We start from the raw sequence: 72,089 nt of genomic DNA on the forward strand, positions 1-72,089 counted from the left end.
ATTGGCCCACAATCTAGAAGAAGGGAGGGATGATCACCTGATGTGTAAAAAAAAAAAAAGAAGAAAAATAAAAGCTAATATTTATCATTACAAATATATAGCACTATATTCTAAATATTCGCAAATTCTCGAAGTGGCGATATTCACAATAAAAATTTGCTTTTCGAATATTCGCGCTCAACACTACTAACAAATTCCCTGGCCTCCTGAGTCTGTTTAGAGGAGAGGCTGTCAGCAATTTTTACTGTGGCAGCCACCTCTCTTGCATCAGACAGAGGGGCCGGTACCTCTTCTCCCTAAAACCCGGCCGCGGGTGGCAGGGTTCCCTATCTTTCCACGGTTTGAGCAAATTCACATGGTAAACGTGCTCTGGATTTCGCCACCCTGGCTGGTGTAGCTTGTAGTTTACATCTCCAATTTTCTCGAGTACCTCGTAGGGCCCCTGCCACATAGCCAGGAACCTACTGTCCACGGTCGGCACCAGAACTAAAACCCAATCACCCAGATTAATAATCTGGACCCGAGCCTGCCGATTATATACCCGACTCGGCTCGCTGAGCTGCCTCCAAATACTCCCTAACGAGAGGCAACACTATCTCTATCCCATCTTGCATCTGGGTAACGTACTCAATGACACTTTTATGTGGAGTGGGTTGTTGTTCCCACGCCTCTTTGGCCACGTCCAAGAGACTGCGAGGGTGTCTGCCATATAGCAGTTTGAAGGGCAAGAACCCAGTAGAGGCCTGGGGTACCTCTCGTACTGCGAACATGAGATAGGGCAGAAGAAGGTCCCAGTCCTTCCCATATTTAGCCACCATTCATTTTAACATATTTTTTTATGTTTGGTTAAACCTTTCTACCAGACCGTCCGTTTGCTGATGGTAATTGGACGTCTGTAGCTGTTTTATGTGCAGCAACTTACAGAGACCCCTCATCACCTTGGACATAAAAGGGGTCCCTTGATCGGTCAGAACCTCTTTAGGTAGTCCTACTCGGGAAAACATCTCCATTAATTCCTTAGCTATAAGTTTGGCTGAGGTATGTCGCAGTGGCAACGCCTCCGGGTACCAGGTTGCGTAGTCTAGAATGACTAAGATGTGTTGATGCCCTCTGGAGGACTTCGGTACTGGGCCTATGAGGTCCATAGCTATTCGGTCAAACTGTACTTTGATAATCGGGAGAGGTACTAGGGGACTATGGAAATGTGGATGGGGCTGGTTATCTGGCAGGTCAGGCAAGACTTACAAAACTCTTCCACTTTTTTCTGCAGCCCCAGGTGACCCCCGAGAATGTGTTGGTGGGATAGATCTAATACAAGCTTGCGATAAGTCTTGGGGACCACCAACTGTTCAATAGGCTCACCCCGTAGTTGGTTTACCCAATACAACATATCCTGATGAACCACAAAACTGGGAAACACTGACTCTGCCCCAGGTTTTTATAGCTTACTATTTACTATTAACACATTTTCCCAGGTGCGGGATAGGGTTGGGTCCCGACATTGGGTGGTACCAAAATTATCCCCGGAGACTTTGAGGTCTGCCAATTCAGGACCCGGCGGCATTCAGGACTTAGCGGGGTTGTCTCCCCATCTTCCACCAAAGTGGTGGTCACCCCTACTGCTGGCCCTTCGATCTCAGGTTCTTAGGGTTCTGGTCTCCCCCCTGAGCTGGGCCACTCTGCTAGGTTTACCCCTGTCTCATGGGTATCAGTCACTTTCATAGCAAGCCACAGTGCCGGGATGCCCGGGAAGTCTCTCCCTATTATGAGTTCATAATTCAGATTTTTGGCAACAGCCACCTCGTGGGTCCATCTACAGGCCACCGTAGTTAGAGACACCAGCACAGTGGGGTAGTCTTTTAAGTCTCTGTGGATGCACATCACCCTGACTTTCCGGTCAGTATACTCAGTAGACCGCACCAGGGTAGCCCTTACTAGGGTCACCAGAGTCTCCGCCGGAGTGTCTCCCACTTCCACCTGGCACAAATGATCTAGAGACTCTAGGGAACCTATTGCACACAGCCTCCTGACATATAGAGACTGACGGTAGCCATCGTCAGTGTCCATGGGCTTAACCCAATGGGAATAGTCAGCCCTTACATGTCCAGACTCCTGACACCGCCAGCTTACTATCGGAGCCAGGTCTGCCATGGGTACATCCCGGGAAGGTTTTATCGGCTCAAATCTCTGAGCCTGGGGTGGATATTTCCAGGGTTTGCTGACCCCCTCCCAACAGAACCCTCCTTTAGATTCCTGGTAGCTTCATAGCATTCCACCAGGTCCACCATCTCAAGGGCATTGCCAGGAGACACCTGACCGATCCAGTGCTGGAAAGGGTATGGCAAAGCCCTCCAGAACATATCAGCTAGCAGACAGCATTGGGACTCAGCACGTCAGGCTGTAGCCATTTTTGCAAGGGGTGAAGTAAGTTATAATACTTGGGTCTTGCAGGCTCAGCCAGGTTGAACCCCCACTGATGCACCAGCTGGGCCCGGACCAACACATTCACCCCCAGTCTTGCCAGAATCTGAACCTTGACTTTCTGGTAGTTGGCCGCTTGATCGTCTGGCAAGTCAAAATACACCCGCTGGGAATCAGATGCCAGGAATGGTGCGACGACCTCAGCCCACTGATCATGGGGTAGATTTTACCTGATGGCCACTTTCTCGTACATCGCCAGGTAGCTTTCGATGTCGTCTGCGAGGGTCATCTTAGGAATCACGGCACGGACTGCTTTCCAGGCATCATGGATGCTCAGGGTTGCTCCTGCTGTCTGCAAAGCCATCACATGTTGTAGCAGCAACTGGTTAGTCTCCTGCTGCTGCTTATTAGCTTCACTTTGCTGCAGGTTTGTCTCTCGCTGCTGCAGATTAGCGTCCATGGGGGCTTTCACAACAGCATTTTGTCGTGGGGCACTGGTTGTCATACAGCTGGTTTAATGTATGACATACAACCTTGCCTGAAAAATACAGAAACCAAAAATATCGGCGTTCACACCAGCCTCACTGCTTATGCACACATCCTCCACCAATTGTGGGGTTTTGGTCTGGTAGACAGGATTAGCGGATGCAGTATAGAGCCAACAACAAGTTCTTTGGATCAAACAGTTCAGTGTTTTATTCACACTTTAGGCAAGTGACAAAACAAGCAGTCATAATCAAGCAAAAAGTGACCTTGCGGTGTTGGTGTTAATTCACACCATGCGGCATTTCTGCCTCAAAGAGTCATTGACCATAGCAGCACCAGCCTGTTTTCACACCAAACAGGTAGCAAGCCTTCATCCAGACACAAGGCTCCCAGATCCCAACACAGAGACATGGCTTCTGAGCCCAGCTGCCTATTTAAGGACAGAAAGGTGCTGCCAAAACCCAGACTGGCACTTAAAATCCAGTCTGGTATCTGACCTCATCTGGCTGTAAATCAGCCCAGCAGCACATGCTGGGAGGAAAATACCTATTTTCCCAGACCAAACCTCTCACTGTGTCACAATACATAGACTGATATAGAAATGGCTACCACTAGGTTCCTGCCCGTATGAGTAGGGAGTCCATTCACAGTTGTCCCTCTTGGTATAACCAAAGAACGAAAAAGACTGCATGATGCGCTCAAATACTCCCGTTTTGCGTACTGTGGCCCTAGTACCAACGGAAGTGTGGGGGTGTCACATACTGTAATCCCTCCACGATACTATGAGACGCCAGCAAATAGAAGGGTGGCTTCATCCTGTAATCCCTTCCCAGCACCAAGGTCTAAATAAAGCTTTTCGCACAGTCACTTTAATGAACTAAACAGGTAGCTAAACATTTATAAGGCAGCACACTAAGCCTTAGGACACACCAAACTAGGAGGAGGAGCCGGTTCACTCTCATATCTCCATGAGGGATACTCTCTCTAAACACACATTAGCAGCAAGGGTTACCTTTGACGGTGTTAGATCTTGTGACTTACCACTTGGTTACCCTTTTGTAGCTAACACAAGGTAACATAAGAACCATTAGTATTGACGTCCTCAGAGGCAGTCCATATGAGCAGTGAAGTAAAGTACTAGCTATCTGGCTAACTGCATAATTTTATTAAGGTGCATGCAAAAAGTGCATAGATCACATTGCAGTACCCTAAATAGAGTCCATACAATGGACGAAAGTGCTTGAACATTGCGGAAATGTTAAAACATTAGTGCAAAAACATAACACAAATACAAAAAGCAAATCATTTTTACATTAAAGACCGCAAAGAGCTTAGATATACGTTTGAGTCTATTCCATTGGTGCTTAACTTGTTAAGTGCACCAAACTGGAACAAATAGTGCAAGAGTCCTTTGTAATACACAGGAGGTAGTAATTTCATTATTTGTAATCCACATGGTTATAATATAAAATGGCAGCAATTGTAATAAGAATCCTTTTTGCAAAGGGGGTTCCCACTTAACCTAAGAAGGGGAAAACAGGATTAGTACTGTTAGGCACAACTTGGAGGTATTTTAAAGATGGGGGAGTCATAACAATGTATGTCCATCTGGGTGAGAGACAAACAGGGGGCAATAAAACAACATAAAAGCAATGACCCTTCATGTCCAGTCCATGTTGTGGCTCCTATAGTCCATGATCTTCTCCTTTTCTTTACTTGATGTGCCTGAAGTCTTCCTCGCCACTGGAGCTGCTGAAGTTCATCAGATGGCGCTCCTGCCTTTTGTAGGCAAACTTGCAGCACTTGCGGTGCTCTACTGACCTCCAGTGGAGGTTTCTGGTACTGATTGGGTCGTCACACTGGTGAGGGCTGCGGCTGCGGCTACTTGCTGTTTAACGTTGCTGGAACCTCCTGCTGAGACAGGAGGTCTCAGGATCTCCGGCTGTAAAGGTTGTGGCTAAGTAATCTCCAATGGCGACGGACCCCCGTAACCTCTCACTGGAGCAAACACAATTTTCCAGGGCAGCTGGTAATTAACCACCATCGGGTTGTAGGAGAAAACGGCGGCTGTCAGATATCTCAGCCCGAAAGTTGGAGGCGGTGGTAGACCTGGGATCAGTAGGTCCGGCTGGGGCTGGGGTTTCTCTTGGAAGAAGAGGACTCCTTCTGCGGTATCCTGGAGGCAGCGCACACGTCATGCGGCTGCTGGATCCTCCTGCCAGCTCTCACCGACTGGCATAGGGACAAGTAGCTTAGACAACATGGTCCCTCCGGTGGCAAACAGTCCCTTAATTGAGCTCATAGAAGCATATTCACCGTGGTCTCCCGCGTATAGGCTATGGCAGCCCTGAGGAAGGTAAGGGCGTTTAACTGACCTGTGCCCGACAAATATCTCTGTGCCGTCCTCATCGTCCGCCAGGAAACCACTGCCTCTTTCGATGGAGAACAACAGTACGGTCCTTCGACGTTGTTCTAACTGCAGATCCCCCGGCCGTGGGTTGTCTAGGACCTGGATCACCCAGTGCTCAATAGCTTTTTTTTATAGTCCCACATTGTATGGGTATGAAACGTTACTTCTAGGAGAACCATAGGGTTCTGTCTAGATGGAGTAGAGCTCTTCCTGGTGCGGTGAAGTTGATTTCTTTGTCCTCCTGGGCACTTATACTGAACACTTTTTTTCCTTCTGCTGCAAGAATGGTTAATCTGTGAAGGCGGGCTATTTTGTTCCCTCCCCTCTGCTGGGTGAATGTCTTCCTCTCAATACACAATGCCCAAATCCAAGATGGCTGCTTAACCCCTATTTTGCCACAGTGCTGCAACTGATGCAGATTCACACTCCCCTTCTTTTTCCAGAGACTTAGCGATTATTGTAGGCCTATAGCAGCCAATTTTTTGCAATGCCCTCTATCGCGTCCCAGGTGTAAGAAATGCCTGAGTAGTGTAGTGCGGCCTAAATGTCTCTTTATGTGTCACGGTGCTCCTACCTGGATACTGCTGGACCCCAGGCTTTGGCTCTGAAGCAAATAATAGGGGGAATAATTGAGGGATTGGAAAGAATAAGTTGAGTCCAGACCTGATGAAGTTCAATGGTAGCTTTACTTTGAATAAACGTTTCTTTAAACAGTTTACAGGCTTTGCCTTGTTTCCAGCAGGCTGTAGCATTAAACTGGCAGGAAAACTGAACTCTGCTAAATCCTTCTCTCAGCCTGCGGTACTGACAAGCTGACTTGATAACTTGACTTCTACTTTATTCTGCACTTCAATTTTAAGTTGAACTTATCTTTAGCCAAGGAAAAGGTTAGAATCCTGGCAGCTCCAACATGGAGTCTTAACCAGCACAAACCAGAACTGCCCCACTACCTTCTGGGGGGGGTGGAATGGTCAGTTCCACTCTATCTAACTTTAGCTGTGCCGTGTTTGCTGCCACTTGCTGGTGAAACAGGCACATTACATATTAACAATTGCATAACAAGATTAGGAATGCACATTGTGGAAGACCTGGACAAAAATACATAATATCACACTAGCCCATTAAACTAGCCCATTAAAGACAGTAGCAGGGTACAGGCCTGATGACACCACTCTGGGATGGTACACATCCTACACCGGGCAGCCCTCTGCCGTATTTTTTAAGCCTAAGGCTGGGTTCACGTCACGTTTTTTCCTCTCTGTTTAACATATACTAAAAGTGTATACGTTAAACAGATGCATCAGACTGATGCCATACAGTGGCATCCATTCACCATAGATTTCCATTGTTAAAGGGAATCTGTCACCTCCTTTTTACGATTTTAAGCTGGCACCATCGGTATGTTGAATAAAGTACCTTATTTCCAGGACTCTTCCTTTTACTTTTTCTTTGTTTAGTAGTTTTGATATAAAAGCGATTTTTATGTTATGCTAATTAGGGTCCAAGGTGGCCAGAGGGGCATTTTTTTCACTCTCCGGTGCCCAGTGACGCCCCCCTGAAGTGCCCAAGAACGCCTCCTGATCTCCAAATAACCTCCCACAGCCAGGCAAATGGTTCCGCCCCCTCGCCACATCATAGTCTACCTTATAGAAATGCCCGTCCTTCTTCCTGTCTGCGGCCAGAAAACATGCGCAGGCGCAGTACCGCCTGCGGCCTGCACGATCATCAACGTCCTGAGGGCAACAGCGCTCAGGTCACATCACTGGGCTCGGCGCATTCCCAGTGAGACTTTTGAGGCTGTTGCCCTCAGGAGGTTGATGATCGCGCAGGCTGCAGGCGGTACTGCACCTGCGCAAGTTTTCTGGCCACAGACAGGAAGAAGGACGGGGCATTTCTATAAGGTACCCTATGACGTGGGGAGGGGGCAGAACCGTTTGCCGGGCTGTGGGAGGTTATTTGATAATCAGGAGGCGTTCTTGGGCACTTCAGGGGGGCGTCACTGGGCACCGGAAAGTGAAAAAAAACGCCCCTCTGGGCACCTTGGACCCTAATTAGCATAACATAAAAATCGCTTTTATATCAAAACTACTAAACAAAATAAAGTAAAAAGAAGAGTCCTGAAAATAAGGTACTTTAGTCAACATAGCGATGGTGCCAGCTTAAAATGGTAAAAGGAGGTGACAGACTCCCTTTAAAACTTTTTTACTGGACTGTGTAGGATACAAGAATGTGGTGTGCTGCATTTCTGTATCCTTTTTTTTTCTAACATATACATCAAACAGAGGCATAAAAAAGTTATATGAACCCATCCTAAGTGATACAGAACAATGCAGTTGCCCAAATCCTGTGCACCATTTCATAAATTTAGTGCAAACACCCAATGCAAAACTGGACTTGAAAGTGACATGAAAATGACCTCAAATGATGCCCCCCAAATGCCATAGAGTTAAAAATACCCCTCATGAGAATGAAGGGGCTGCAGTACTGATTTAGCACTATATCCTCTTCTAAGATTACTCTTGCATGCACCACTGTGCTACATTTGGTATCTGTACAGCATGTAAAAATTTACACCATCTACAGGATTAGTAAATCTGCCTCTTTAATTGTATAAGTCATTGTAAACCCAAGATCACACACAAAGGAAACAGATGAAGCATCTAAGACTTCTTTTGACAAAAAAGTGGAAACATGCTCTTACCTTATGATCACAGTAGCAGACATTCAGACCCCTCAGGGACCTCAAAATATATGGTAAGTAAAAAAAAAAAAAAATGATTAGCTGGCAGTATTTATACATCTGACAGGTCCATGCAGAATTTATTCAGTTGCTCCCCCCCAGATATAAATATAATGGTGGCTTCTAGAAGAAGGCAGGTTAAATTGTTGCTGTGGTTCTAGGCCTCTAGATGGACTAGTTCTAGAGAAATGCTAATTCCAATTCTACCATCATCACCGATGAAACACTTGCTATGCGGGTAGGTGCAAATATAACCCATCTATTTATTTCTGACCTGGAACAGCTTGTCCCTTTTCTTCTTTTGACTAGATGTCCTGTCCTCTCTCATTTGTCTGTAGAAAAAGCATGAGTTTGTTAAAATTTGTGACATATTTAGTTTCAAAGCCATATTCTGCAATTCTAACAAGAAGTAGATTGAAAATGAATTGTAATGGCATCTGAAGGAGATGCAGGAATTTAACTGTGCGTTCAGTGGAAAATAAATCCACCCATCTACCACCTGATTTTTTATCCCACAAATTCGATCAAGCATAGCCAAATTGACAAGAGGATACTTTTCAAGGAATAGAATTAGCAGCAATGTATCCTGAGCTTTTACAATTTTACTTAAACTCACATAAAAAGTAACCTATTCCCATTTACATACTTTTGAGCAAATATTGTTGCATACATTGCTGATGTCTTAAAACTTTCTATAACTAAACATATTCAAATTTCATATTTTTTTAAAAAAAATTCCCAGAGCTTTACAGAATAGAAGGCTCCTGTCCAAACACGCATACAAATCGCGGTTGCTATTTAATATAATAATAGGTGCTTTTTTCATCAGAATAAGGCAAGGGCTGCATTTACAATAAGATTTAATATTTGTGGTTATGCTTATTGAATTGCTTGTAGGAAAACAAATGATGCAGGAAATTATTTAAAATGTATAAATTAAACAAAATATTCATAGAACAAAATACAAATAAATCCACATTAGCTTTTGCATTTTTCTTTTTTATCCAATATGCAATTTTTTATATATTTCAGGGTTTATTTTTAGTATACCACACTTGGGACATGTTGTCATGTACTGTTCTGAACAGGACGGTACATTGATATTTCTTTTTTTTTATTTCTTTTTTTATGAATTGTACAGCTTTGAAGAACCTTTTTAGCATGTAGCCTTCACATGCAATTAAAGAGTGTTTCCCAACCATGGTCCCCTGGTCAGGGGTTCCTGAGAACATAGAAGCAAGACGTGTCATTTTTACAGTAGGGATAGCAAACTGATCTCACACTGCTTAAACAGGTTTTTGGATAAGTCATCAGTTTGTGATCGGTGAGGGTCCAAAACCCAAAAATCAGCTGTTTGAGAAGACACCGGTGATCCTGTGAGCACCACATCCTTCTCCTTGCATACCAAGCACAGCGCTGTACATTGTACAGAGGCTGTGCTTGGTATCACAGCTCAACCTTATTCACTTCTATGGGGCTGAGCTGCACCTAGGCCTGATGAACGTGTCATCACTTGGCCTAGAGAAAAAGCAGCAAGAAGACTGAAGTGCTGTGGCCAGCACCACTGCCTTCTCAGCTGATTGACAGAGGTCCTGGACCCCACCAATCAGATACTAATATCCGAGGATAGGTCATCAGTATTAAAATCTCAGAAAACCCCTGTAAAGATGCTTGACACTAATATGCTAATTTAGAATAGCACATCCAAGCCAGAATTTAGTGCTAAGCAAGATTTACCGTATAGAATGCTTGCATCTTTTACTAAAAAAAAATTGGGTAAACATGGACACAGGGGTTCTCTGAGAATGGAACATTTTTGGAGGAGTTCCTCTGTAGGAATGAGATTGGAAATAACTGCAGTAATGCATCTGGAGATCCCAATATTTAAGTGTTCTTGCATGGCAAGACCACTTACCGTGATCTCATATATATATTCATATTATTATAGCCAAATTTACCACCCTAACTCCTCCCACAGTTTTTACACTACATAGACATTATTATACCAAAAGGTGTGGATTGTTCCCGATTGGTGTGCTATTACTTTGTGGAACGATTCGCAGAATGGTTTACGAAATATCAACATATTTGTGGAAAAATGTATCCCATAGGAATGAATGGTGGAATGTTCAAAACTAGAGTGGGAGCTGACAAATCAGGACATGGTTTATAAACTGCCACCACTCCCTCATTTTCAAGCCCACCTACACAAATCTTATATCAACACATTCAGCTATCCCTGCTGCCACTAAAAATGTCCACGGCTAAGCCATAGTCCTGGTAGTTTTCACAATATAACCATTTGTTTGCAACTCATGCTGCACATTTACATTTATTGAAGCTCCACTCTAGCCACCTCAAATTTGAAGGGCAATTTCTAAACTGTGACTGTGGCTTCATTTTTAATATTTCAGAGACATTCTATGCATCAAAATGTATGTCTGGGTCTTGTGATTCTCACAATATAAAGCGCTTCACTGTAGGATTTATATTTTTTAAACTACAACCGTTTGAAGATGGCAACCGCAAAAAGCAGTATCATCACAATGTGACTGACTTGGAGTTCTTGGTTGTCAAACTGGAGTCCCCTGTACAAGCTTTGATCGCCGTTGTTTGCAGGCTAACAGATTACAGTATTGGCCAATTCCTTACTAATCTGCTGGGCCTCTTGGAATCTTTGGAAAGAATGGTTTGCCAACATATAATATTCTGTGGAGATTTCAATCAAGATTTTCTGTCCAGAGCAAAGAAGCCAATAGCTGACCTTCTTCACTCAAGAGGATATACCCAACTGGTCTGGGCAGCCACCACAGAAAAAAAACACACAGTTGGATGACATTTACATCTCCAGGGTGCAGCACTGTCTCCAGTCAGGAGTACTGCACGGTTATTGCAGCTATCATGATCCTGTGTATTATGTTTTGAGCAGTAGTTGTGAACACACTTAGAGCCTGCATAAACTGGGCATGAGCATTGCCCGGAAACAGTGGTTGTGAACACTGATTATCATCAAACAGATATCACACCTTCACCTCCATTCTACATCAAGATGCTGAGAATCCCCAAATGCATGTGGTCATACCTTCATCTGCTAGGCTTGATAATGCTGCTAATGTTTTTATAAATTTATGTTTTAATGTAACTGTGAAGCAGTTTGGGCAACAACATTGCAATTAAATGTGCTATATAAATAAATAAAATTTGAAATGCATTTCTCACTCTATCAAGCTTGCCATGTGCACCTTTTAAATTTGAGCAATCAATTGGTTAGTATAATGTTTACTATCTTTACTCACTCCAAACACTCTACACAGTTACTCTGCCCACTCCATAAAGTTACTCTGCCCAGTACAACCTTTCCACAGTTACTCCAGCCACTCCAAACACACAACAGTTACTCAAGCCACTCCACCCAGTTACTTCGCCCACTCCAGTTGTAGACTACTAGTGGAGGCAAGAACACTTCACACAATTTCCCCAGAAATTGTAGCTTTCTAGTGTCTCATGTTCTTGATCATGTTTTCTGTATAACACCCCAGAATGGTATCCCCAGAATTGTATCAATTAAAAGTAAAGATCCCCCCACAGAAAATTAGCCCACACACAGCTCTGTACACTTAAAAAAAAAAAAAGTTATGGAGGTCAGAATATGGCAATGCAAATACAAAGTTTTTAAAACTTTTTTTCAGTATTAAAATGTAAGAAAAACTATACAATGGCATCATTGTAGTTGTACTGACCTGAAGAATAAAAGTAACAGGTAAGTTTTACCGCATAGGAACCAGTGTAAAAAAATCCATAAAAAATTGGTGGAATTGTGTTTTTATTTTATAATTCCACCCCATTTGGAATTTTTTTTTTCCTGGTTCCCACCGCACTGCATGGAACTGTAAATAATGCCATAAGAAAATGAGGTTTATTGTTGCATTGTGATTTTCTTTATGTAAGCAGAACTAAATGGCCTGACAAAAATCTTTAAAAGTAATTTTGGATCTTGGGAATACAATTGCTACACACCGCCCGATGGCAAAGTACAAATCATAAATCTACAGAATGCAATTTCACTTCTGCACCTTACTTCAGGTCACTGGCATTGTACATGGTGATCTAATGTGTTTGGCTAGTTTGTAATGACCAGCACAGAAAATGTTGGTTCAAAGTAGAGGGATGGATTCACATCAAAGTAGGTAGCAGGTTTACCATAACTTTTTACTGAGTCACCACAACACAGTTGCCTGCGTGGCAATAATAGTCAATAAAGGCAGTGGTACACCCCTTGAAGATTGCACAACCAGGAGTAAGGCAGCCAAGCCTTTTTCTTCACCCAGTGACAAATTTACTGCCTTGCTTAACCATGTCTTCTTTCACTCTTGGGATTGGGCATTCCCCAAGTTCTAGACTGCAACACTGGGTATTTATCCGGCCCAGGCACACTTCTCTTTCACCTCTGGCAATGGAGCCAACTCTGCCCTACTGTCAGGAACAGGGACCTATAACTCAGCACATGGACCATGGACTCCTCTCAGATGTGCCATATCTAAATGTCGTGTCTAGACTGGCAATTCAAACCATAGACTACACGCCCTCCCTAAGCAATATGAAGCACGCAAAATTCCTACTCACTAATTGGCTGGCTGTATGTCCCCTCGAATTCTCTAAGTTCACACACGTGTAAAAGAGTATTACACAGACAACAAAAATGAAGAGGTGCTTCCAATGAGAAACTCCTGAACAGTTACTGCACTGATGTTGTCACAATAGACATTTTTAATTTCCATAGGAAATGTGCAATAAAGGCAAACTATTATTTTATGATAAATTGAATGTGGGTGGTTGGCTCTCGCCTGGTGAACTATGATGGGTGCTGCTAACTCACAACTTGGGTGCCCGACCCAAAAATGTAAAAAAGGGGAAGAATGGGAGTGAGCACTCACAACACTTGGACCATAGGGTGCACTGAGGAAGGGGTACAGACACCCCAAAATGCGTCTGGTGATAAGGAAGCGCCCACTCAACCTACGGAACCTCTATTCATAAACCGCATGGCCATGCGAGAATAAAACCTTCATCTTGAATCACCGCTTCATACAGCAATATACGCTATCCCTAAGGCACCAGTCCCGTCTATTCAGTCCGGCGAGCGTTACGTCATCCAGCCGAGACGTGCGTGACAGGACGCCGAAGCAATCGACATCTCACGCAACTTGTGGAAAGACTGGCTGGCTGACACAGCAGCGAGACGCGGTGTCGGGACTCAGGTAGGAACCTGTATCATTACCCGGAATGGTGCCAAAACCTGCTGGTTGAAGCGGTTACATTCACAACTGTATGAGGATAACTATTGGAGGTATTCATTGTGTTTTAACACTGGAACTATACATGCATTGATAAGCAAGCTATTCAATTAGCACTTAAAGAGGTTGATCACAGATATTCTTTGGGACATTGAATTGTGAACTGTTACCAATCACAGCAATTCCTGGAAACCATTATTGAACTGTGGATGGCGGCACTATGAGTGTTATGTGCCATTAAGTAATACCTGCGCGCAGGAGGTGCTATTAAGTAATTCACCCCATCAATAGGTATTTATTGGTACCAATTTGTTATTTTATGTTATTTGTATTTGAGTGTATATGTATTTTATGGATTGGACTCAGCAGGTCCTACTTTAATAAATCTATTGTGCACCCTATGGTCCAAGTGTTGTGAGTGCTCACTCCCATTATTCCCCTTTATTATTTTATAATGCTCACATTAGCCTGATTCTGTGAGCATACAGTACCAGTCAATAGTTTGGACTAGAGATGAGCGAATCGAAGCTGACAAAGTGGAATTCAATCCGAATTTCTTCACGCTACGTGGTAACAAATCCCATTTTTCCTAGAATTGCTGCTGCATGTGTGAGAACATGGAGCAAGGAACTCTGGGAAGGCGGGATCACCCATAATGCCATGCATGCAGCCAATCAGCAGCCAGCCCTATAAATAGCCTCAGCCATCTTGGATTCAGCCAGTGTACTTAATGCAGGGAGAGACGTCAGCAGGCTGTAAAAAAAAACTTTATTGTGCTAAAAAAAAAAAATATTTACAAGTGCAGGGAAAGATTATTCAACGTGTAGGGAAAGGATAGGGAGGAATCATTCCACAGCATTTATGTTGAACAGGGTTCAGTAGTGGAGGTTATAGCCTGGGTAATAGGAACAATACTATTACACCTTGCTGCACGGACTGGGGACCCAAATTGGCATCATACAGCTCTGTAATTCCAGAAAACCTTTCTTGTTATTGGGGTGTTACAGCCATTAACAGGGTTTATTACAAGGGAATATTTCTACATCTTATTTGGCCTTGTGTGGTGCAGTTATATCTTCTAAAGCATTTTTTGGCTGTATTAGTGGGAAAAACTGGCTTATTAGCCATTGTGTGGTGAAGTGCGAAAATTAAAGCACTTTTTGTCATGTATTAGTGGCAAAAGAAAGAAATATTTGCCGCTCAGCATTGCAGTTGTATGTTCAAAAACCTTTTGTGATGTGTATTAGTGGAAAAAGTTAAATATATTTGGCATTCAGCGGTGCAGTTATATGTTCTAAAGCCTTTTGTGGCATGTATTAGTGGCAAAAGAAAAATATATTTGCCGTTCAGCAGTGCAGTTATATGTTCTAAAGCCATTTTTGTCGTGTAATAGTGGCAAAAGAAAAATATATTTGCCATTCAGTGGTGCAGTTATATGTTCTAAAGCCATTTTTGTCATGTATTAGTGGCAAAAGTAAAATATATTTGCCATTAAGTTGTGCAGTGATATGTTCTAAAGCCTTTGTGGTATGTATTAGTGGCAAAACAAGAATATATATCCCGTTCAGTGGTGCAGTTATATGTTCTAAAGCCTTTTGTGGCATGTATTAGTGGCTAAAGTAAAATATATTTGCCGTTCAGCAGTGCAGTTATATGTTCTAAATCCTTTTGTGGCTTGTATTAGTGGCAAAAGAAAAATATATTTGCCATTCAGCAGTGCAGTTATATGTTCTAAAGCCTTTTGTGGTGTGTATAAGTGGAAAAAGATAAATATTTTTGCTGTTCAGCAGTACAGTTATATGTTCTAAAGCCTTTTGTGGCATGTTCTAGTGGCTAAAGAAAAATATATTTGCCATTCAGCAGTGCAGTTATATGTTCTAAAGCCTTTTGTGGTGTGTATAAGTGGAAAAAGATAAATATTTTTTGCTGTCAGCAGTAATGTTATATGTTCTAAAGCCTTTTGTGGCATGTTCTAGTGGCAAAAGAAAAATATATTTGCCATTCAGCAGTGCAGTTATATGTTCTAAAGCCTTTTGTTGTGTGTATTAGTGGCAAAAGTAAAATATATTTGCCGTTTAGCGGTACAGTTATATGCTCTAAAGCCTTTTGTGGCTTGTATTAGTGGCAAAAGAAAAATATATTTGCCATTCAGAGGTGCAGTTCTATGTTCTAAAGCCTTTTGTGGTGTGTATAAGTGGAAAAAGATAAATATTTTTGCCGTTCAGCGGTGCTGTTGTATGTTGTAAAAGCCTTTTGTGGCGTGTATTAGTGGCAAAAGAAAAAAAATATTTGCCATTCTGCAGTGCAGTTAGCGTATTTTTGCCGCATAAGACACATTTTTTTCCCATCAGAAGTGGGGAAAAAATGCCCCTTTGTCTCATGCGGTGAATTCTAATGAACGCTTCCATAATAGAAGCACTCATTAGTAACGGAGGACCGGGAAAAGGTGAAGGCTCTATATTCACCTGGTCCTCGGCTGTTGGCTATGCAGTGGCTGCGCACAGTGTGAGTGCGCTCTGTGACCTCTCGCTGTGCGCGTCAGATCACAGCACAGCCAACAGCAGGATGAAGATGATCACTCTGTGGGTGAGGAGTGGTTGTGTTTGGAGCAGGAGAGGTAATTTTTTTTTATTTTTAAGTATTCTGTGGCATGGGGACTGCTAAGAGGCATGGGGGCTCATATGTGGGCTGCTAACAGGTATGGGGGATCATATGGAGGCTGCTAAGAGGCATGGGGGATCATATGGCGACTGCTCAGAGGCCTGGGGCTCATATGGGGGCTGCTAAGAGGCATGGGTGATTATATGGGGGCTGCTAAGAGGCATGGGGGATCATATGGGGGTTGCTAAGAGGCATGGGGGCTGATAAGAGGCATGATGGTTCATATGGGGGCCGATGAAAGGTATGAGGGCTCATATGGGGCCTGATGAGAGGCAATGGGGCTGATATACGGCAATGGCGGCTGATGAGAGGCATATAGGGGCTTATAAGAGGCATGGGGCTCTTATCTGAGGTCTGATTGGTGGTCATTTACATTGGGGTCTGATCTGAGGTCTTATTGGGGTCTTATTAACATTGGGGGTCTGATAGGGGCTGTAAGCTGAGGTCTGATTAACATTGGGGGTCTGTCTGCTGGTCTGACCTGAGGTCTAATGAAAAATATTATTTTCTTATTGTTCTCCTCTAAAACCTGCATCTTATGGGCCGGCGCGTTTTATAGGGCGAAAAATTCGGAAATATATGTTATAAAGCCCTTTTTGTCATGTAATAGTGTCAGAATAAAAATATATTTGCCGTTCAGCTGTGCAGTTATATGTTCTAAATAGGGATGAGCGAACTCGAACTGTATAGTTCAGGTTCGTACCGAATTTTGGGGTGTCCGTGACACGGACCCGAACCCGGACATTTTCGTAAAAGTCCGGGTTCGGGTTCGGTGTTCGTCGCTTTCTTGGCGCTTTTGTGACGCTTTCTTGGCGCTTTTTGAAAGGCTGCAAAGCAGCCAATCAACAAGCGTCATACTACTTGCCCCAAGAGGGCGTCACAGCCATGCCTACTATTGGCATGGCTGTGATTGGCCAGAGCACCATGTGACCCAGCCTCTATTTAAGCTGGAGTCACATAGCGCCGCCCGTCACTCTGCTCTGATTAGCGTAGGGAGAGGTTGCGGCTGCGACAGTAGGGCGAGATTAGGCAGATTAACTCCTCCAAAGGACTTGATTATTGATCGATCTGCAGCTGTGGGTCATTGAGCTGCTGATACTCAATTGCTCACTGTTTTTAGGCTGCCCAGACCATTTGTCAGTCACTTTTTTCTGGCGTGATCGGCGGCCATTTTGTGTCACAAGCTGCGACCAAGTGCATTTAACCCTCAATGGTGTGGTTGTTTTTTGGCTAAAGCCTACATCAGGGTGAAGCTGTCACACCAAGTAGATTTAACCAGCAATAGTCAGTTTATTTTTTGGCCATATACTACATCAGGGGCAAGCTGCGCCTGTCACCAAGTGCATTTAACCCTCAATGGTGTGGTTGTTTTTTGGCTAAAGCCTACATCAGGGTGAAGCTGTCACACCAAGTGCATTTAACCAGCAATAGTCTGTTTATTTTTTGGCCATATACTACATCAGGGGCAAGCTGTGCCTGTCACCAAGTGCATTTAACCCTCAATGGTGTGGTTGTTTTTTGGCTAAAGCCTACATCAGGGTGAAGCTGTCACACCAAGTGCATTTAACCAGCAATAGTCTGTTTATTTTTTGGCCATATACTACATCAGGGGCAAGCTGCGCCTGTCACCAAGTGCATTTAACCCTCAATGGTGTGGTTGTTTTTTGGCTAAAGCCTACATCAGGGTGAAGCTGTCACACCAAGTGCATTTAACCAGCAATAGTGTGGTTATTTTGTGGCCATATCCCAGTCTAATTCTGTCAGTAAATCCATACCGGTCACCCAGGGCCTAAATACTAGGCCTCAAATTTATATCCCGCTAAATCTGTCGTTACCGCTGTACTGTTCTGGCTGGGCAAGTTATTTAGTGTCCGTCAAAGCACATTTTTTGTTCTGGGTTGAAATACAATTCCCAATTTAGCAATTTCATAATTTAGTGGTTTCTGCTGTATCAGAGCTATTTGAAATCTATCCCTAAAAGGGTATATAATATTCAAGGTGCACATAGGGTCATTCAGAATAACTTCACACACACGCTACTGTGCATTTCCAAGTCTAATTCTGTCAGTAAACCCATACCGGTCACCCAGCGCCTAAATACTAGGCCTCAAATTTATATGCCGCTAAATCTGTCGTTAGCGCTGTACTGTTCTGGCTGGGCAAGTTATTTAGTGTCCGTCAAAGCACATTTTTTGTTCTGGGTTGAAATACAATTCCCAATTTAGCAATTTCATAATTTAGTGGTTTCTGCTATATCAGAGCTATTTGAAATCTATCCCTAAAAGGGTATATAATATTCAAGGTGCACATAGGGTCATTCAGAATAACTTCACACACACGCTACTGTGCATTTCCAAGTCTAATTCTGTCAGTAAATCCATACCGGTCACCCAGCGCCTAAATACTAGGCCTCAAATTTATATCCCGCTAAATCTGTCGTTACCGTTGTACTGTTCTGGCTGGGCAAGTTATTTAGTGTCCGTCAAAGCACATTTTTTGTTCTGGGTTGAAATACATTTCCCAATTTAGCAATTTCATAATTTAGTGGTTTCTGCTGTATCAGAGCTATTTGAAATCTATCCCTAAAAGGGTATATAATATTCAAGGTGCACATAGGGTCATTCAGAATAACTTCACACACACGCTACTGTGCATTTCCAAGTCTAATTCTGTCAGTAAATCCATACCGGTCACCCAGCGCCTAAATACTAGGCCTCAAATTTATATGCCGCTAAATCTGTCGTTACCGCTGTACTGTTCTGGCTGGGCAAGTTATTTAGTGTCCGTCAAAGCACATTTTTTGTTCTGGGTTGAAATACAATTCCCAATTTAGCAATTTCATAATTTAGTGGTTTCTGCTGTATCAGAGCTATTTGAAATCTATCCCTAAAAGGGTATATAATATTCAAGGTGCACATAGGGTCATTCAGAATAACTTCACACACACGCTACTGTGCATTTCCAAGTCTAATTCTGTCAGTAAATCTATACCGGTCACCCAGCGCCTAAATACTAGGCCTCAAATTTATATTCAGCTGAATTTGAATACAATACATTGGGCCAAATAATATTTTTGTTGTTGTGGTGAACGATAACAATGAGGAAAACATCTAGTAAGGGACGCGGACGTGGACATGGTCGTGGTGGTGTTAGTGGACCCTCTGGTGCTGGGAGAGGACGTGGCCGTTCTGCCACATCCACACGTCCTAGTGTACCAACTACCTCAGGTCCCAGTAGCCACCAGAATTTACAGCGATATATGGTGGGGCCCAATGCCGTTCTAAGGATGGTAAGGCCTGAGCAGGTACAGGCATTAGTCAATTGGGTGGCCGACAGTGCATCCAGCACGTTCACATTATCTCCCACCCAGTCTTCACATTACCCCATTAGTCTGTCACATCACCCCCATGCATATCAGGGAAACTGTCTGAGCCTCAAGTTATGCAGCAGTCGCTGTTTGAAGACTCTGCTGGCAGGGTTTCCCAAGGGCATCCACCTAGCCCTTCCCCAGCGGTGGAAGACATAGACTGCACTGATGCACAACCACTTATGTTTCCTGATGATGAGGACATGGGAATACCACCTCAGCATGTCTCTGATGATGACGAAACACAGGTGCCAACTGCTGCGTCTTTCTGCAGTGTGCAGACTGAACAGGAGGTCAGGGATCAAGACTGGGTGGAAGACGATGCAGGGGACGATGAGGTCCTAGACCCCACATGGAATGAAGGTCGTGCCACTGACTTTCACAGTTCGGAGGAAGAGACAGTGGTGAGACCGAGCCAACAGTGTAGCAAAAGAGGGAGCAGTGGGCAAAAGCAGAACACCCGCCGCCAAGAGACTCCGCCTGCTACTGACCGCCGCCATCTGGGACCGAGCACCCCAAAGGCAGATTCAAGGAGTTCCCTGGTATGGCACTTCTTCAAACAATGTGCTGACGACAAGACCCGAGTGGTTTGCACGCTGTGCCATCAGAGCCTGAAGCGAGGCATTAACGTTCTGAACCTGAGCACAACCTGCATGACCAGGCACCTGCATGCAAAGCATGAACTGCAGTGGAGTAAACACCTTAAAACCAAGGAAGTCACTCAGGCTCCCCCTGCTACCTCTTTTGCTGCTGCCGCCTCGGCCTCTTCTGCTGCTGCGCCGCCTCGGCCTCTTCCTCCGCCTCTGGAGGAACGTTGGCACCTGCCGCCCAGCAAACAGGGGATGTACCACCAACACCACCACCACCTCCGTCACCAAGCGTCTCAACCATGTCACACTGCAGCGTTCAGCTATCCATCTCACAAACATTTGAGAGAAAGCGTAAATTCCCACCTAGCCACCCTCGATCCCTGGCCCTGAATGCCAGCATTTCTAAACTACTGGCCTATGAAATGCTGTCATTTAGGCTGGTGGACACAGACAGCTTCAAACAGCTCATGTCGCTTGCTGTCCCACAGTATGTTGTTCCCAGCCGTCACTACTTCTCCAAGAGAGCCGTGCCTTCCCTGCACAACCAAGTATCCGATAAAATCAAGTGTGCACTGCGCAACGCCATCTGTAGCAAGGTCCACCTAACCACAGATACGTGGACCAGTAAGCACGGCCAGGGACGCTATATCTCCCTAACTGCACACTGGGTAAATGTAGTGGCAGCTGGGCCCAAGGCGGAGAGCTGTTTGGCGCACGTCCTTCCGCCGCCAAGGATCGCAGGGCAACATTCTTTGCCTCCTGTTGCCACCTCCTCCTTCTCGGCTTCCTCCTCCTCTTCTTCCACCTGCTCATCCAGTCAGCCACACACCTTCACCACCAACTTCAGCACAGCCCGGGGTAAACGTCAGCAGGCCATTCTGAAACTCATATGTTTGGGGGACAGGCCCCACAGAGCACAGGAGTTGTGGCGGGGTAAAGAACAACAGACCGACGAGTGGTTGCTGCCGGTGAGCCTCAAGCCCGGCCTGGTGGTGTGCGATAATGGGCGAAATCTCATTGCAGCTCTGGGACTAGCCGGTTTGACGCACATCCCTTGCCTGGCGCATGTGCTGAATTTGGTGGTGCAGAAGTTCATTCACAACTACCCCGACATGTCAGAGCTGCTGCATAAAGTGCGGGCCGTCTGTTCGCGCTTCCGGCGTTCACATCCTGCCGCTGCTCGCCTGTCTGCGCTACAGCGTAACTTCGGCCTTCCCGCTCACCGCCTCATATGCGACGTGCCCACCAGGTGGAACTCCACCTTGCACATGCTGGACAGACTGTGCAAGCAGCAGCAGGCCATAGTGGAGTTTCAGCTGCAGCACGCACGGGTCAGTCGCACTGCGGAACAGCACCACTTCACCACCAATGACTGGGCCTCCATGCGAGACCTGTGTGCCCTGTTGCGCTGTTTCGAGTACTCCACCAACATGGCCAGTGGCGATGACGCCGTTATCAGCGTTACAATACCACTTCTATGTCTCCTTGAGAAAACACTTAGGGCGATGATGGAAGAGGAGGTGGCCCAGGAGGAGGAGGAGGAGGAGGAAGAGGGGTCATTTTTAGCACTTTCAGGCCAGTCTCTTCAAAGTGACTCAGAGGGAGGTTTTTTGCAACAGCAGAGGCCAGGTATAAATGTGGCCAGCCAGGGCCCACTACTGGAGGACGAGGAGGACGAGGACGAGGATGAGGAGGAGGTGGAGGAGGATGAGGATGAAGCATGGTCATAGCGGGGTGGCACCCAACGCAGCTCGGGCCCATCACTGGTGCGTGGCTGGGGGGAAAGGCAGGACGATGACGATACGCCTCCCACAGAGGACAGCTTGTCCTTACCCCTGGGCAGCCTGGCACACATGAGCGACTACATGCTGCAGTGCCTGCGCAACAACAGCAGAATTGCCCACATTTTAACGTGTGCGGACTACTGGGTTGCCACCATGCTAGATCCACGCTACAAAGACAATGTGCCCACCTTACTTCCTGCACTGGAGCGTGATAGGAAGATGCGCGAGAAGAAGCGCACGTTGGTAGACGCGCTACTTAGAGCATTCCCAAATGTCACAGGGGAACAAGTGGAAGCCCAAGGCCAAGGCAGAGGAGGAGCAAGAGGTCGCCAAGGCAGCTGTGTCACGGCCAGCTCCTCTGAGGGCAGGGTTAGCATGGCAGAGATGTGGAAAAGTTTTGTCAACACGCCACCGCTAACTGCACCACCACCTGATACGCAACGTGTTAGCAGGAGGCAACATTTCACTAACATGGTGGAACAGTACGTGTGCACACCCCTCCACGTACTGACTGATGGTTCGGCCCCATTCAACTTCTGGGTCTCTAAATTGTCCACGTGGCCAGAGCTAGCCTTTTATGCCTTGGAGGTGCTGGCCTGCCCGGCGGCCAGCGTTTTGTCTGAACGTGCATTCAGCACGGCAGGGGGCGTCATTACAGACAAACGCAGCCGCCTGTCTACAGCCAATGTGGACAAGCTGACGTTCATAAAAATGAACCAGGCATGGATCCCACAGGACCTGTCCGTCCCTTGTCCAGATTAGACATTAACTACCTCCCCTTAACCATATATTATTGGACTCCAGGGCACTTCCTCATTCAATCCTATTTTTATTTTTATTTTACCATTATATTGCGAGGCTACCCAAAGTTGAATGAACCTCTCCTCTGTCTGGGTGCTGGGGCCTAAATATATGCCAATGGACTGTTCCAATGTTGGGTGACATGAAGCCTGATTCTCTGCTATGACATGCAGACTAATTCTCTGCTGACATGAAGCCAGATTGTCTGTTACGGGACCTCTCTCCTCTGCCTGGGTGCTGGGCCTAAATATCTGACAATGGACTGTTGCAGTGGTGGCTGACGTGAAGCCTGATTTTCTGCTATGACATGCAGACTAATTCTCTGCTGACATGAAGCCAGATCCTCTGTTACGGGACCTCTCTCCTCTGCCTGGGTGCTGGGTCTAAATATCTGACAATGGACTGTTGCATTGGTGGCTGACGTGAAGCCTGATTCTCTGCTATGATATGAAGACCGATTCTCTGCTGACATGAAGCCAGATTGTCTGTTACGGGACCTCTCTCCTCTGCCTGGGTGCTGGGCCTAAATTTATGAAAATGGACTGTTGCATTGGTGGCTGACGTGAAGCCTAATTCTCTGCTATGATATGAAGACTGATTCTCTGCTGACATGAAGCCAGATTGTCTGTTACGGGACCTCTCTCCTCTGCCTGGGTGCTGGGCCTAAATTTATGAAAATGGACTGTTGCAGTGGTGGGTGACGTGAAGCCTGATTCTCTGCTATGACATGAAGACTGATTCTCTGCTGACATGAAGCCAGATTGTCTGTTACGGGACCTCTCTCCTCTGCCTGGGTGCTGGGCCTAAATTTATGAAAATGGACTGTTGCAGTGGTGGGTGACGTGAAGCCTGATTCTCTGCTATGACATGAAGACTGATTCTCTGCTGACATGAAGCCAGATTGTCTGTTACGGGACCTCTCTCCTTTGCCTGGGTGCTGGGCCTAAATTTATGAAAATGGACTGTTACAGTGGTGGGTGACGTGAAGCCTGATTCTCTGCTATGACATGAAGACTGATTCTCTGCTGACATGAAGCCAGATTGTCTGTTACGGGACCTCTCTCCTCTGCCTGGGTGCTGGGCCTAAATTTATGATAATGGACTGCTGCAGTGGTGGGTGATGTGAAGCCTGATTCTCTGCTATGATATGAAGACTGATTCTCTGCTGACATGAAGCCAGATTGTCTGTTACGGGACCTCTCTCCTCTGCCTGGGTGCTGGGCCTAAATTTATGAAAATGGACTGTTGCAGTGGTGGGTGACGTGAAGCCTGATTCTCTGCTATGACATGCAGACTGATTCTCTGCTGACATGAAGCCAGATTCTCTGTTACGGGACCTCTCTCCTCTGACCGGGCGCTGGGCCTAAATATCTGACAATGGACTGTTGCATTGGTGGCTGACGTGAAGCCTGATTCTCTGCTATGACATGAAGACTGATTCTCTGCTGACATGAAGACAGATTCTCTGTCACGGGACCTCTCTCCTCTGCCTGGGTGCCGGGGCCTAAATATCTGAGAATGGACTGTTCCAGTGGTGGGTGACGTGAAGCCAGATTCTCTGCTATGGGACCTCTCTCCAATTGATTTTGGTTAATTTTTATTTATTTAATTTTTATTTTAATTCATTTACCTATCCACATTTGTTTGCAGGGGATTTACCTACATGTTGCTGCCTTTTGCAGCCCTCTAGCCCTTTCCTGGGCTGTTTTACAGCCTTTTTAGTGCCGAAAAGTTTGGGTCCCCATTGACTTCAATGGGGTTCGGGTTCGGGACAAAGTTCGGATCGGGTTCGGATCCCGAACCCGAACATTTTCGGGAAGTTCGGCCGAACTTCTCGAACCCGAACATCCAGGTGTCCGCTCAACTGTAGTTCTAAAGCCTTTTGTGACGTGTATTAGTGGCAAAAGAAAAATATATTTGCCGTTCAGCAGTGTACTTATATGTTATAAAGCCCTTTTTGTTGTGTTATAGCGTCAAAATAAAAATATATTTGCCGTTCAGCGGTGCAGTTATATATTCTAAAGACGGAGGCTCAACAGACAGGATCCGTGTTTTGGGGATTATTGTTCTGACAGATCAGAGGAAGGGTAAAATAATCAGTGATGTCAAGACAAACTTACTGCTGACACTCTCTCCACTCTGTCGGGGGGCTCTACTTGTATAAGCGTTTAATAGAACAGATTCTGTAGATATCTATGTGGAATGAGCAGAAGATGGTGTAAAGGAGTGCGCTTCTTCTTGGCGCTAACATCGACCTGTAAGGCTGAGTTCATGCTTGAGTTATTTGGTCAGTTTTGGCCTCATGACTGCCCAAATAAATGAAGTGTGCAGCGATTCTAAGTTCGTGCATGTCATATGGACTCACAGTATTATTTTTCTACCAAAACAGACTCCCTATGCATGTTACTGCAAGGCACAGTGTTCTACACGACTTTAAAGGCTCTCTGCAGCCAGGAAATTTTTTAACGCGATTCTACACAAATACATTTGGATCAAACCAAATATTTTCAGAAAATTTGGTGCACTGGCCAAATCAAATTTTTTAAAAATTCGCTCATCTCTAGTTTGGACACTTCTTTTCATTTCTTGTTTTTTCATTTTGTACATTGTAGGTTTTTTATTGAAAACATGAAAATGATGAATAAACACATATGGAATTAATTATTAAACAAAAAAGTGTTAAACAAACCAGAATATGTCTTATACTTTAAAATAACCTCTTTTGCTTTGATGGAAGTCTTGCGTACTCTTGGCATTTTCTTAATCAGATTCATGGGGTAATCACTTGACAGGTATGCCTAGTTGAGAGTTAATTTGTGGAATGACTTGCCTTTGTAATGTGTTTGAGACCATCACTTGTGTTCTGCAGGATTGGTACACAGTTTGATAACCCTATTTCACTACTTTTCTAATCCACATTATGGCAAGAACCACAAAAGAGAAATGGTAGCCCATCATTATTTTAAGACATGAAGGTCAGTCAATCCAGAACATTTTTATAACTTTAAAGCTATTCTTAAGTGCAGTCATGAAAATAATCAAATGCTATGATGAAACTGGCCTTCCGAGGAGTTCCCCAGAAAAGGAAGACCAAGAGTTACCTCTGCTGCAGAGGATAAGTTAATTAGAGTTACGAACCTCAGAAACTACAAATTAACAGCATCTCAAATTAGAGCTTTATAGAGTTCAAGTACAAGTACCAGACACATTTCAGCATCAACTGTTCAGAGTAGTTTGCGAGAAGCATGCCTTCATGGTAAAATGTATGGAAAATAGCCAGTGCTGAGGAACACAAAAAAAAACAACAGGATTAATTGGCCCAAGAAACAGACATTAGACCAGTGGAAATCCATCAATATGAGGCATTTAGTTCCAACTGTCATGTCTTTGTGAGACTCAGAAAAAGAGAATTGATAATTTGTACATGTGTGGTTCCCACCATGAAACATGGAGGAGAAGGTGTGATAGTGTTGGGTGCTTTTTTGGTGATTTTTTCTAAATGCAAGGCACATTTAACCAGCATGGTTACCAGAAAATTCTGCAGCGATATGCCATGCCATCTGGTTTGTGCTTAGTGACCCCAAACACACCTCCAGCATATGTAAGGACTGTTTGACCAATGGAGAACAATGAAGTGCAATTCATAATGTAACCTACACAATCACCTGACCTTAACTCAAATGAGATGGTATGGGATCAATTTGACCACAGAGTGAAGAAAAAACAGTCAACAACTGCTTAGTTTCTCTGTAAATTCCCTCAAGACTGTTAAAAAACATATCCAGGCGACTACCCCATGACACTGATTGAGAGAATGCAGACTGCAAAATTTTCATCAAAATATAAAATATTATATTCATATAACATATACTAGTTTGTTTAACACTTTTTTTTATTTACTTCTTAATTTCATATGTGTTCCTTCATTACTTTCAGGTCTTTAATACAAATCTACAATGTAGAAACTTAAAATAACAATAAATACCATGGAAAGAAATGGTGTATCCCAACTTTTCACTTGTTTGGCCTACTATTGGGTGGCTGAGCTGTTCCTTCTTCCATTTCAGAATAACAGAACATTCCATTGACCAAGACAGATGTTGTTTTAAGGAAATTAGATTTAATGATTTGTTGATAAGGAGGCATCCTCTGTCACATCAAAAGTCATTGAACTCATCAGCATAGCCCAAATTACTGCTAATGTTATACTATGCAGATACCAGCTATATATGGTGGTCCCTCAAGTTACTATATTGTCAACGCATGGTACTTGGTCTTTCCTGAGGCTTTATAACTTGAAACCACATTCAAAATAGAGTCCAGATCTGGGCCTTCTAAGCATTTTATAATGTATGTCACATAAAAAAAACGTAAAAGTTCAACATCCAGAAACAAGCCATGCTTCTCTGAAAAACAAATGACATGATAGAAATTTATACACAGAGATACAAACGATATACTGTGTATGGACACAAAAGCAAATAGTAGATCAGGAAGATATATGTGAGGAAGAGTGGACACAAGAGTAAACCATTGATGGTGAGTCATAAAACACACAGGCATAGTGAAAAATGATTTGGAAATTATTTATGACATCCAGATAGCGCCCTAGTTGACACTATCAGAATTTAATGAATTATCTTCTACACAGTTAAAGACTTCAGAAGTAAAGAAATAAATAGTTTATCTTATAAGGAAAATTAAAGTACTGACACAATAAGGTACTTAGAAACTGAGACAGAAAATTGATGGCAGAAAACAACCATATGGTCCATCTAGTGTGCCCTTATTTCCTTTTTATTTTCTCTTAGGAGAGATATATGTTTATCCCAAGTTTAAATTCACTTACTGCTGATTTTCCAACCATATCTATTGTAAGCCTGTCCCAAGGATCTTCTATTTTTTCAGTTAATTAATATTTTATAACATTGCTTCTGATCTTCCTCCCAATTGTGCTTAGTTACTTACACTTCCCTTTTGAACCTCAATTAACCATTAACATATTTAAATGTTTCATCCATGTCATCCCGTTCCTTTCTTTCCAGTCAATGTATAGTACACATACCTGATGGCCTTTTTTTTTCTTAATTTTTTCTTAGACCTGCCTCTTTTGTTCCAACATATTCTGAGATTCTGAGAGCAATAACTTTTTTATTTTTCCATGAACAGAGCAGTATGAGAGCTCATATTTTTATCGATCAAATTTCGAAGTACATACCGCTTTTGTGAAAGCGTTTAATTCCATTTTATTGGAAGTAGGATGAACAAAAAAACTCTAATGATGTCATTGTTTTTTAAAAATGTATATATTTTAGATATTGTATTATTATTTTCATGTCCCACTTGTGGACTAAACCATGCAAACTACACTGTAGTGTATTATGCCTGTCAATGTAACACTGATAGACATCCTCTTAGACTCTAGTCTGGCAAGGCCTAATAGGTGTACTAAGGTTGCAGAACCAGAAACCATTGTAAGACCATGGCTGCCACGTCAATACATAAGCACCCTGCAATTGAGACAAGAGTGAGATAATGGATGACAGAGAGACCGCCTCTCTCTAACCACTTGTCATCTAAAAGGCAAAACATCTGTGATTGGAGTTCCATCTGATTCTGAGCCTTCTTTATCACTACATCATACATGTGTAACAGTTTGCAGAAAGTCCTGCATGACAATGCTGTATATATACCGCAGATATCAGGAAGAAATTAAACTGAGATGTTTTTGTTATCACAGTGTATAAAATAATTTTCAAGTTGCCCATCTTAATGGGGTTTTTCCCAGCTTTTTGCACTGTTCAAAATTTGAAGTCCAGCCAGCTGTACCTTTTGGGGAAAATAACATAGTTACCTGCTCCCTGCAGTTAAATTCTGACTCCCTGAATCACTGACTTTTCTCTGCAGTCTTCCATTCTCCTTCCTGTAAACTTCCAGATGGACGAAGTCATGTTCGCTGCTGCAGCCAATGTCTGGGCTCAGAGGGGACATGTTTCCAAGTGGCACATGACCCAGCAGGAACATGTCACTTCTGAGGCCTTTAATTGGCTGTAGCAACGCATGTGATTCCATCTGTCTGGATATTTACAGGAAGGAGACTGAAGGCTGCAGAAAATAGCCAGGACACCCCTTTAACCCCTTAAGGACGCAGGGCATACCGGTACGCCCTTTTTCCCGAGTCCTTAAGGACTCAGGGCGTACCGGTACGTCCTAACTTTAAATAGGCATTCCGGCACCCCAGGGGTTAATCTGAACAGGATGCCGGCTGAAATCATTCAGCCAGCATCCTGTCACAACGCCAGGGGGGTCATGTGACCCCCCGTGTCGGCGATCGCAGCAAACTGCAGGTCAATTCAGACCTGCGGTTTGCTGTGCTTTTTGCAGTTTCTGATCCCCGCCGTCCCTGACCGCAGGGATCAGAAACTTTAGAGTGCCTAAAATCAAGATTTTGCACCCCCCCCTGCACCCCTGCACGATTTGATGCCAGCGGGTGGTGCATAGGGGGTGTCGCAGGCAGTGGGGGCGTTGCGGGAAAATTAGTTGGCTTCTAGTGGGTATACCAGAGTGTCAGCACATTGCTGACACTCTGGTATAAATGGCTGACATCTGTGCAGATGTCAGCCGTTTAACCCTTTCCATACCACGGTCCGTATGGACCGCGGTATGGAAAAGGTTAACTGTCAGGATCAAGGGGCTCCCTCCCTCTCCCATTGGGGGGCTGCTGTGCCTTTGCAGCCCCCCGATGGAGAGGGAGAGAGCCCCCCGACAGCCCCCCGCAGCCCTGTGCTTACCCTTCCCTGTCTGCGAAGTTGTGGCAGACGGGGAAGGGTCCCATGGCAACAGGATGCCTTCTCAGGCGTCCTGCTGTCCATGGTGCTGAACAGATCTATGCTAAAAGCATAGATCTGTTAAGACAAAGTGTAAGTAAAATACAGTACAGTACAATATATATTGTACTGTACTGTATTATACAGACATCAGACCCACTGGATCTTCAAGAAACAAGTGGGTCTGGGTCAATTTTTTTTTTTTTTAAGTGAAAAAAGTTAAGATAAAAAAAAATTATCACTGAATAAAAATTAAAACAATAAAATACACTACACATATTAGGTATCGCCGCGTCCGTAACGACCTGATCTATAAAACGGTCATGTTACTTTCCCTGCATGGTGAACACCATAAAAATAAAAAAATAAAAACTATGAGAAAATAGAAATTTTCCCCACCTTACTTCCCAAAAAAGGTAATAAAAGTGATCAAAAAAGTCGCATGTACGCCAAAATAGTACCAATCAAACTGTCATCTCATCCCGCAAAAAATGAGACCCTATTCAAGATAATTGCCCAAAAACTGAAAAAACTTGGGCTCTTAGACTATGGAAACACTAAAACATGATTTGTTTTTGTTTCAAAAATGAAATCATTGTGTAAAACTTACATAAATAAAAATAAAGTATACATATTAGGTATCGCCGTGTCCGTATCAACCGGCTCTATAAAAATATGACATGAACTAACCCCTCAGGTGACCACCGTAAAAAAAAAAAAAACGGTGTAAAAAAAGCCATTTTTTGTCATCTTACGTCACAAAAAGTGTTATAGCAAGCGATCAAAAAGTCATGTTACTTTCCCTGCATGGTGAACGCCATAAAAATAAAAAAATAAAAACTATGAGAAAATAGAAATTTTGCCCACCTTACTTCCCAAAAAAGGTAATAAAAGTGATCAAAAAAGTCGCATGTACGCCAAAATAGTGCCAATCAAACCGTTATCTCATCCTGCAAAAAATGAGACCCTACTCAAGATAATCGCCCAAAAACTGAAAAAACTATGGCTCTTAGACTATGGAGACACTAAAACTTTTTTTTGGTTTTAAAAAGGAAGTTATTGTATAAAACTTACATAAATAAAAAAAAAATTATACATATTAGGTATATCCGCGTCCGTGACAACCTGCCAGATGAATGTTGTAAATAACAAAAAAAGTGCCAAAAAAGCTATTTCTTGTTACCTTGCCGCACAAAAAGTGTAATATAGAGCAACCAAAAATCATATGTACCCTAAACTAGTACCAACAATACTGCCACCCTATTCCGTACTTTCTAAAATGGGGTCATTTTTTTGGAGTTTCTACTCTAGGGGTGCAACAGGGGGGCTTCAAATGGCACATGGTGTCAAAAAAACGAGTCCAGCAAAATCTGCCTTCCAAAAACCGTATGGCATTCGTTTCCTTCTGCGCCCTGCCGTGTGCCCGTACAGCAGTTTACAACCACATATGGGGTGTTTCTGTAAACTACAGAATCAGGGCCATAAATAATGAGTTTTGTTTGGCTGTTAACCCTTGCTTTGTAACTGGAAAAAACATATTAAAATGGAAAATCTGCCAAAAAAGTGAAATTTTGAAATTGTATCTCTATTTTCCATTAAATCTTGTGCAACACCTAAACGGTTAACAAAGTTTGTAAAATCCATTTTGAATACATTGAGGGGTGTAGTTTCTTAGATGGGGTCACTTTTATGGAGTTTCTACTCTAGGCGTGCATCAGGGGGCTTCAAATGGGACATGGTGTCAAAAAAACAGTCCAGCAAAATCTGGCTTACAAAAACCATACGGCGCACCTTTCACTCTACGCCCCGCTGTGTGGCCGTACAGTAGTTTACGGCCACATATGGGGTGTTTCTGTAAACGGCAGAGTCAGGGCAATAAAGATACAGTCTTGTTTGGCTGTTAACCCTTGCTTTGTTAGTGGAAAAAAGTGGTTAAAATGGAAAATTAGGCAAAAAAATGAAATTCTCAAATTTCCTCCCCATTTGCCAATAACTCTTGTGCAACACCTAAAGGGTTAACAAAGTTTGTAAAATTAGTTTTGAATACCTTGAGGGGTATAGTTTATAGAATGGGGTCATTTTTGGGCGGTTTCTATTATGTAAGCCTCGCAAAGTGACTTCAGACCTGTAGTGGTCCCTAAAAATTGGGTTTTTGTAAATTTCTGAAAAATTTCAAGATTTGCTTCTAAACTTCTAAGCCTTGTAACATCCCCAAAAAATAAAATATCATTCCCAAAATAATTCAAACATGAAGTAGACATGTGGGGAATGTTAAGTCATCACAATTTTTGGGGGTATTGCTATGTATTACAGAAGTAGAGAAACTGAAACTTTGAAATTTGCGAATTTTTTAAAATTTTTGGTAAATTAGGTATTTTATTATGCAAAAATTTATTTATTTTTTACTTCATTTTACCAGTGTCATAAAGTACAATATGTGATGAAAAAACAATCTCAGAATGGCTAGGATAAGTCAAAGTGTTTTAAAGTTCAATAGCGAAAAATATGGGTGGACAGCACTCCTTGGTAATAATGTTTCGGGTGCTCATCTCCAGGAGGGGTGGTAAAAAGCCCCTAGTAAAACAACTTGTAGGTATCCAGAAAAATAAAAAGTACCATAAGTATATCGAAGCGCAACTAATGTGCCACGCAAATGCGCAGAAGTCAAACATTGCGTGTGCCCCAGCAACCTGTAAAAATGGTTTTTGACTGTGTCACAGGGCTCCATCCCTATGTGACACTCACACAATGCACCAAATTAAACAAATTCATTTCTTTGGATATTGTTGCATAATCATTACGTATAGGCAGATGCTGTAGTCTGACTTGACATGGCATGGCGTGTACACAATTCTATATATTGAGGCGATTTCTGTAACTCTACATATTCTATGACTTTGCAATAACCCCCTTTCTCTGAATTACATGTATTTACTCTTTATAGGTGTATAAGCACCATCGGATTTCTTTGCGCTTAACTTTTGTTTTTATCTTTTAGGTTCTCTCCCTGATACACTTGCACTGGGACTTATGGACTCTTCACATGTTCACCTCCCCCAAATTCACTTCACCATTACGTGGGTAGGGTAAGATACCCATAGAATATGTAGAGTTACAGAAATCGCCTATTTCAAACATTATCCAGAGTTCTGAGAGGCATAGTTAAAAGATTTTTCACAGAAAAAGTATTTATTACCTACCCACAGTAATCCAGAGAACAAGGAGGGTGGGGGTGGAGGACACTGAGCCCAGGTTCATGAATGGAGCAGTGGTGATCAAGTCGGTAGATTGAAAATAGCACTTCTGCTCCATTCATAAAGAGGACTCAGGGCCCCCCAACGATTCAACATTTACCATCTATAAACTGATTGCAAAGCAGTCAGAGAGAGAGAGAAGGGTTAAATTTGGCCAAAAAGGTTATTTGAAGATTAGGATATAATCCCATGGTTCTCACATCAAGTTACAAGACAAATCCTTTCTCAACGTACATACATCCCCACATCTATATCACATTAAATATTGCAGCATCATTTTGACATCTTATTAGTTACCCGATTTGAGCGGTGACATGTCGGACAGAAAGTTTAATCCTATGCAGAGCAGGTGTGATCCACCTGTTGTACTAATGCAATAAGATTGTATCATTATGTGCATACATCTGCATCTTTTCTTAGCTCCCTTATTTGCTGTCAGCAGTATATTGCTGCTTCATTTCAAGATCTATTTTCAGTTTATAGATTATTTATCTTTGTTTACGGAATAGAAGTTTTATAGTTGAAATTTCAGATGCCATGATTGTCTGCGTGCATATATTTCAGATTAAGGGCTCATGCACACGAACCTATTTTCTTTCCGTGTTCATTCCATTTTTTTGCGGACCGTATGCAGAATCATTCATTTCAATGGGTCCGCGAAAAAAAAAACAGAAGTTACTCCGTGTGCTTTCCATTTCCGTATGTCCGTATTTCCATTCCGCAAAAAAATGTGCATGAGCCCTAAGAAAGATTGTGTAAGGCCTATTGCACACGACCGTATGGCTTTTTCAGTGTTTTGCGGTCCGTTTTTCATGGATCCGTTGTTCCGTTTTTTGTTTCCGTTGTGTTTCCGTTTCTGTTCCGTTTTTCCGTTCCGTTTTTCCGTATGGCATATACAGTATACAGTAATTACATAGATAAAATTGGGCTGGGCATAACATTTTCAATAGATGGTTCAGGAAAAAACGGAACGGAAACGGAAGACATACGGATGCATTTCCGTATGTGTTCCGTTTTTTTTGCGGATCCATTGACTTGAATGGAGCCACGGACTGTGATTTGCGGGCAATAATAGGACATGTTCTATGTTAAAACGGAACGGAAAAACGGAAATACGGAAACGGAATGCATACGGAGTACATTCCGTTTTTTTTGCGGAACCATTGAAATGAATGGTTCCGTATACGGACCGTGTACGGAACGCAAAAAACGGCCAGTAAACGGAAAAAAAAAACGGCCGTGTGCAATAGGCCTAAGGCAGAGCTTAGTACCAGTAGAAACTAGGCTTGAACTGTAGATAAGACCCATTTGTGTTCCCAACCAGACCCTTCTACAGTAAGATAATGATATAATCAGAATGAGATTCTACACAAATCAAACTTGTACAAATTTCCCAAAAGATTTTCAGTGAATCCCAAACTTTTTTGATTCATCCCACATTTTACATTTTTTTTGATTGTTTTAAAAAAAAAAAAAAACCCTGACAGTGCAATGTGTCATTAAACATTTTACATTTTTTAAAAATGTTAAAAAAATTTAATTAATTTTAAAAAATTTTTACCACCATCCATTTACCCATAGTCATATATGTCACTTTAACATTACTAATTCTACCCTTTGCGTTAAAGAGCTTGAAAGGGGTTGGCCACAGTCCTTGGGAACCTCAGAGTGCCATACAAAGCTTATATGGCAATCGGTGCTTTTGATTTGGACTGAATTGAATCAGATCCAAAATAATTTGGGGAATTTGATTAATCTCTAATCAGAATAACCATCTTTACAAGATCAGCTATTTTTGGGAGAGAGACTTGGGGAGAAGCTTCTCGAATAAAGAGTTGAATATCATATTACTGAGGAACTGTCGACGCGCTCGAGATGCATGGGTTAATAGCTTCATGCATTCCATGTGTAATAACAGTTCTGGAGCATCTATTCTTATGGCTCTGTGTTGTGCCATTCCCTTATTATTTGTACTAGAAGTTATACATGAATTGCTAGCAATCTGCAGTAAGGCTACAGATGGGTGGTAACCAGTTGGGGGGAGGGGGGACCTGCACAGTCTCACTCTATCCAGTCAGTGCTGCCATTGTCAGACTGTGCAGGTACACATCTCCAACTGGTTACCTCCCCTCTGTACCCTTACTGCAGACTGCTAGCGATTCATTCATAACTTCTAGTTGAAATAATAAAGGAATGGCACAACATAGAGGCATAAGAATAGATAGTCCAGAATTGTTATTGCATAGGTAGGGATGAGCGAACTCGAACTGTATAGTTCGGGTTCGTACCGAATTTTGGGGTGTCCGTGACACGGACCCGAACCCGGACATTTTCGTAAAAGTCCGGGTTCGGGTTCGGTGTTCGTCGCTTTCTTGGCGCTTTTGTGACGCTTTCTTGGCGCTTTTTGAAAGGCTGCAAAGCAGCCAATCAACAAGCGTCATACTACTTGCCCCAAGAGGCCATCACAGCCATGCCTACTATTGGCATGGCTGTGATTGGCCAGAGCACCATGTGACCCAGCCTCTATTTAAGCTGGAGTCACATAGCGCCGCCCGTCACTCTGCTCTGATTAGCGTAGGGAGAGGTTGCGGCTGCGACAGTAGGGCGAGATTAGGCAGATTAACTCCTCCAAAGGACTTGATTAACTGATCGATCTGCAGCTGTGGATCATTGAGCTGCTGATCCTCAATTGCTCACTGTTTTTAGGCTGCACAGACCGTTTGTCAGTCTCATTTTTCTGGGGTGATCGGCGGCCATTTTGTGTCTTGTGGTGCGCCAGCACAAGCTGCGACCAAGTGCATTTAACCCTCAATGGTGTGGTTGTTTTTTGGCTAAAGCCTACATCAGGGTGAAGCTGTCACACCAAGTGCATTTAACCAGCAATAGTCTGTTCATTTTTTGGCCATATACAAAATCAGGGGCAAGCTGCGCCTGTCACCAAGTGCATTTAACCCTCAATGGTGTGGTTGTTTTTTGGCTAAAGCCTACATCAGGGTGAAGCTGTCACACCAAGTGCATTTAACCAGCAATAGTCTGTTCATTTTTTGGCCATATACAAAATCAGGGGCAAGCTGCGCCTGTCACCAAGTGCATTTAACCCTCAATGGTGTGGTTGTTTTTTGGCTAAAGCCTACATCAGGGTGAAGCTGTCACACCAAGTGCATTTAACCAGCAATAGTCTGTTTATTTTTTGGCCATATCCCAGTCTAATTCTGTCACTAAATCCATACCGGTCACCCAGCGCCTAAATACTAGGCCTCAAATTTATATCCAGCTAAATCTGTCCCTAGTGCTGTAGCTGGGCGAGTTATTTAGTGTCCGTTCAAGCACATTTCTTGTTCTGGGTTGAAATACAATTCCCAATTTAGCAATTTCATAATTTAGTGGTTCCTGCTATATCAGAGCTATTTGAAATCTATCCCAAAAAGGGTATATAATATTGAAGGTGCACATTGGGTCATTCAGAATAACTTCACACACACCCGCTACTGTGTATTTCCAAGTCTAATTCTGTCACTAAACCCATACCTGTCACCCAGCGCCTAAATACTAGGCCTCAAATTTAAATCCCTCTAAATCTCTCGTTACCGCTGTACTGTTGTTGCTGGGCAAGATATTTAGTGTCCGTCAAAGCACATTTTTTGTTCTGGGTTGAAGTACAATTCCCAATTTAGCAATTTCATAATTTAGTGGTTCCTGCTATATCAGAGCTATTTGGAATCTATCCCTAAAAGGGTATATAATATTGAAGGTGCACATTGGGTCATTCAGAATAACTTCACACACACCCGCTACTGTGTATTTCCAAGTCTAATTCTGTCACTAAACCCATACCTGTCACCCAGCGCCTAAATACTAGGCCTCAAATTTAAATCCCTCTAAATCTCTCGTTACCGCTGTACTGTTGTTGCTGGGCAAGATATTTAGTGTCCGTCAAAGCACATTTTTTGTTCTGGGTTGAAGTACAATTCCCAATTTAGCAATTTCATAATTTAGTGGTTTCTGCTATATCAGAGCTATTTGAAATCTATCCCTAAAAGGGTATATAATATTGAAGGTGCACATAGGGTCATTCAGAATAACTTCACACACACGCTTCTGTGCATTTCCAAGTCTAATTCTGTCACTAAATCCATACCGGTGACCCAGCGCCTAAATACTAGGCCTCAAATTTAAATCCCTCTAAATCTCTCGTTACCGCTGTCCTGTTGTAGCTGGGAAAGTTATTTAGTGCCCGTCAAAGCACATTTTTTGTTCTGGGTTGAAGTACAATTCCCAATTTAGCAATTTCATAATTTAGTGGTTCCTGCTATATCAGAGCTATTTGAAATCTATCCCAAAAAGGGTATATAATATTCAAGGTGCACATTGGGTCATTCAGAATAACTTCACACACACGCTTCTGTGCATTTCCAAGTCTAATTCTGTCACTAAATCCATACCGGTCACCCAGCGCCTAAATACTAGGCCTCAAATTTATATCCCGCTGAATTTGAATACAATACATTGGGCCAAATAATATATTTGTTGTTGTGGTGAACCATAACAATGAGAAAAACATCTAGTAAGGGACGCGGACGTGGACATGGTCGTGGTGGTGTTAGTGGACCCTCTGGTGCTGGGAGAGGACGTGGCCGTTCTGCCACATCCACACGTCCTAGTGTACCAACTACCTCAGGTCCCAGTAGCCGCCAGAATTTACAGCGATATATGGTGGGGCCCAATGCCGTTCTAAGGATGGTAAGGCCTGAGCAGGTACAGGCATTAGTCAATTGGGTGGCCGACAGTGGATCCAGCACGTTCACATTATCTCCCACCCAGTCTTCTGCAGAAAGCGCACAGATGGCGCCTGAAAACCAACCCCATCAGTCTGTCACATCACCCCCATGCATACCAGGGAAACTGTCTCAGCCTCAAGTTATGCAGCAGTCTCTTATGCTGTTTGAAGACTCCGCTGGCAGGGTTTCCCAAGGGCATCCACCTAGCCCTTCCCCAGCGGTGAAAGACATAGAATGCACTGACGCACAACCACTTATGTTTCCTGATGATGAGGACATGGGAATACCACCTCAGCATGTCTCTGATGATGACGAAACACAGGTGCCAACTGCTGCGTCTTTCTGCAGTGTGCAGACTGAACAGGAGGTCAGGGATCAAGACTGGGTGGAAGACGATGCAGGGGACGATGAGGTCCTAGACCCCACATGGAATGAAGGTCGTGCCACTGACTTTCACAGTTCGGAGGAAGAGGCAGTGGTGAGACCGAGCCAACAGCGTAGCAAAAGAGGGAGCAGTGGGCAAAAGCAGAACACCCGCCGCCAAGAGACTCCGCCTGCTACTGACCGCCGCCATCTGGGACCGAGCACCCCAAAGGCAGCTTCAAGGAGTTCCCTGGCATGGCACTTCTTCAAACAATGTGCTGACGACAAGACCCGAGTGGTTTGCACGCTGTGCCATCAGAGCCTGAAGCGAGGCATTAACGTTCTGAACCTGAGCACAACCTGCATGACCAGGCACCTGCATGCAAAGCATGAACTGCAGTGGAGTAAACACCTTAAAACCAAGGAAGTCACTCAGGCTCCCCCTGCTACCTCTTCTGCTGCTGCCGCCCCGGCCTATTCTGCTGCTGCCGCCTCGGCCTCTTCCTCCGCCTCTGGAGGAACGTTGGCACCTGCCGCCCAGCAAACAGGGGATGTACCACCAACACCACCACCACCACCTCCGTCACCAAGCGTCTCAACCATGTCACACGCCAGCGTTCAGCTCTCCATCTCACAAACATTTGATAGAAAGCGTAAATTCCCACCTAGCCACCCTCGATCCCTGGCCCTGAATGCCAGCATTTCTAAACTACTGGCCTATGAAATGCTGTCATTTAGGCTGGTGGACACAGACAGCTTCAAACAGCTCATGTCGCTTGCTGTCCCACAGTATGTTGTTCCCAGCCGGCACTACTTCTCCAAGAGAGCCGTGCCTTCCCTGCACAACCAAGTATCCGATAAAATCAAGTGTGCACTGCGCAACGCCATCTGTAGCAAGGTCCACCTAACCACAGATACGTGGACCAGTAAGCACGGCCAGGGACGCTATATCTCCCTAACTGCACACTGGGTAAATGTAGTGGCAGCTGGGCCCCAGGCGGAGAGCTGTTTGGCGCACGTCCTGCCGCCGCCAAGGATCGCAGGGCAACATTCTTTGCCTCCTGTTGCCACCTCCTCCTTCTCGGCTTCCTCCTCCTCTTCTTCCACCTGCTCATCCAGTCAGCCACACACCTTCACCACCAACTTCAGCACAGCCCGGGGTAAACGTCAGCAGGCCATTCTGAAACTCATATGTTTGGGGGACAGGCCCCACACCGCACAGGAGTTGTGGCGGGGTATTGAACAACAGACCGACGAGTGGTTGCTGCCGGTGAGCCTCAAGCCCGGCCTGGTGGTGTGTGATAATGGGCGAAATCTCGTTGCAGCTCTGGGACTAGCCAATTTGACGCACATCCCTTGCTTGGCGCATGTGCTGAATTTGGTGGTGCAGAAGTTCATTCACAACTACCCCGACATGTCAGAGCTGCTGCATAAAGTGCGGGCCGTCTGTTCGCGCTTCCGGCGTTCACATCCTGCCGCTGCTCGCCTGTCTGCGCTACAGCGTAACTTCGGCCTTCCCGCTCACCGCCTCATATGCGACGTGCCCACCAGGTGGAACTCCACCTTGCACATGCTGGACAGACTGTGCGAGCAGCAGCAGGCCATAGTGGAGTTTCAGCTGCAGCACGCACGGGTCAGTCGCACTACAGAACAGCACCACTTCACCACCAATGACTGGGCCTCCATGCGAGACCTGTGTGCCCTGTTGCGCTGTTTCGAGTACTCCACCAACATGGCCAGTGGCGATGACACCGTTATCAGCGTTACAATACCACTTCTATGTCTCCTTGAGAAAACACTTAGGGCGATGATGGAACAGGAGGTGGCCCAGGAGGAGGAGGAGGAGGATGAGGAAGAGGGGTCATTTTTAGCACTTTCAGGCCAGTCTCTTCGAAGTGACTCAGAGGGAGGTTTTTTGCAACAGCAGAGGCCAGGTACAAATGTGGCCAGCCAGGGCCCACTACTGGAGGACGAGGAGGGACGAGGATGAGGAGGAGGTGGAGGAGGATGAGGATGAAGCATGGTCACAGCGGGGTGGCACCCAACGCAGCTCGGGTCCATCACTGGTGCGTGGCTGGGGGGAAAGGCAGGACGATGACGATACGCCTCCCACAGAGGACAGCTTGTCCTTACCCCTGGGCAGCCTGGCACACATGAGCGACTACATGCTGCAGTGCCTGCGCAACGACAGCAGAGTTGCCCACATTTTAACCTGTGCGGACTACTGGGTTGCCACCCTGCTGGATCCACGCTACAAAGACAATGTGCCCACCTTACTTCCTGCACTGGAGCGTGATAGGAAGATGCGCGAGTACAAGCGCACGTTGGTAGACGCGCTACTGAGAGCATTCCCAAATGTCACAGGGGAACAAGTGGAAGCCCAAGGCCAAGGCAGAGGAGGAGCAAGAGGTCGCCAAGGCAGCTGTGTCACGGCCAGCTCCTCTGAGGGCAGGGTTAGCATGGCAGAGATGTGGAAAACTTTTGTCAACACGCCACAGCTAACTGCACCACCACCTGATACGCAACGTGTTAGCAGGAGGCAACATTTCACTAACATGGTGGAACAGTACGTGTGCACACCCCTCCACGTACTGACTGATGGTTCGGCCCCATTCAACTTCTGGGTCTCTAAATTGTCCACGTGGCCAGAGCTAGCCTTTTATGCCTTGGAGGTGCTGGCCTGCCCGGCAGCCAGCGTTTTGTCTGAACGTGTATTCAGCACGGCAGGGGGCGTCATTACAGACAAACGCAGCCGCCTGTCTACAGCCAATGTGGACAAGCTGACGTTCATAAAAATGAACCAGGCATGGATCCCACAGGACCTGTCCGTCCCTTGTCCAGATTAGACATTAACTACCTCCCCATAACCATATATTATTGGACTCCAGGGCACTTCCTCATTCAATCCTATTTTTATTTTCATTTTACCATTATATTGCGATGCTACCCAAAGTTGAATGAACCTCTCCTCTGCCTGTGTGCTAGGCCTAAATATATGCCAATGGACTGTTGCAGTGGTGGCTGACATGAAGCCTGATTCTCTGCTATGACATGCAGACTAATTCTCTGCTGACATGAAGCCAGATTGTCTGTTACGGGACCTCTCTCCTCTGCCTGGGTGCTGGGCCTAAATTTATGACAATGGACTGTTGCAGTGGTGGCTGACGTGAAGCCTGATTCTCTGCTATGACATGCAGACTGATTCTCTGCTGACATGAAGCCAGATCCTCTGTTACGGGACCTCTCTCCTCTGCCTGGGTGCTGGGCCTAAATTTATGACAATGGACTGTTGCAGTGGTGGCTGACGTGAAGCCTGATTCTCTGCTATGACATGCAGACTGATTCTCTGCTGACATGAAGCCAGATCCTCTGTTACGGGACCTCTCTCCTCTGCCTGGGTGCTGGGCCTAAATTTATGACAATGGACTGTTGCAGTGGTGGCTGACGTGAAGCCTGATTCTCTGCTATGACATGCAGACTGATTCTCTGCTGACATGAAGCCAGATCCTCTTTTACGGGACCTCTCTCCTCTGCCTGGGTGCTGGGCCTAAATTTATGACAATGGACTGTTGCAGTGGTGGCTGACGTGAAGCCTCATTCTCTGCTATGACATGCAGACTGATTCTCTGCTGACATGAAGCCAGATCCTCTGTTACGGGACCTCTCTCCTCTGCCTGGGTGCTGGGCCTGAATATATGCCAATGGACTGTTGCAGTGGTGGGTGACGTGAAGCCTCATTCTCTGCTATGACATGCAGACTAATTCTCTGCTGACATGAAGCCAGATTGTCTGTTACGGGACCTCTCTCCTCTGCCTGTGTGTGTGCTGGGCCTAAATATATGCCAATGGACTGTTGCAGTGGTGGCTGACGTGAAGCCTCATTCTCTGCTATGACATGCAGACTGATTCTCTGCTGACATGAAGCCAGATCCTCTGTTACGGGACCTCTCTCCTCTGCCTGGGTGCTGGGCCTAAATTTATGACAATGGACTGTTGCAGTGGTGGCTGACGTGAAGCCTGATTCTCTGCTATGACATGCAGACTGATTCTCTGCTGTCATGAAGCCAGATTGTCTGTTACGGGACCTTTCTCCTCTACCTGGGTTCTGGGCCTAAATTTATGAAAATTGACTCTTACAGTGGTGGGTGACGTGAAGCCTGATTCTCTGCTATGATATGAAGACTGATTCTCTGCTGACATGAAGCCAGATTGTCTGTTACGGGACCTTTCTCCTCTGCCTGGGTTCTGGGCCTAAATTTATGAAAATTGACTCTTACAGTGGTGGGTGACGTGAAGCCTGATTCTCTGCTATGATATGAAGACTGATTCTCTGCTGACATGAAGCCAGATTGTCTGTTACGGGACCTTTCTCCTCTGCCTGGGTTCTGGGCCTAAATTTATGAAAATTGACTCTTACAGTGGTGGGTGACGTGAAGCCTGATTCTCTGCTATGATATGAAGACTGATTCTCTGCTGACATGAAGCCAGATTGTCTGTTACGGGACCTTTCTCCTCTGCCTGGGTTCTGGGCCTAAATTTATGAAAATTGACTCTTACAGTGGTGGGTGACGTGAAGCCTGATTCTCTGCTATGATATGAAGACTGATTCTCTGCTGACATGAAGCCAGATTGTCTGTTACGGGACCTTTCTCCTCTGCCTGGGTTCTGGGCCTAAATTTATGAAAATTGACTCTTACAGTGGTGGGTGACGTGAAGCCTCATTCTCTGCTATGATATGAAGACTGATTCTCTGCTGACATGAAGCCAGATTGTCTGTTACGGGACCTTTCTCCTCTGCCTGGGTTCTGGGCCTAAATTTATGAAAATTGACTCTTACAGTGGTGGGTGACGTGAAGCCTGATTCTCTGCTATGATATGAAGACTGATTCTCTGCTGACATGAAGCCAGATTGTCTGTTACGGGACCTTTCTCCTCTGCCTGGGTTCTGGGCCTAAATTTATGAAAATTGACTCTTACAGTGGTGGGTGACGTGAAGCCTGATTCTCTGCTATGATATGAAGACTGATTCTCTGCTGACATGAAGCCAGATTGTCTGTTACGGGACCTTTCTCCTCTGCCTGGGTTCTGGGCCTAAATTTATGAAAATTGACTCTTACAGTGGTGGGTGACGTGAAGCCTGATTCTCTGCTATGATATGAAGACTGATTCTCTGCTGACATGAAGCCAGATTGTCTGTTACGGGACCTTTCTCCTCTGCCTGGGTTCTGGGCCTAAATTTATGAAAATTGACTCTTACAGTGGTGGGTGACGTGAAGCCTGATTCTCTGCTATGATATGAAGACTGATTCTCTGCTGACATGAAGCCAGATTCTCTGTTACGGGACCTCTCTCCTCTGCCTGGGTGCTGGGCCTAAATTTATGACAATGGACTGTTGCAGTGGTGGCTGACGTGAAGCCTGATTCTCTGCTATGACATGCAGACTGATTCTCTGCTGACATGAAGCCAGATTCTCTGTTACGGGACCTCTCTCCTCTGCCTGTGTGTGTGCTGGGCCTAAATATATGCCAATGGACTGTTGCAGTGGTGGCTGACGTGAAGCCTCATTCTCTGCTATGACATGCAGACTAATTCTCTGCTGACATGAAGACAGATTCTCTGTTACGGGACCTCTCTCCTCTGCCTGGGTGCCGGGGCCTAAATATCTGAGAATGGACTGTTCCAGTGGTGGGTGACGGGAAGCCAGATTCTCTGCTATGGAACCTCTCTCCAATTGATTTTGGTTAATTTTTATTTATTTAATTTTTATTTTAATTCATTTCCCTATCCACATTTGTTTGCAGGGGATTTACCTACATGTTGCTGCCTTTTGCAGCCCTCTAGCTCTTTCCTGGGCTGTTTTACAGCCTTTTTAGTGCCGAAAAGTTCGGGTCCCCATTGACTTCAATGGGGTTCGGGTTCGGGACGAAGTTCGGATCGGGTTCGGATCCCGAACCCGAACATTTCCGGGATGTTCGGCCGAACTTCTCGAACCCGAACATCCAGGTGTTCGCTCAACTCTATGCATAGGAAATGCATTTAACTATTAAAACAGGCATGTCAGGAGTGGTGAAAGGTCCTCTTTAAGAGAGGGAAAAAGCTAAAGCATTGGCTGTTTTTTTCTTCTCTTGACATTATATTGACATCATGTCAGACAACGTGCACCATTTTTACAAAAGAACTTTACTTATGGTTAAAAGCGAATTGGAAGGAATCTCCTCATTGTGCTCAGTGCAGTAAATCAAGCTCGTTCCTTTGATCGTAATCTGTCTGAGGATTTCTATGTAAATGCGATCACACTGGGAGACAAGAAAGGAATTAGCTCAGTTAATTTTCAATGACAGAGAATCAGATATGTAGCACCTAGACCCAGGACATCAGGCCAGGTTTACAAAGATAAAAATGAATGCTACAAAAATAAAATGATGCACAAAACATTACAGACTACCACTAAAATTGTTATATTTATAACTGGCTTTATATTAATACAGACATCCAAGAACTCATGGTCAGACACAAAGTGGAAAGATCTTCAGGACTGGAGCAGACCTTTTGTTCCTGCATTTCTTATGGGCATCATTTTACATGCAGATAGAGTTTTGCGATTATTACTATGAATAACCTTGTATCATCTAGAGATAATTGCTATGTGAACACTGTAACTATACAGTTGTGATCTGGGTCCTATTTGGGGTCGGTATAATTGAACAAGGAAACAGAATATGCAATCACTATTTGTCGGGTGAACATCTCTCCCTTTACATAGGTCAGTTATCAGGAATATGTGTTTATACAAAGGTATTTCTCTTCATATGTGTCCACCAGAGGATCAGCCAAATACCCCAAGTCCCACTCCTTGCAACCTAGCAAACCACGGAAGTGTGGTCATCAATGTAGTGTAGTATTATATGGCAGCCATTAAAGAGCAGCTGTCACCTCTCCCGACATGTCTGTTTTAGTACCTACTTGCATTCCTCATGTAATGACAACTCGGGAGCATCTATTCTTATAACTCTGTGTTGTGCTATTTCTCTGTTATTTAGAAGTTATGCTAGAAGTTGTGAATGAATTGCCAGCAGTTTGTACAGTCCTGATCAAAAGTTTAAGACCACTTGAAAAATGGCAAAACATCATATTTTACATTGTTGGATCTTAACAAGGTTCCAAGTAGAGCTTCAACATGCAACAAGAAGACATGGGAGTGAGACAAAACATTTTTTGAGCATTCAATTTAATGAAAACAACGAATAAACTGTAACAGGCTGTTTTTCAGCTGATCAAAAGTTTGGGACCACATGCCTTTAAAAGGCCAAATCTGTGCAAAGATGTGGATTCATTGTCATTTTCTGTCAGGTAGTCACACGTTGTGATGGCAAAGGCAAAAAAACTCTCCCTTTTTGAACGTGTAATAGAAAGACCAGCACTCCGTAGTTTCTTTGCTGAAAGGCAACTTCTTTATTCGTCACCCATTTGTTTGCACAAATGGGTGACGAATAAAGAAGTTACCTTTCAGCAAAGAAACTACGGAGTGCTGGTCTTTCTATTACAATTATATTGGGATTTGACCTGCTGACCGCGCACCTGGATCCTAAAAGAAGCACAGTGCCGTCCATCTGTTTTCAATCAATCCTTTTTGAACGTGGTCGGGTTGTTGAACTGCATAAGCAGGGTCTCTCACAGCGCGCCATCACTTCTGAGGTGGGACGCAGTAAGACAGTCATTTGGAATTTCTTAAATGATCCTGAGGGTTATGGAACAAAAAAGTCAAGTGGAAGACTCAAAAAATTTCATCAGCAATGAGCCGGAGGATCCAGTTGGCTGTCCGTCAAGACACTGGACGATCCTCGACCCAAATTAAGGCCCTTACTGGTGCTGACTGCAGCCCCATAACCATCAGATGGCATCTGAGAATGAAGGGCTTCAAAAACAAAAAACGTCTTCAAAGACCTCGTCTCCTTGAACGCCACAGAACTGCTTATTTGGACTTTGCAATGGTTTCCAACGTTACTGGAATGACAAGCAGATCCCACCTGAGATGTTTTCTACGCGCCACAGTGGAGGGGGCGCCATAATGGTCTGGGGTGCTTTTTCTTCAATGGAACAATGGAGCTACAGGAAGTGCAGGGGCGTCAAGCGGCTGCTGGCTATGTCCAGATGTTGCGCGACTGGGTTTTTCAACAGGACAACGCTACAGTACACAATGCCCGCAGGACAAGGGACTTCTTCCAGGAGAATAACATCACTCTTTTGGCCCATCCTGCGTGTTCCCCTGATTTAAATCCAATTTAGAACCTTTGGGGATGGATGGCAAGGGAAGTTTACAAAAAAAACAACAGTTCCAGACAGTAGATGGCCTTTGTGCGGCCGTCTTCACCACTTGGAGAAATGTCACCTCATGGAAATGCTTGCACCAAGCATGCCGAAATGAATTTTTGAAGTGAGCAACAATAACGGCGGAGCTACTCATTACTGAGTTCATGTTTGGAAGTTGGATTTCTGTTTTGGGGGGGTTTAGTTTTTTTTTTGGAGGTGTGGTCCTAAACTTTTGATCAGCTGAAAAACAGCCTGTTACAGTTTATTCGTTGTTTTCATTAAATTGAATGCTCAAAAAATGTTTTGTCTCACTCCCATTTCTTCTTGTTGCATGTTGAAGCTCTACTTGGAACCTTGTTAAGATCCAGCCATGCTAAATATGATTTTTTGCCATTTTTCAAGGGGTCTTAAACTTTTGATCAGGACTGTAGTAAAGGTACAGATGGGTGTTACCAGTAGGGGACGTGTCTAACACCAGCATCACTGATTGGACAGAGTCACACACACCCACTAGTACCTTTACTGCAGATGGCTGGCAATTTATTTGTAAACTTCTAGTAGGAATAATACAGGAATAACAGCAAAGCACAGAGTCATAAGAATAGATGATCCAGAATTGTTATTACATGGGGGATGCAAGTAGTTAAACTGACAGGAGAGGTGACAGGTCCTCTTTAACCCTTTCCCGACCACCCAATGTAAATTTATGTCGGCGGCAAGGCAGTTAAGAATAGCGCCCACTGTTATGTCCAGCTGCCGGTGAGCTGCTGTTTCATACGGCAAACACCTGGCACTAATGTCCGTGGCCAGCTGTAATGCCAGTCGTGGACTTTTAACTCTTCAGATGCCGTCGTAAAATGTGACCACAGCAACCGGATGCTGTAAAACCCAGTTTTGGGTGTGGTCGGGCTCCCTCCAGCAGGGATCGGGGGAGCTGGAACGTGTATGCAGCAGCCTCGTTCCTCCTAAGTGATTGCAGCAGGGCTTATTTCATTTCAAATGGGGAGCAACAGCCCTATTCCTGGTTTAAGCGGCTCTGCACACAAACGAAAATACCATCTAAAATAATTTCCACCATAAACAAACATTCTCTTCTCCTGGAAAAGCCATCAATCCCTTACTTCAGAGAATGGGAAAGAGAGTTGCAAACCGAATTCTCCCCCCTTCCCCCCAAATTGCATCACTTTTACGCGACCACAAACATATTTCTAGGTGCGTAAAGATACAAAAAAACTCCTACAAAATCCTTTCAAGGTGGTATTTAACACCACTCAGGTTGAGTCAGATGTATGACACAACGAACGCAAACTGCTGGAGATGGAAGCGAGGGGCTCCTTTCTGGTGGGATTGTGAGTTAATCAAACCCTTCTGGCATCAGATCCTCAGGATTATTATTAAGGTATGTAATGCCTCCCTCTTGCTCAAACCTGATATAGCTTTGCTCTCGCTCTTCCCCTCTGACATACCTGAGAAAACTAGACGGCTTCTTAACCACATGCTGGCAGCGGCCAGGCTCTTAATCCCACTTGACTGGAAGTCTAGAGAGGTTCCATCAATCTTACACTGGTTAAACAAGATAGACCAGATTGCCAGGTTTGAAGACATTTCTCACTGGGAATCAAGGTCTTATCAAGCTTTCTCCCGTATTTGGGCACCTTGGTCCCACCACAGGGGACTTCTCTATGACTCCTGCCTCTCGCTCGATCCCCTCTAATCTTCATTGGTTCACACCTATACCCCTATTTTAAATAGATATTGAGCACCACAGACAACTATCCTTGTTGTCCCTTCTCAGATATTCCAATAGACCAGTTTCTTAGGACTCATCCAGGAGACAGCACCCCCCTCCTCCTCCTGCCACCCCCCCAAGTCTCTTATCCCTTCCTAGTCTACTCTCTCTAGTTACGTGTTTCTAGAGTGTCAAGACCTGTTATGATGAAATACCTGTAACTCCACTTACTTTAATTGAGCATTGTAACAATTAACTCATGTACAAGTTTGCAATATTTTCGGCTTTATTCTGATTACCTTATGCACTGACACCATGAGTTTATTACTAGAGTTGAGCGAACACCTGGATGTTCGGGTTCGAGAAGTTCGGCCGAACATCCCGGAAATGTTCGGGTTCGGGATCCGAACCCGATCCGAACTTCGTCCCGAACCCGAACCCCATTGAAGTCAATGGGGACCCGAACTTTTCGGCACTAAAAAGGCTGTAAAACAGCCCAGGAAAGAGCTAGAGGGCTGCAAAAGGCAGCAACATGTAGGTAAATCCCCTGCAAACAAATGTGGATAGGGAAATGAATTAAAATAAAAATTAAATAAATAAAAATTAACCAAAATCAATTGGAGAGAGGTTCCATAGCAGAGAATCTGGCTTCCCGTCACCCACCACTGGAACAGTCCATTCTCAGATATTTAGGCCCCGGCACCCAGGCAGAGGAGAGAGGTCCCGTAACAGAGAATCTGTCTTCATGTCAGCAGAGAATTAGTCTGCATGTCATAGCAGAGAATGAGGCTTCACGTCAGCCACCACTGCAACAGTCCATTGGCATATATTTAGGCCCAGCACCCAGGCAGAGGAGGGAGGTCCCGTAACAGAGAATCTGTCTTCATGTCAGCAGAGAATTAGTCTGCATGTCATAGCAGAGAATGAGGCTTCACGTCAGCCACCACTGCAACAGTCCATTGGCATATATTTAGGCCCAGCACACACACAGGCAGAGGAGAGAGGTCCCGTAACAGAGAATCTGGCTTCATGTCAGCAGAGAATCAGTCTGCATGTCATAGCAGAGAATGAGGCTTCACGTCAGCCACCACTGCAACAGTCCATTGGCATATATTTAGGCCCAGCACACACACAGGCAGAGGAGAGAGGTCCCGTAACAGAGAATCTGGCTTCATGTCAGCAGAGAATCAGTCTGCATGTCATAGCAGAGAATGAGGCTTCACGTCAGCCACCACTGCAACAGTCCATTGGCATATATTTAGGCCCAGCACACACAGGCAGAGGAGAGAGGTCCCGTAACAGAGAATCTGTCTTCATGTCAGCAGAGAATTAGTCTGCATGTCATAGCAGAGAATGAGGCTTCACGTCAGCCACCACTGCAACAGTCCATTGGCATATATTTAGGCCCAGCACACACACAGGCAGAGGAGAGAGGTCCCGTAACAGAGAATCTGGCTTCATGTCAGCAGAGAATCAGTCTGCATGTCATAGCAGAGAATGAGGCTTCACGTCAGCCACCACTGCAACAGTCCATTGGCATATATTTAGGCCCAGCACACACACAGGCAGAGGAGAGAGGTCCCGTAACAGAGAATCTGGCTTCATGTCAGCAGAGAATCAGTCTGCATGTCATAGCAGAGAATGAGGCTTCACGTCAGCCACCACTGCAACAGTCCATTGGCATATATTTAGGCCCAGCACACACACAGGCAGAGGAGAGAGGTCCCGTAACAGAGAATCTGTCTTCATGTCAGCAGAGAATCAGTCTGCATGTCATAGCAGAGAATGAGGCTTCACGTCAGCCACCACTGCAACAGTCCATTGGCATATATTTAGGCCCAGCACCCAGGCAGAGGAGGGAGGTCCCGTAACAGAGAATCTGTCTTCATGTCAGCAGAGAATTAGTCTGCATGTCATAGCAGAGAATGAGGCTTCACGTCAGCCACCACTGCAACAGTCCATTGGCATATATTTAGGCCCAGCACACACACAGGCAGAGGAGAGAGGTCCCGTAACAGAGAATCTGGCTTCATGTCAGCAGAGAATCAGTCTGCATGTCATAGCAGAGAATGAGGCTTCACGTCAGCCACCACTGCAACAGTCCATTGGCATATATTTAGGCCCAGCACACACACAGGCAGAGGAGAGAGGTCCCGTAACAGAGGATCTGGCTTCATGTCAGCAGAGAATCAGTCTGCATGTCATAGCAGAGAATCAGGCTTCACGTCAGCCACCACTGCAACAGTCCATTGTCATAAATTTAGGCCCAGCACCCAGGCAGAGGAGAGAGGTCCCGTAACAGACAATCTGGCTTCATGTCAGCAGAGAATTAGTCTGCATGTCATAGCAGAGAATGAGGCTTCACGTCAGCCACCACTGCAACAGTCCATTGGCATATATTTAGGCCTAGCACACAGGCAGAGGAGAGAGGTCCCGTAACAGACAATCTGGCTTCATGTCAGCAGAGAATCAGTCTGCATGTCATAGCAGAGAATGAGGCTTCACGTCACCCACCACTGCAACAGTCCATTGGCATATATTTAGGCCTAGCACACAGGCAGAGCAGAGAGGTCCCGTAACAGACAATCTGGCTTCATGACAGCAGAGAATCAGTCTGCATGTCATAGCAGAGAATGAGGCTTCACGTCACCCACCACTGCAACAGTCCATTGGCATATATTTAGGCCTAGCACACAGGCAGAGCAGAGAGGTCCCGTAACAGACGATCTGGCTTCATGTCAGCAGAGAATCAGTCTGCATGTCATAGCAGAGAATGAGGCTTCACGTCACCCACCACTGCAACAGTCCATTGGCATATATTTAGGCCTAGCACACAGGCAGAGCAGAGAGGTCCCGTAACAGACAATCTGGCTTCATGTCAGCAGAGAATCAGTCTGCATGTCATAGCAGAGAATCAGGCTTCACGTCAGCCACCACTGCAACAGTCCATTGTCATAAATTTAGGCCCAGCACCCAGGCAGAGGAGAGAGGTCCCGTAACAGACAATCTGGCTTCATGTCAGCAGAGAATTAGTCTGCATGTCATAGCAGAGAATCAGGCTTCATGTCAGCCACCACTGCAACAGTCCATTGGCATATATTTAGGCCTAGCACACAGGCAGAGGAGAGGTTCATTCAACTTTGGGTAGCCTCGCAATATAATGGTAAAATGAAAATAAAAATAGGATTGAATGAGGAAGTGCCCTGGAGTCCAATAATATATGGTTATGGGGAGGTAGTTAATGTCTAATCTGGACAAGGGACGGACAGGTCCTGTGGGATCCATGCCTGGTTCATTTTTATGAACGTCAGCTTGTCCACATTGGCTGTAGACAGGCGGCTGCGTTTGTCTGTAATGACGCCCCCTGCCGTGCTGAATACACGTTCAGACAAAACGCTGGCTGCCGGGCAGGCCAGCACCTCCAAGGCATAAAAGGCTAGCTCTGGCCACGTGGACAATTTAGAGACCCAGAAGTTGAATGGGGCCGAACCATCAGTCAGTACGTGGATGGGTGTGCACACGTACTGTTCCACCATGTTAGTGAAATGTTGCCTCCTGCTAACACGTTGCGTATCAGGTGGTGGTGCAGTTAGCTGTGGCGTGTTGACAAAAGTTTTCCACATCTCTGCCATGCTAACCCTGCCCTCAGAGGAGCTGGCCGTGACACAGCTGCCTTGGCGACCTCTTGCTCCTCCTCTGCCTTGGCCTTGGGCTTCCACTTGTTCCCCTGTGACATTTGGGAATGCTCTCAGTAGCGCGTCTACCAACGTGCGCTTGTACTCGCGCATCTTCCTATCACGCTCCAGTGCAGGAAGTAAGGTGGGCACATTGTCTTTGTAGCGTGGATCCAGCAGGGTGGCAACCCAGTAGTCCGCACAGGTTAAAAATGTGGGCAACTCTGCTGTCGTTGCGCAGGCACTGCAGCATGTAGTCGCTCATGTGTGCCAGGCTGCCCAGGGGTAAGGACAAGCTGTCCTCTGTGGGAGGCGTATCGTCATCGTCCTGCCTTTCCCCCCAGCCACGCACCAGTGATGGACCCGAGCTGCGTTGGGTGCCACCCCGCTGTGACCATGCTTCATCCTCATCCTCCTCCACCTCCTCCTCATCCTCGTCCTCCTCGTCCTCCAGTAGTGGGCCCTGGCTGGCCACATTTGTACCTGGCCTCTGCTGTTGCCAAAAACCTCCCTCTGAGTCACTTCGAAGAGACTGGCCTGAAAGTGCTAAAAATGACCCCTCTTCCTCCTCCTCCTCCTCCTCCTGGGCCACCTCCTCTTCCATCATCGCCCTAAGTGTTTTCTCAAGGAGACATAGAAGTGGTATTGTAACGCTGATAACGGTGTCATCGCCACTGGCCATGTTGGTGGAGTACTCGAAACAGCGCAACAGGGCACACAGGTCTCGCATGGAGGCCCAGTCATTGGTGGTGAAGTGGTGCTGTTCTGTAGTGCGACTGACCCGTGCGTGCTGCAGCTGAAACTCCACTATGGCCTGCTGCTGCTCGCACAGTCTGTCCAGCATGTGCAAGGTGGAGTTCCACCTGGTGGGCACGTCGCATATGAGGCGGTGAGCGGGAAGGCCGAAGTTACGCTGTAGCGCAGACAGGCGAGCAGCAGCAGGATGTGAACGCCGGAAGCGCGAACAGACGGCCCGCACTTTATGCAGCAGCTCTGACATGTCGGGGTAGTTGTGAATGAACTTCTGCACCACCAAATTCAGCACATGCGCCAAGCAAGGGATGTGCGTCAAATTGGCTAGTCCCAGAGCTGCAACGAGATTTCGCCCATTATCACACACCACCAGGCCGGGCTTGAGGCTCACCGGCAGCAACCACTCGTCGGTCTGTTGTTCAATACCCCGCCACAACTCCTGTGCGGTGTGGGGCCTGTCCCCCAAACATATGAGTTTCAGAATGGCCTGCTGACGTTTACCCTGGGCTGTGCTGAAGTTGGTGGTGAAGGTGTGTGGCTGACTGGATGAGCAGGTGGAAGAAGAGGAGGAGGAAGCCGAGAAGGAGGAGGTGGCAACAGGAGGCAAAGAATGTTGCCCTGCGATCCTTGGCGGCGGAAGGACGTGCGCCAAACAGCTCTCCGCCTGGGGCCCAGCTGCCACTACATTTACCCAGTGTGCAGTTAGGGAGATATAGCGTCCCTGGCCGTGCTTACTGGTCCACGTATCTGTGGTTAGGTGGACCTTGCTACAGATGGCGTTGCGCAGTGCACACTTGATTTTATCGGATACTTGGTTGTGCAGGGAAGGCACGGCTCTCTTGGAGAAGTAGTGCCGGCTGGGAACAACATACTGTGGGACAGCAAGCGACATGAGCTGTTTGAAGCTGTCTGTGTCCACCAGCCTAAATGACAGCATTTCATAGGCCAGTAGTTTAGAAATGCTGGCATTCAGGGCCAGGGATCGAGGGTGGCTAGGTGGGAATTTACGCTTTCTATCAAATGTTTGTGAGATGGAGAGCTGAACGCTGGCGTGTGACATGGTTGAGACGCTTGGTGACGGAGGTGGTGGTGGTGGTGTTGGTGGTACATCCCCTGTTTGCTGGGCGGCAGGTGCCAACGTTCCTCCAGAGGCGGAGGAAGAGGCCGAGGCGGCAGCAGCAGAATAGGCCGAGGCGGCAGCAGCAGAAGAGGTAGCAGGGGGAGCCTGAGTGACTTCCTTGGTTTTAAGGTGTTTACTCCACTGCAGTTCATGCTTTGCATGCAGGTGCCTGGTCATGCAGGTTGTGCTCAGGTTCAGAACGTTAATGCCTCGCTTCAGGCTCTGATGGCACAGCGTGCAAACCACTCGGGTCTTGTCGTCAGCACATTGTTTGAAGAAGTGCCATGCCAGGGAACTCCTTGAAGCTGCCTTTGGGGTGCTCGGTCCCAGATGGCGACGGTCAGTAGCAGGCGGAGTCTCTTGGCGGCGGGTGTTCTGCTTTTGCCCACTGCTCCCTCTTTTGCTACGCTGTTGGCTCGGTCTCACCACTGCCTCTTCCTCCGAACTGTGAAAGTCAGTGGCACGACCTTCATTCCATGTGGGGTCTAGGACCTCATCGTCCCCTGCATCGTCTTCCACCCAGTCTTGATCCCTGACCTCCTGTTCAGTCTGCACACTGCAGAAAGACGCAGCAGTTGGCACCTGTGTTTCGTCATCATCAGAGACATGCTGAGGTGGTATTCCCATGTCCTCATCATCAGGAAACATAAGTGGTTGTGCGTCAGTGCATTCTATGTCTTTCACCGCTGGGGAAGGGCTAGGTGGATGCCCTTGGGAAACCCTGCCAGCGGAGTCTTCAAACAGCATAAAAGACTGCTGCATAACTTGAGGCTGAGACAGTTTCCCTGGTATGCATGGGGGTGATGTGACAGACTGATGGGGTTGGTTTTCAGGCGCCATCTGTGCGCTTTCTGCAGAAGACTGGGTGGGAGATAATGTGAACGTGCTGGATCCACTGTCGGCCACCCAATTGACTAATGCCTGTACCTGCTCAGGCCTTACCATCCTTAGAACGGCATTGGGCCCCACCATATATCGCTGTAAATTCTGGCGGCTACTGGGACCTGAGGTAGTTGGTACACTAGGACGTGTGGATGTGGCAGAACGGCCACGTCCTCTCCCAGCACCAGAGGGTCCACTAACACCACCACGACCATGTCCACGTCCGCGTCCCTTACTAGATGTTTTTCTCATTGTTATGGTTCACCACAACAACAAATATATTATTTGGCCCAATGTATTGTATTCAAATTCAGCGGGATATAAATTTGAGGCCTAGTATTTAGGCGCTGGGTGACCGGTATGGATTTAGTGACAGAATTAGACTTGGAAATGCACAGAAGCGTGTGTGTGTGAAGTTATTCTGAATGACCCAATGTGCACCTTGAATATTATATACCCTTTTAGGGATAGATTTCAAATAGCTCTGATATAGCAGAAACCACTAAATTATGAAATTGCTAAATTGGGAATTGTATTTCAACCCAGAACAAAAAATGTGCTTTGACGGACACTAAATAACTTTCCCAGCCACAACAGGACAGCGTTAACGAGAGATTTAGCAGGATATAAATTTGAGGCCTAGTATTTAGGCGCTGGGTGACCGGTATGGATTTAGTGACAGAATTAGACTTGGAAATGCACAGAAGCGTGTGTGTGTGAAGTTATTCTGAATGACCCAATGTGCACCTTGAATATTATATACCCTTTTAGGGATAGATTTCAAATAGCTCTGATATAGCAGAAACCACTAAATTATGAAATTGCTAAATTGGGAATTGTATTTCAACCCAGAACAAAAAATGTGCTTTGACGGACACTAAATAACTTTCCCAGCCACAACAGGACAGCGTTAACGAGAGATTTAGCAGGATATAAATTTGAGGCCTAGTATTTAGGCGCTGGGTGACAGGTATGGGTTTAGTGACAGAATTAGACTTAGAAATACACAGTAGCGGGTGTGTGTGAAGTTATTCTGAATGACCCAATGTGCACCTTGAATATTATATACCCTTTTAGGGATAGATTTCAAATAGCTCTGATATAGCAGAAACCACTAAATTATGAAATTGCTAAATTGGGAATTGTATTTCAACCCAGAACAAAAAATGTGCTTTGACGGACACTAAATAACTTTCCCAGCCACAACAGGACAGCGTTAACGAGAGATTTAGCAGGATATAAATTTGAGGCCTAGTATTTAGGCGCTGGGTGACAGGTATGGGTTTAGTGACAGAATTAGACTTAGAAATACACAGTAGCGGGTGTGTGTGAAGTTATTCTGAATGACCCAATGTGCACCTTGAATATTATATACCCTTTTAGGGATAGATTTCAAATAGCTCTGATATAGCAGAAACCACTAAATTATGAAATTGCTAAATTGGGAATTGTATTTCAACCCAGAACAAAAAATGTGCTTTGACGGACACTAAATAACTTTCCCAGCCACAACAGGACAGCGTTAACGAGAGATTTAGCAGGATATAAATTTGAGGCCTAGTATTTAGGCGCTGGGTGACAGGTATGGGTTTAGTGACAGAATTAGACTTAGAAATACACAGTAGCGGGTGTGTGTGAAGTTATTCTGAATGACCCAATGTGCACCTTGAATATTATATACCCTTTTAGGGATAGATTTCAAATAGCTCTGATATAGCAGAAACCACTAAATTATGAAATTGCTAAATTGGGAATTGTATTTCAACCCAGAACAAAAAATGTGCTTTGACGGACACTAAATAACTTTCCCAGCCACAACAGGACAGCGTTAACGAGAGATTTAGCAGGATATAAATTTGAGGCCTAGTATTTAGGCGCTGGGTGACAGGTATGGGTTTAGTGACAGAATTAGACTTAGAAATACACAGTAGCGGGTGTGTGTGAAGTTATTCTGAATGACCCAATGTGCACCTTGAATATTATATACCCTTTTAGGGATAGATTTCAAATAGCTCTGATATAGCAGAAACCACTAAATTATGAAATTGCTAAATTGGGAATTGTATTTCAACCCAGAACAAAAAATGTGCTTTGACGGACACTAAATAACTTTCCCAGCCACAACAGGACAGCGTTAACGAGAGATTTAGCAGGATATAAATTTGAGGCCTAGTATTTAGGCGCTGGGTGACAGGTATGGGTTTAGTGACAGAATTAGACTTGGAAATACACAGTAGCGGGTGTGTGTGAAGTTATTCTGAATGACCCAATGTGCACCTTGAATATTATATACCCTTTTAGGGATAGATTTCAAATAGCTCTGATATAGCAGAAACCACTAAATTATGAAATTGCTAAATTGGGAATTGTATTTCAACCCAGAACAAGAAATGTGCTTGAACGGACACTAAATAACTCGCCCAGCTACAGCACTAAGGACAGATTTAGCTGGATATAAATTTGAGGCCTAGTATTTAGGCGCTGGGTGACAGGTATGGGTTTAGTGACAGAATTAGACTTGGAAATGCACAGTAGCGGGTGTGTGAAGTTATTCTGAATGTCCCTATGTGCACCTTCAATATGATCTACCCTTTTAGGGATAGATTTCAAATAGCTCTGATATAGCAGAAACCACTAAATTATGAAATTGCTAAATTGGGAATTGTATTTCAACCCAGAACAAGAAATGTGCTTGAACGGACACTAAATAACTCGCCCAGCTACAGCACTAACGACAGATTTAGCTGGATATGAATTTGAGGCCTAGTATTTAGGCGCTGGGTGACAGGTATGGGTTTAGTGACAGAATTAGACTTGGAAATGCACAGTAGCGGGTGTGTGAAGTTATTCTGAATGACCCTATGTGCACCTTGAATATTATATACCCTTTTAGGGATAGATTTCAAATAGCTCTGATACAGCAGAAACCACTAAATTTTTAAATTGCTAAATTGGGAATTGTATTTCAACCCAGAACAAAAAATGTGCTTTGACGGACACTAAATAACTTTCCCAGCCACAACAGGACAGCGGTAACGAGAGATTTAGCGGGATATAAATTTGAGGCCTAGTATTTAGGCGCTGGGTGACCGGTATGGATTTAGTGACAGAATTAGACTGGGATATGGCCAAAAAATAACCACACTATTGCTGGTTAAATGCACTTGGTGATGGGCGCAGCTTGCCCCTGATGTAGTATATGGCCAAAAAATGAACAGACTATTGCTGGTTAAATGCACTTGGTGTCACAGCTTGACCAACCACACTACTGAGGGTTAAATGCACTTGGTGACGGGCGCAGCTTGCCCCTGATGTAGTATATGGCCAAAAAATGAACAGACTATTGCTGGTTAAATGCACTTGGTGACGGGCGCAGCTTGCCCCTGATTTAGTATATGGCCAAAAAATGAACAGACTATTGCTGGTTAAATGCACTTGGTGTGATAGCTTGACCAACCACACTACTGAGGGTTAAATGCACTTGGTGACGGGCGCAGCTTGCCCCTGATGTAGTATATGGCCAAAAAATAAACAGACTATTGCTGGTTAAATGCACTTGGTGTGACAGCTTCACCCTGATGTAGGCTTTAGCCAAAAAACAAACGCACCATTGAGGGTTAAATGCACTTGGTGACAGGCGCAGCTTGCCCCTGATGTAGTATATGGCCAAAAAATAAACAGACTATTGCTGGTTAAATGCACTTGGTGTGACAGCTTCACCCTGATGTAGGCTTTAGCCAAAAAACAACCACACCATTGAGGGTTAAATGCACTTGGTCGCAGCTTGTGCTGGCGCACCACAAGACACAAAATGGCCGCCGATCACCTCAGAAAAATGTGACTGACAAACGGTCTGGGCAGCCTAAAAACAGTGAGCAATTGAGGATCAGCAGCTCAATGATCCACAGCTGCAGATCGATCAGTTAATCAAGTCCTTTGGAGGAGTTAATCTGCCTAATCTCGCCCTACTGTCGCAGCCGCAACCTCTCCCTACGCTAATCAGAGCAGAGTGACGGGCGGCGCTATGTGACTCCAGCTTAAATAGAGGCTGGGTCACATGGTGCTCTGGCCAATCACAGCCATGCCAATAGTAGGCATGGCTGTGATGGCCTCTTGGGGCAAGTAGTATGACGCTTGTTGATTGGCTGCTTTGCAGCCTTTCAAAAAGCGCCAAGAAAGCGTCACAAAAGCGCGAAGAAAGCGACAAACACCGAACCCGAACCCGGACTTTTACGAAAATGTCCGGGTTCGGGTCCGTGTCACGGACACCCCAAAATTCGGTACGAACCCGAACTATACAGTTCGAGTTCGCTCATCCCTATTTATTACCTCTGTTGCGCTGTTTATTCTACTTTATTTTAAAAACTATTTTTAAGATTTTGAAAAGAAGCTGTTTGACAAGGTAGCGACTCTCAAATTACCTGTGCGTCATCTGTTTTGTAGAAGCAGCACTGTAATAACCACTGCTTAGTCCCGTTCACTTGAATGGGATGAACAGTTGTAATTATACTGCGTGGCCACTGCAAATGAGGCAGTGCACAGATCATTTGAAGTGGAGGCAGCGCCCGTGGGAGCACTGCTACCTCTCCAAACAGCTGATCGCGAGTGTGCCGGAAATCAGACCTCCGCTGATCTGATAATGATGACTTATCCTGAGGATAGGTCATGGATATCTTTGCACTGCACAACCCCTTGAAGGAAAGTGGACTAAGAGAAAAAATATGTAAGGAATGTAAAATTCTGCAATTCAAAGGTGATTGCCCTAATGCAGAGATGCTCAACCTACAGCCCTCCAGCTGTTGTAAAACTTCAACTCCTGTAGGTTGGGCATCCCTGCCCTAATGTTATGGCCCCATTGCTGCATGAAGTGAAAAAATTGCCTATTTAAAAAATTACAATATTAGTAATTTCATATGTTTAATAATTGTTTTCAGCCATCCAGTTGTACAGCTCTGTGGGGTATGATTGGGCTTAATAATTATATAGTATTATATAGTATTTTGATTTGATTATATCTATTGCTGTTTATGTATATCTATTATATCTATTATTATCTATTGTGTTCTCAGTGTTACTGCACATGCCATATCGGCTTTGCTGGCAGTGAAATTACATCCCAAATATATATCAAGAGAAGTAATGAGAAGTGTTGTCACAGAACAGTAACTCAGCATTTTGTAAGAAAAGATTTAGTTGATTAGGCACCATTGCTATTTCTGGCACTCAGAATTTATGACAGGAAGGTAGATAATGAGCAGGGTGCATTTAACTATTAGAGTATGGGCACACAGTCAGCCAAAACCAGGAGGAGTGAATTCCCGAAAGAGGATAAGTCCTATTTGTCCTGTAAACCATTCATCCTTTTATGATCCACTCCAGATTTTGGCTTCCAGAAGTGCATGAGGAAACCTGAACATGTCTCCATACCCTAATGACATCCTTTTTCCAGCAATAGTGCTTTCTTCAAGACAGCATGACACTATAGCCCAGGACTAAAGAACATGAATAACAGTTTATTCAGTCAGTATAGTCAATCAATATTGGGTGGGTCTAAATATGTATGAAAGACTTCACAGCCTGTGAGTTGGTTCTGCACCGTGTCAGAACCAGAAATGTTGGGCCCACAGCAAATTTCTGAACTGGCTCCCCTCCCCGACAACCACCTCCTCTCGTGCAACCCCCTCTTCTGTGACTAGTCAAGTAGTGATGAGCGGCAGGGGTCATATTCGAATTCGCAATATTTTTAGAATATTCGCCGAATATTCGAAAATTTGAAAATTCACGATTTTTTTCTTTAAAAAAATCGGCAAGGTAATGATTGTGTAATATGCGAATTTTCGTAATTCGAATTTTCGGATTCGAATTTATATTGCAAATTTTTCAACTTACAACTATTAGACAAAGAAGATTATAACACTATATTAGCTAAATTGCTCTATATTCGATCTTTTGAATATTCGCTATATTGCTATAACAGTTTTTTAGAATATTCGTAATATATAGCAATATATTGAATATACGAAAAAAACAAATATAGAGCAATTTAGCTAATATAGTGCTATATTTTTTTTTTTTATAGTTGTATTTTTTTTCCAATCTGAACTTCAGATGAGAAAAAAATTACAACTATTAGACAAAGAAGATTATAGCACTATATTAGCTAAATTTCTCTATATTCGTTTTTTTTTTCGAATATTCGCTATATTGCTATAACTTTGTTTTTTCGAATATTTGTAATATTCTAAAACAAGAATATATAGCAATATAGCGAATATTCGAAAAAAACGAATATAGAGCAATTTAGCTAATAAAGAAGATTATAGCACTATATTAGCTAAATTGCTCTATATTCGTTTTTTTCGAATATTCGCTATATTGCTATATATTCTTGTTTTAGAATATTACAAATAGAGCAATTTAGCTAATATAGTGCTATAATCTTCTTTGTCTAAAAGTTTAAAAATTTGCAATAAAAATTTGAATCCGAAAATTCGAATTACAAAAATTCGCATATTACACAATCATTACCTTGCCGATTTTTTCAAGAAAGAAAAAACGTGCATTTTCGAATATGACCCCTGCCGCTCATCACTACTCCTAAAGTCAAGTATATTGCAGCCTTCTTATTGGCCCACAAGCTAGAAGCAGGAAGGGATCATGTGTACTGATAAAAAAAAAAAAATCGGAAAAAAAAAATCGAATATTCAAAATTACGAATATATATAACTATATTCGAAATATTCGCGAATTTTCGAAGTGCCTATATTCACGATAAAAATTCGAAATTTGAATATTCGTGATCAACACTATAGTCAAGATCACTCTTTCAGACCAGGCCCAGCAGCTGCTCTGTCTGTTTCCTACTCGTATATACTGTATATAATTTCATTGTATAATACTGTTGAGTGGGCCCTAACAAATCTTTTAACCCTGCTCCGGAATAGGTCCCTTCTGAGTTTGGGCCCAAAAGCAGCTGCTTCCCCTATAGTTACGTCCCTGGTTCTGCCATTGTAGTGAGAGTAGGACATTTCTACATGAGCAGGAAGTATAGGAAATATTTTACCCATTCCCTGTTCTCTTTTCTGTCTGTTTGGGGGAGAGTTGGGAAAGGAAAATACATAAATAGTAGTATGAGCCCCTTTATCCTTTAACTCTTTAATCCCTAGAGGTCAGTTAGATGATTGTTGGATCGACAATAGAAATGAACAAATGTCTTAAAATTTGATTTATCTCTGAATCAACCTAATCTCACAACCAATTTTAATCCGGTCCAAATAAATTCAACCCATATCTCAAGTGCCCCAATTGCTTGAAAAACACTCTCTCTATCTCTCGCACCCCTATACTGTCCCACAAATACATGGTGTTTTTATTTCTAATGTATATTCCTATTTCTTTTAACCCTTTGTACATGTGCATTTCGCAGTGCTAGGCTGTCAAGTCACTCTTCCAGAGCTAACTGGTACCAATTAATGCACTGAAGTTAAGTTGCATATCTGACCTCCATAAATTATGTTCCAACCTCCTCCTACCAAGGCAGCCACATACTCTGCCTAACCCTCATTCAACCTATGCAACCTTGAGTCAATTATGGTTAAAAGTGTTTTCTGATATTTTTTTTTACTGATGTTTTGAAAAGGAAAACGCCGCTGCCTTCTCACAGCTAACTAAGCACAGCGCCGTACATTGTATAGCGGCTGTGATTGTAATCTCGCTCAGCCCCATTCACCGAGGCTTCAATGGGGCTGAGCTGCTCCTAGGCAGATGAATGTGATGTCACTGGCCTAGGAATAACTGTGAAGGCTGCAGCTCTTGCAGGTGCTCCAGTCCATTCTCTGAAAGCTGATTTGCGGGGGTCCCCAGAGTCAGACCCCCACCGATCAGATACTGATGACCTATCCAGAAGATAGTATAAAAACCTCAGAAAACCCATTTATGCTTTCTATACAATATGCTCTATGTTACAGAATGTAACTCAATAGTTTTCACTAGACATTTCTTAAACTATAGTTTCTGACAATTTATTTAGCAAGGATGGGGTGAAGAGAGAAAATTGGAAAAATGTGTATCCAAAGGATAAAACTAATTTTTATCACTTTTATATCTTTTCTTAAGTTATTGTGGGAAAACATGCTGCAGGTATGGAATTTGCTGATCTCATTATATGGTAGCATATAATTTTTTTATTTTCTATGTTTTTTTTACCTACTATATCTAGCAAAAATATTTACTGTTTTTACTAAGGTTTATTTAATAAACATGCCTATTTGTCTAACATGTCTATGTCTATTAAATAAACGTGTCTGTCTATTCTTCATTGACAACCAAACTTTTGACTTATAAATGAAGGCTTGACTTTCTTTGCTCAGAAAAATAGATATTCCTAGTGTTTGAAAACATCTATGCTTACCAACAAGACACTTGGGGGAGATTTATCAAAACAGGTTTAAAGGAAAACTGGCTTAGTTGCCCATAGCAACCAAACAGATTCCACATTTTATTTTCCAAAGGTGCTCTGAAAAATGAAAGACTGAATCTGATTGGTTGCTGTGGGCAAATAAGCCAGTTTTTCTTTACACAATAATTCATCCCTTAAGACTGTTTCAAGACTGGCAAAAAAGTTAGTCAAGACTGTAGACTCCAACTATACAGTGCCTTGCAAAAGTATTCACCCCCTTGACTTTTTTTCATGTTTTGGTGCCTCACAACCCGGAATTAACATGGATTGTTTGAGGATTAGCATCGTTTAATTTAGAGAACATGCCCACAAATTTGAAGATGTTTTTTTTTTATTTTTTTTATTATGAAGCAAACAACAAAAAGGACAAAATAACAGAAAAAGTCAATGTGCATGACTATTCACCTACCTAAAGTCAATACTTTGTAGAGCCACCTTTTGCGGCAATCACAGCTCCAAGTTGCTTTGGAGTCTCTATGAGCTTGCCACATCCACTGGGATTTTTGCCCATTCTTCCTTGCAAAACTGCTCCAGCTCCTTCAAGTTGGATAGTTTGCGCTTGTGAAACAGCAATCTTTAAGTCTGACCATAGATTTTCTATTGGATTGAGATTAGTGATGAGACAATATTCGAATTCACAATATTTCGCAAAAAGTTTGAAGAATATTCTTGAATGTGAAAATCGGCAATGTAATATTCGCGTAATGCGTGCGTAATACAGGCGTGGGCCACTTTTGCTACATTTTTCAAGCTGCTAGAAGTTTCCTGAGACTGGAGAAAATGGTTGGCATGGCAGAACATTAAAAATGGCTTTACTTGCAGATAGAGTGCTCCAATATATTCGTGATTGTGCTAATCGACGATAATAATAAAAAGAAAATTGGCGCAATACGTGAAATGTCACATTTTAGCAGGTCTGACTACATATTACTGATTGGTGCACTATGTATTGTTGTGACATCACAGCACTTTGTCTGTAGCATGTATGTATGGACAGCAAAACCTATCACACTACCTAACACCCTGCACTGCAACAGCTACACTATATCAGGATATAACCTACACTGACTATCTCCTACTATCTGTATTATATATATAAGCTATCTCACTATCTATCTAATGTAGTGTGGAAAGCACAGAGCACAGCAATGACGCTGCTGTCTCTCTCGGAACTTAAAAAAAACTGTAGAAAATGGCTGCTGGGGAGGTTCTTATATAGTAAGGGGTAGTCAACTTTCCTATTGGTTGCTAGGGATGACATTGCAGACAAAGACATTGCAGCCTTCTCATTGGCCCACAAGCAAAAAGCAGGGAGGGATCATGGGTTCAGATGAAAAAAATCTAGAATATTCGAAAATACGAAAATATATCACTATATTGTAAATATTCATGAATTCTCGAAGTGCCAATATTCACAATTAATATTCGCGATTTGAATATTTATGCCCAACAATAATTGAGATATGGGCTTTGACTAGGCCATTCCAACACATTTACTTGTTTCCCCTTAAACCACTCAAGTTTTGCTTTAGCAGGGTGTTTGGGGTCATTGTCCTGCTGGAAGGTGAACCTCCATCCTAGCCTCAGGTTTTGCTCTAGAATATCCCTGTATTTAGCACCATCCATCTTTCCTTCAACTCTGACCAGTTTCCCAGTGATGTGTTGGGTTTATGCCAGACATTGCGTTTTTTTTATGGCTGAAAAGTTCAATTTTAGTCTCATCAGACCAGAGCACCTTCCCCCATACATTTTGGGAGTTTCCCAAATGCCTCCTTGCAAAGTCACAACGTGCCTTTTTGTTTTTTGCTGAAAGTGATGGCTTTCTTCTGGCCACTCTGCCATAAAGCCCAACTCTATGCAGGGTACGGCTTATTGTTGTCCTATGTACAGATACTACAGTCTTTGCTGTGGAACTCTGCAGCTCCTCCAGGGTTACCTTAAGTCTCTGTGCTGCCTCTCGGACTAATGCCCTCCTTGCCCGGTCTGTGAGTTTTGGTGGGTGGCCGTCTCTTGGCAGGTTTGCTGTTGTGCCATGTTCTTTGCATTTGGTTATGATAGATTTGATGGTGCTCCTAGGGATCATCAAAGATTTGGATATTTTTTTATAACCTAATACTGACTTGTACTTCTCAGCAACATTTTTCCTTACTTGTTTGGAGAGTTCCTTGGTCTTCATGGCAGTGTTTGTTTAGTGATGCATCTTGCTTAGTTGTTGCAGCCTCAGGGGCTTTTCAAAAAAAGATGTGTATATGTAATGACAGATCATGTGACACTTAGATTGCACACAGGTGGGCATCATTTCACTAATTATGTGTTCTGATCCATCACATAAAATTCTGATTGACAAAACATTGAACTAAGGGCTGTAATGTAACAAAATGTTAAAAAAGTCAAAGGAGGTGAATACTTTGGCAAGACACTGTATGTACTCAATGGGTATGACAAACATTTAATGAAAGAAGTAGGACTGAATGAAGAAATTCAAACATTATTATTAATCAAACAAACCGATGAAGGCTCTTTTCACATCTGCATCAGAAGCTGTGTTCGAGGCTTCCGTCACAGAAAATTAGCAAAAATAGCGGAGAGAAAAGTCATGCATGCAGGACTTTTTTCCCCCACTAAAAAAAATGTGTTCTCTCAGATAGAAACCAAACAGTTCCCATTTTAGTCAATGGCATCTGTTAGGCTGCCATTTGTGTCAGTTATGTGTCAAATTCAGCACAGAAGAGAGTAAATAAAAAGCGCTGATGTGAAAGCAGCCTTAGCTTAATGATATTGTCAATAAAATTGTAACTGGTTAAATGAGGAGTTCCAAGTTCCTATTCTTATTAGAAAAGGAGCTGGAAAAAAAGGAAACAGTAGAGTGCACTCAACAGTTTACATGTAATCGATTCATTTATATGGAGAGTGACCACCCATGTAGGGGAAGATCTACTCTGAGATAGGTACCTGGAATTCTTTTAGGTCCCAGTGATTGGACCATTTGAAAAAAGGAAACGGTAAGATAATAACTACAAAAACAAAAAAAATAATTGAGTAGATTGCCCCTCCATGTTGAAAAATAGATATGGCACTGATCTGACCAGAATCTTCAATCTGCAATTTCCTAGCACATGAGGTCTCCATCCTGGTGGTACTCAGCAGACCAGTATAAGTCCATACAGTCAAAGAATAGAAGATTGATTATAGAAGACATTGAGAAAGTGTAACGCAAAACAACTATCAACTATTTAAGCCGCATACAAGACCTTGTGCTTTTATGCAGAGCACTAATGAAGTGACGTTGTATGGTGAGTCCTGCAGCATATCTTCTACTCCTCCTTAGAGCGGATTGGGAAATCCTAGGTTCTGTTTAGATAGATTATTATCAATAGAAACTTAAGGTACTATCCCAAGAAAATATTATAGCCTAGAATTTCTAGGTCTATCATAGCATACCTAAAAAATGCAAAGACTACAATTGTTCAAAATGTAGCATTTACTGTCACTTTTATTGATGAGCAGCATAGGCAATCTTCGTTTTTGCGATATTTTGCTAATTTTTAGCCTAATATTCGCCATAAATTAGTAAATTCTAGAATTTGTTATCTCCTGTCATAATTTTCTTGATTGCAAAAATCGGGAATATAATATACGTGTATTGCGCGCGCAATACAGGCGTGGGCCACTTTTGCTATATTTTTCAAGCTGCTAGAAGTTTCCTGAGACCGGAGAAAATGGTTGGCAGCAACTTTCATGACTGTTAGAAAGAACTCCTGATCATTGTAATTTTACATTACAGCACTGGGACAATGGGGCAAAAATCAAATAAAATAGGGATTCAGAAAAACAGACAGCACATGACTTTTTTTTTCAAAGACGAAAGACAAAGACACTAATCCCTATCACAGCACAGTAATTCCTATCACAGCATACTAATCCCTATGGAGGCACAGTAATCCCTATCACAGCACAGAAAAACAGACAGCAAATTACTTTTTTTTTCAAAGACGAAAGACAAAGACACTAATCCCTATCACAGCACAGTAATTCCTATCACACTACCTAACACCCTGCACTGAAACCTCAGCTACACTATATCATTGATCACTATATCACTGATCAGCTACACCATATCTCTTACAGTGGGATGCAAAAGTTTGGGAAACCTTGTTAATCGTCATGATTTTCCTGTATAAATCATTGGTTGTTACGATAAAAAATGTCAGTTAATATATCATATAGGAGACACACACAGTGATATTTGAGAAGTGAAATGAAGTTTATTGGATTTACAGAAAGTGTGATATAATTGTTTAAACAAAATTAGGCAGGTGCATAAATTTGGGCACTGTTGTCATTTTATTGATTCCAAAACCTTTAGAACTAATTATTGGAACTCAAATTGGCTTGGTAAGCTCAGTGACCCCTGACCTACATACACAGGTGAATCCAATTATGAGAAAGAGTATTTAAGGGGGCCAATTGTAAGTTTCCCTCCTCTTTTAATTTTCTCTGAAGAGTAGCAACATGGGGGTCTCAAAACAACTCTCAAATGACCTGAAGACAACGATTGTTCACCTTCATGGTTTATGGGAAGGATACAGAAAGCTGTCTCAGAGATTTCAGCTGTTTCCACAGTTAGGAACATATTGAGGAAATGGAAGACCACAGGCTCAGTTCAAGTTAAGGCTCGAAGTGGCAGACCAAGAAAAATCTCGGATAGACAGAAGCGACGAATGGTGAGAACAGTCAGAGTCAACCCACAAACCAGCAGCAAAGACCTACAACATCATCTTGCTGCAGATGGAGTCACTGTGCATCGTTCAACCATTCGGCGCACTTTACACAAGGAGATGCTGTATGCGAGAGTGATGCAGAGGAAGCCTTTTCTCTGCCCACAGCACAAAAAGTGCCCCTTGAGGTGGGCTAAAGCACATTTGGACAAGCCAGCTTCATTTTGGAATAAGGTGCTGTGGACTGATGAAACAAAAATTGAGTTATTTGGCCATAACAAGGGGCGTTATGCATGGAGGAAAAAGAACACAGCATTCCAAGAAAAACACCTGCTACCTACAGTAAAATATGGTGGTGGTTCCATCATGCTGTGGGGCCAGTGCAGGGACTGGGAATCTTGTCAAAGTTGAGGGACGCATGGAATCCACTCAGTATCAGCAGATTCTGGAGACCAATGTCCAGGAATCAGCGACAAAGCTGAAGCTGCGCTGGGGCTGGATCTTTCAACAAGACAACAACCCTAAACACTGCTCAAAATCCACTAAGACATTTATGCAGAGGAACAAGTCCAACATTCTGGAATGGCCATCTCATTCCCCAGACCTGAATATAATAGAAAATCTGTGGTGTGACTTAAAGAGAGCTGTCCATGCTTGGAAGCCATCAAAGCGTTTAGAGGCTGTAATTTCTGCAAAAGGAGGATCTACTAAATATTGATTTCATTTCTTTTTTGTGGTGCTCAAATTTATGCACCTGCCTAATTTTGTTTAAACAATTATAGCACACTTTTTGTAAATCCTAAAAATTTTATTTCACTTCTCAAATATCACTGTGTGTGTCTCCTATATGATATATTTAACTGACATTTTTTATCGTAACAACCAACGATTTATACAGGAAAATCAGGACGATTAACAAGGTTGCCCAAACTTTTGCATCCCACTGTACTATCTAACCTACACTGACTATCTCCCACTAACTATCTGTATTATATATATGAGCTAACTAACTATGTAATGTAATTGAATAAGGATCTAGATGACTTAGCAAAGCACAGAGCACAACAATGACACTGCTCTCTCTCTCTCTCAGAACTGCAAAAAACAGCTGAAAATAGCTGCTGGGGAGTTTCCTATACAGTAAGGGGTAGGCAACTTCCCTATTGGTTGCTAGGGATGTTGCTAAGCTCAGACAAAGATATTGCAGCCTGAAGCAAAAAGCCTGAAGCAAAAAGCAGTCAGGTTACTGATGGAAACATTTACGAAGATATAGCACTATATTCTAGATCTTTGCAAATTCTCAAAGTGCCGATATTCGAGATAAAAATTTGCGATTAGAATATTCGCGATCTTCTGCTTTAAAAGGAAATCCCTTTACCACTCAAACCTTAAGTGCTCATATAACTTTGATACCAAAACCGCAAAAAGACCCATCACTCTGCTCTAGTTATAGGCCTATCTCCTTATTGAATTTGGATCTTAAAGTATATGCCAGAATCCTGTCAGCTAGGATAAAACCCCTACTTCAAGACTTGATTCACCCTGACCAATCAGGTTTTGTGCCAGGCAGAGAAGGGAAAGATGGCTTATATAAAATCATTAACGCCATGGTTCTGGTCCAAAAACGTAATTCTCCAATTGTACTGCTCGGGACAGACGCGGAAAAGGCGTTTGATAGAGTGGCTTGGCCTTTCATCATTAATACGTTACGCACCTTTGGCTTTCCAGACCAATTTATACCGGCGATTTTTTCAATGTACGTTTCTCCTACAGCCTATGTAAAAGCAAACGATATCCTGTCCCAGGCAGTACATATTGGCAATGGCACGAGGCAAGGTTGCCCGCTATCCCCCATCTTATTCATCTTGTCAATAGAACCCTTACTACAATCTATAAGACAGAATCCCGAAATTAAAGGCCTAAAATGTGGTGACCTGGAGATAAAACAAGCGGCTTACGCGGATGACCTCCTTTTGGTCGTCTCAAATCCCAAACAAGCCTTTAGGCACATCATAAACACCTTTGAGAGGTTTAGTAGGATCTCAAATTTCAAAATTAATATCTCCAAGTCACAGGCAATGGGCATAAACTTCTCCACCAAAGCTCTAATGCACTTAGAAAACAATTCAGCCTTCCAATGGACCAGAAGTTCCCTGAAATTTTTGGGAGTCAACATTCCCCCAGATCTTAATAAACTTTACAAATTAAACTACTTACCTCTACTAAACTCCATTCCAAGTTTGTTGGCCTCTTGGTCTCCCACTTTTCTTTCATGGTTAGGTCGGAAAAATATGTTCAACTCCTTAATTCTACCCAAACTCACTTATCTCATTCAGGCTATACCAATTAAACTCCCAAAGCACTTTATTGAGTCCTTTCGGAAAATCTGCTCGAAATACATCTGGGATAAAGTGAAACCAAGAATCTCACACAAAATCCTCCAGTTACCCCCCACTAAAGGAGGTATAGGCCTACCATCATTGGATAGATATGTATCAACCGTTCACCTCACCCGTGTCATTGACTGGGTGAGACGCCCGAAACATAAACTATGGATCCAGTTAGAGGAAGAAATAACTGGATACCCTTTAAAAAGTATTGTGTTTACTGACCCGCTCACAGCACCTACCATCAATAAGGATAATTTGTTAGTTCACGCATCAATGTCCATATGGAAACTAAAACCCATAAGAAACCTTTGCTCGAAATACCCCTCACATCTATTAAGTATTGGAGACTATCTCCTGACATTGGGAGAAGGCTTTAAATCTTTACCATCACAAGTAAGAAACAATAATACTCCTCCGGCAGATCTGTTGGACCCAGATGGGAGCATCCCAGATCTAAAGACCTTAGGAGAGAAGCTGGGGACCCCACAACTCAATGGGCTACATTATAACCTTATTGTTAAAGCGCTCAAGAAGGTAATATCATTAGATGGTCAAACAAGAGAACCCTCCTGGTTTGAGAAACTAATTACCTTAACCCAGACCCCTAAAAAACTCATACATAACATAAATCAGAATCTCCTTTTGGAAGAAATTCCGAGCTCACTATACTTTTTGAGGGAATGGGAAAAGGACTTAAATGTTAAGTTCACTGGAGATAACATCAGATTGATACTAGCGTCACCAAAATGGTCCTCGAGATGTGTAAATATTCAAGAAAACACCTACAAGGTAATCTCTAGATGGTATCTTACCCCGGTTAGACTGAGCCAGATGTATAGCAACTCGACAGATAATTGCTGGAGATGCCTAAAAGATAGAGGCACCTTTCTACATATTTGGTGGACCTGCCCTATAATAAAATCGTTCTGGACGCAGATCTTCGACTATATAACTTGTATACTAGAGAAAAAGCAGCTGGGAATTCCCACCAAACCAGAAATAGCACTCCTAAACTTACTTCCATATGACCTAACCTCCTATGAAAAAAGCCTACTAAGAACCCTTCTAGCGGCAGCCAGACTGCTTATAGCAGCCAACTGGAAAACACAAGGGAATTTACCCAGCACTCAATGGTTAGGAAAAGTAACCTCAATTTCCAGATTAGAAGAATTATCGCATTGGGAACTGAGGACTCACAACAAATACACAAAAATCTGGGCCCCCTGGGTAAAATGGATATCTTCTAGAAACACCACACAGTCGGTTACCACTGGTTAACACAGAAAAGGTCAACTTTAATCACAGAGTCACCTAACATGAAGTGGTGGGTTATTCCTCCTCCGCATATTAAGTAACTAGCACTTCCACACTAATGCTTAACGGTACCTCCTCCTCCTCCTCCTTTTCCCCTCCCTCCGTTTCCATCCTTTTCCCTTCCACCACCTTATTCCACCACCCCGCCTCTTATTTTCCCTCCCAACCTTTCTGTCTGGTTTTTATGTTGATCTAGTTTTATTCAAAGTTTCTCCTACAGCAGGCACAACCTCTTGAGTAACATCCGGCGAAGTGGCTTTTCCCTGGCCCAATGCACGGCGCCCCTTTGATAAGCCTCAAAACGGTAAACCCATGTGAGAGATGGGGACACGTGTCTAAAAACAGAGAGGGGTAGTGCGGGGGGCAGAGGAAATCCACTCAGGTAGACATAATATGAACACAATTGTGAGGACTTCATTATGAGTAGGGATGAGCGAACTCGAACTGTATAGTTCGGGTTCGTACCGAATTTTGGGGTGTCCGTGACACGGACCCGAACCCGGACATTTTCGTAAAAGTCCGGGTTCGGGTTCGGTGTTCGTCGCTTTCTTCGCGCTTTTGTGACGCTTTCTTGGCGCTTTTTGAAAGGCTGCTAAGCAGCCAATCAACAAGCGTCATACTACTTGCCCCAAGAGGCCATCACAGCCATGCCTACTATTGGCATGGCTGTGATTGGCCAGAGCACCATGTGACCCAGCCTCTATTTAAGCTGGAGTCACATAGCGCCGCCCGTCACTCTGCTCTGATTAGCGTAGGGAGAGGTTGCTGCTGCGACAGTAGGGCGAGATTAGGCAGATTAACTCCTCCAAAGGACTTGATTAACTGATCGATCTGCAGCTGTGGATCATTGAGCTGCTGATCCTCAATTGCTCACTGTTTTTAGGCTGCCCAGACCGTTTGTCAGTCACATTTTTCTGGGGTGATCGGCGGCCATTTTGTGTCTTGTGGTGCGCCAGCACAAGCT

Source organism: Bufo gargarizans, chromosome 1 (genome assembly GCF_014858855.1).
Source record: "Bufo gargarizans isolate SCDJY-AF-19 chromosome 1, ASM1485885v1, whole genome shotgun sequence".
NCBI lineage: Eukaryota > Metazoa > Chordata > Amphibia > Anura > Bufonidae > Bufo > Bufo gargarizans.